The following is a 72,089-nucleotide window of genomic DNA, read 5'->3' on the forward strand; positions in this document are numbered from 1 at the left end:
GACGGGAGGAAAAGTTTTTTGACTTTCCAAACCAGAAATCAAGAAGACAAAAATGGTATAGAAGAAAGAGGGACACTAAAATTGTGAAAGCACGACCTATGCCACGAGTCTCCAGTAAAACACAATTCCTGATGCAGATAGATGGTAATGATTGTGTCAAGGACAAAATAACTGGCAGATATCCTTTAAACAGAAACTCAAAAATGTCTCAGACATTGAGGAAAACAAGGAAAGGTACTCATGAAGAACGTCAGGATAAAAAATCACTCATGACCAGAGTCGAGCGGAAAAAGAAATATCAAGAGTTGAAAAAAGCTCTAAAGGAGATATACACAACCGAAATGGAAACCACGGAAGAGGATGGTAGGGATGTAATGCATGTTCCATCCCATTACAAAAAGTTTACTCTCCAAGATCGGAAAATCATAAGCGAACAACCAGTTAGGGAACTACGGAAACAAGGCGAGTCTTACGAAGGCCTTGAAAATGCTAAAAGGATAGACTTGGCTGAACTAGGAGAAGAGCCTAGACCGGCTTACATAGCAAACGACCTAACAAGAGAAGAAGAAAAGATTTTGCTAAGTTTGTTAAAGGAATACTGGGATATCTTTTCTTGGTCTTACAAGGATCTCAAGGGTGTTGATCCAAAAATCTACCAACATACCATACCCATGAGAGATGATGCGAAACCAAGTAGACATAGACCATACACTTATAATGAAACATTTGCTAGGAAGATCAAAGAAGAGATTGAAAACTAAAGGAAGCTGAATTCATTTACGAAATTGAACACACTGATTGGGTGTCCCCAATTGTGGCAGTACCTAAGAAGAATGGGAAATTATGAGTGTGCGTTAATCTCAAAAATGTGAATGCAGCTACCATTAGAGACAACTTTCCTCTTTTGATTACAGAGCACGTTTTAGAACGAGTGGCAGGAAAAGAAGCTTACAGCTTCCTAGATGGCTTTTTGGGATACAATCAACTTTTGGTTGACCCAAAAGATCAGCATAAAACTCCTTTTGCAACAGAATGGGGTATATTTGCCTATCGGGTTATGCCGTTTGGGTTAACTAATGCTCCAGCCACATTTCAGAGATTGATGAGCCATGCTTTCAAAGAGTATCTTCGGAAATTGTGTACATTTGTCAATCCGAGCTACATTTTGAACATCTCAAAAAGGTATTCAGTGTAAAGTGTGAGCTCTGTCCTAAGGTGTGAGTCAAGGAGAGGAGAGTGGATTTATCCCACATATTGTGGAGCAAGGCTGTAGAGCTACTTAAAGCTCATTTCTTGAATCAATAAACAACAACTTCATTTTGCACTACATGCTTGTCTATGGTGAGCTTGTGCTAAGCTAAGTCAATACTCAAGATTGTGTTTATGAGTCCAAGCTAATCCTATCTTGGAACCTAATTCACTTGAGTGATAACCTTGCTTACACACACTCACACACTTGCACCATGTTTCTCTTTCATCCACCATAGCTAGCACGATCCAATTCCTAACATTTGGTATCAGAGCCATGGTGTGCTAGCTAGGATTTTGTTGTTATGCATTTGTGTGTTAGTACAATTAGCATTACTCTATCATCATTAGATAAATCCATTTGATTTTCTCTTCTATTGCATAACAGATGCCTAATTAGTATTCCATTGGCTTACATGAGCATGTTCTTGAGCTAAAGACTCTTGAGCCACTACTCACTGGCTAATTGGAATCTTAATTAAGCTAAGAGTGCATTAATTTTTTTTGTCAAGAACTTGCATTTTGCATCCAATAGCTGCTCCTTATTTTAGCAAAATTGGCATTTGTAATTGGTGTGTGTGCGTAGCCTGTCTCGAGAGCTTTCCAACAAGCATGTGCATGCTTAAATCGTTCCAAAATCTATCAAACAATGGTTTGATTAAATTTGGCATTTTTCTGTGAGCCATTTTCATTCATCCTCTGTGCATTTGTGTGTCTGTACAACAGAAAAATCAACAACCCAAAATTTGTGTGTGTGTGTTTTGACTCCTTTAATGCTCATCAACCATTTTCACACCTCCTTTGTGAGCCCACGTGGTGGGAACACCCTGTTTTTGGGGGGCCTTTGACCTTTTTAAAGGCAAAGGGGGCCACACACTTGGGCGCCCAGGAGGACCTCAAATCGGTGCCAAACTGCTCCGAAATCCACTTTGGGGTCCACAAGGGGGATTTCCCACGGTGCGTGCATTTTGGTTCTGCCCGCTGCCCGACGCTCCTGCCCGGCCCTGCCCACGCCTACCTTGCCCGCGCCTGCGTGACCGTGCCCGCGCTGCCCAGCCTGCCCCCGCCTTGCCCGGCTTACCCGCCCCTGTTGGGCCCCCCTTCCCATGACGCTGCCTCAAAGGCTTGCCTTGCCCAATGGCCCTAAGCACCGGGTCCCGCGACTGCCTCTTATGCCAAGCCCTCAAAGGCCACTAGCTTTTGAGCCTCCCTTCCCACGTTGCCTCAAACTCCGAGAGTCCAAGAGGCCCAAAGCTTCCAAGCTCAAGTGCCCTGCTCCCACCAAACTGCAGCAAGGCAACCGAAAACTTTCAAAGCCTCAAAGGCATCAAAGAACTCTGAGTGGAAGAGATAAAGCAACCAAAGGTCTCAAAAGTTGAGCATCTCCACCAGCTAAATACGCCAAGGTAAAACAAAACCGTGAAGGGTGACTTCACGGTTTTGTTTTACCTTGAGTGGACTGGACATGAACTGTCAGAAAGACTTGAAGATTTGGAAAAGCTAGACGAGCAAAGGCTAACTGTTGTAGCTCATATCTATGTACAAAAGAGGAAACAAAAACAGTTTTTTGATTCCCACTTAATCACCAAAATTTTCAAGAAAGGGGACTTAGTTCTAGTCTATTCCCTTGAGCAACACATTCCCAAGTTTAAGAAAAAGGGAAATGGACCATTTATCATTGAAGATGTATCTCCAAGTGGAGCAGTAAAATTGTCAACCCTAGATGGTGAACCAATGGCTATGGATTAGTGGATGTCGTTTAAAGAAATATAATTTTCCACTAACCATGAATTGCTAGAAAGAATGCATGCACCCAAACAAAGGAAGATGAAGCGACAACAAGTTATTGATGAAGCCCAGGAGGAAGCTATACTTTGGGTGCTCAAGCGTAAAGCTGCTCTCAAGAATCAACAGATACCGATTCCCATCAACACTTTGGAACTAGATGATCGACAATGGGAATTACCTAAAGACGTAGTTTGAATAGATGACAATTGGTTAGATGGAATGGATCTCCGCATCAAAGTACAACTCAACAATCATAGCACCACGGATTTGGTAGACACAGGAGCTAGAGTGAATGCAATCAGTTATTCCACATACAAGAAGGCAACAAGTCAAGCATTGACCGTAGGAATAACGACAATCAAGGGATGCAACAAGAACCCAACTCCAACATTGGGAGTAGTCAACTTGAACGTGGTAGTACATGGATGCTCATGTCCGCATCAATTTGTATGCTTGCCAAATGAACACATGAATGAGATGATGATTCTTGGCATTCCTTGGATGTGTACATACAAAGCAGTTGCATATTGGGATACAAATCAGCTAAAGCTATCACTAAAAGGATGGCAACTCATTGTTCCTATTGCACCAAGTAAAGAGGAATGGAAAAGATGCAATCAGAAGACCAATCCACAAAGCAAATCTTCTCCATCTCCTAAACAAACAAATGCTACAAGTAGCATGCAAGGAGTCAGGCAAATTTGGGTACCACAGGCACAACTTGTGGGGAAACCAAATCAGATCTGGGTGCCTAAAATTTCACCAAAGCAACAGAAGACGGTTCCAAGGATTCGAGCACAGAATCAAACATCTATGAACAAGGAACCTAACATGAAAAAGGTTTGGAAGAAAAAGGAACACTTATCTTCTCCACACAATGCGAAACCAATCAAACAGTGGCGAGTTAAGTCTCAACAGACTCTCAAAAACCATGCACCAAGCAGACCGAGCTACCAATGGCGAGAAAAAGCTTGACAACAGTCTAAAGTGCTCCCAACAGGTCAAGTAATCAGCGTGCTTCAAGACCCTGATGGTACTATCAAACAGAGAGCACAAAGGCTATAAAATTTACTCTTTGGAAGACATCAACAGCAAACCTCGACATCGGAAACCCTTGAGTTATTTACTCAAGACCTAGCTCTTGCACAGCAAATTGATTTGGATTGCATTGATCTTCATATCATGGTAGAGCCAATTACGGCTATGTAAAGACACAATTGTTTGACCCATGCACGCAGTCGTCCCGGAGAATGCCATCTAGGAGGGGTGGAAGGGTACTACTAAATACTAATTGATTAAGGGCAATGTTTGAAGAGGGAGAAAAAAGTTTCATGTTAACGTGTGATTTTTTGCAAAATTACCAAATAATGCCCTTATAATTCATCAACAAGGGAAAATTCACTAATAATATCTTCCCGATGAGTGTAAATAGTGTATATACTATCAGAAAATCATAAAAAATAATCATTTTTTTTGGGTAATTTTCATCATTTTTGTTGAAAAGGAGGCTTAAAATGGAGAAATCCAACAAAAAACAATAAATATGTGTTTTTCAAGGGATTTTCTTAATTATTGGATTTTCACTTGGTTTTTTTAGAGCATTTTTCTATTTTCTTTGATTTTTTCAAATTAAAAGTTCAAAAATTAATAATAAATAGCAGGGAAGCTCAGATGGAAAAACGAAAGACACGATGGTGATTAGAAAGACAAGGTGGACAATCACAAAAATTTTCAACGAAGTCAGAAGATGGAAGCGGGAAGGCCAAATTAGGCGGCCAAGCCTACTTTTGCAACATTATTGCAACATGAGCTATAGGAATCCGATTTTGGAAATTTTTGAGCCTAACATAGATTCACGGCCTAACAGGACTAACGGGGGAATCTGGGGAAAATTGGTTGGGGAAGTCCAGGTATAGATATCCAGCCTAGGCTAAAACCACCTCATTTCCACTTGGAGCCTTTGTAGAGAGAGCATTTCGGCTTCTTTCGCGCGTCATTTCCGGAGCCCGCAGTTGACCTTTTTTAGCGCCGTCTCACACGAGACATGAGGGGTAAGTTCCTTACTAATCAATGATCCATTTATAAGTTTTTGGATAAGAAATACACAGCGTGAGCTAACGGCGCTCACTTCTCTCCTTCTCGCGCTTCCTAATCCCTCTCCGATTGTCACATTGCGAATGCGTTTGTTGCATTGCAACCGTAGGTAAGAGCTCTACGCATTGACGTAAGCCATTCACCGTATATGGTAGCTTTTGGCGTCGCCGACCCTCGGCCTACGACCCGCGGCCTAATTTCATCATAATTAGGAATTTACACGTTTAAATAAAAAACTAAGCATAGGCGAGGGATTGGGGCATCATTGCTAAGCATTTAGATGCATTCTGGGTCGAAAATGACTAGGTCAAAAATCCACTGCTGTTGATAATCGCGATTTTGGAACTTGACCTAAAGTGGGGTTTGAGGCCATAGGCATGTGTGCTTAGGTCTTATAAACTTTTCCTAGAAGTTTTGTTACGTTTGGATGTCATTTGAATCTGTAACGGATGTGATTTGCTTGCCGATGAACGATTGGCTTTTGGTGATTTCAGTCACTTGAGTGTAGCTTGAGTTAGATGCGAATTGTTAGTTGTTTTCCAAGAGATCAACAACCTCTTGTAGCCTCTATGCACTAGTCGAGTCAACTTCGTCCCATGGTTTGAAAAATTAATTGTGGTTCTCGCTAATACTACAATAAGATAGGATGGTGAGGTTAGACATGCGTCCCACAACATGGATCGGGATCCGTGCTTGATCATCAATTTTTTATGTGTTTGTTGTAGAGTAGTTGTGTGGTCATGGGAGTTTTTTGTAGAGATCTTCTAAATTTTGGGTGCAGGGGGACATGGATCACGGTCCATGTTCCCTCACAAATCTAGAAATCAAGCATATGATCTTTAAGTATACATCTTGCTGACTATTTTACCCAACTCTTTTTGAGTTTGGATCATATCGTCTTGTCAAGCGAAAACTTGTGGAAATCGGCTTTGGATTTTAATTGCAGTGAACATTTTAGTGTTTTTTGTGCTATGCAGACCATATGGAAATGTTGGGTAAGGTATATAGCTAGTACTTGTAGAATTCAGTGTAGAGTGGTTTCCCCAATCACACGTAGTAGGCAAAAATGCGGCGTATACTCTAGCTCTCTCTCCGTCACTCTCACAATGAAAAATGAGGCCTAAATTGACCTACCTTGGATATAAGTATTTGACTTACCTAGAATCCCAAGTGTAATTTTAACTTCTTTGCTTAGATTTCTTGTCATATCACATGCGATTCAAATGGCTTGTGACTTGGATAATCAATCATTATTTGCTTTTGATTTTGTAAATTTGACCAACCGTGAGTTAGCCAAAAAATTGATTCGCACCAAATCTTTTGAAACTCGCTCTGCTTGAAGCTTTTTCTTTATTGATTTGGGTTTGCTTTCAAAACTTGATTTTGGCTTTGTTGGCTACTTTTATTAATTTTTTATCTATTAACTAAAATGTAAAGAAAATTGATGGAATTTCTTATTACTCGGCCAAAAACTAGCCAAAACTATTCCTCACACTCATAAATATATGCTCTCAATGTAGGCCTCATGATTGCAAAAATTTGGTTAGTATGGCTCATTAATATGCCTTATAATAAGAGATAAAAAATCAAATAAAAAGAAAAAAACACGCTTTGTACACTCTACACATGAATTCTCTTCATCTTGCAATAGCCATAGGCTCCTACTCCCCCCTTCCTATCTTGAGTCATCCTGGATGAAACTTTATACAATGTGCATGGGCAGTAACATTGTGTCTATGCAAGGGAGTGTAATGTGGCCCTATCATGACAACGATACAAATATATTAAAAAAAAATGTTGTGCAAGATGTGAGTGTTGAACTATTTTTTTTGTTGTGTTTGCTGTAGAGGCTTCATTAATATTATGTTTTTCGAACAAAAGTGCCTGAAGATGTTGTAGTCTTTCTATGATTGTGGGTTTTGGAAGTATCACTGTCATGATTTCAATCTTCGTTGGCTTCTTTGGTACCCACTTGTATTTGGTTGTTGTGGTCGGTGGAGGCAACTTGTGTGGGCGTCGAGTCAGTAGTTTTGGTCTCCATTGCCAAGTTGCTTTTATTGGGTTGGAGTGGGCATGGGCAATGAAGCAGGTATAAAGTGCAAGTTTGGCAAGGGAGTACTTGTTCAAGGTTGCCGGTTTAGCAAGAGGATGGTCATGCAAAAAAAAAAGAAAAGCTAAAAATGGGATGTTCAACCAAAAATAGCAAGGACTCACACACCCATATAGAGGCAAGTTTTTTGTCAATTTTGGAGCTCGTTTTGGGGAAGGAGGGATCTCTCATCAGGGAGGAGTTATTGACAAGCTTAAGGCCAACGAGGTCACCAAGAAGAGGAGGTTTTCTTGAGCTCTCAACAAGGAGAAGTCGAGGACTGTCAAAGTTTTTTTTGGGACTCGTCAATGTCGTGCCGACAAAGCCGATGGTAGTAGGTTTTATGCTGTTTGTAAATAGGTATTTTGGTCATAATTGGAGCAAATCATAGCCAATTTTTGTGCCGTTTCTTCCCCCCTTTCCCCTTCTTGTCTTTGCTCTACTCAAAGTGTTTGGTGCAAGTGTGTGTGAGTGTGTGTGCCCCCCGGGCCATCTCTGTGTGAGAGAGAAAGAGAGAGTGGTGTGTATTGTGAGATTGTTGTAACCGGGATGTTGGTTGTGATGGTTCAAAGCATATGTGCATTGGTATGTGTGCAAACGATTGTGTTCATGTCAAGATGTGTGGCTTTGATGGTGATTTCTAATGAACGGGGGTGTTGTGAGTACCATGGACTATAGAGAGGCATCTGTGTTGTGTTTTCGGATATGTTCCCATTCCCCCTCTCCATCTTCTGGTGACCCTACTGAGGAGTATTTGATTGCTCCTATTTGAAGGTGAAGTTGTGGTTTTGAAGCTACGACAGTGCAATTTTTGAAGAGCAGGTGCTGTAAAAGATGGCATGGTCAGGTTTTCCTATTTGACTACGGTCTATTTGTGCTGGAGAGCAGGTTATCAGAGAAGAAAGTGCGGTTCAAGTTTTTTCGCTCATGGCTCATGGACCGTGGTAAAGTTAAAAGATGGTACGACAAATTGTTTGACGAAAAAAAGGTGGACTAGATGACTTTGAAAGCGGCTTTTTGATGCTAGTACATGTCGGATGTGTAGCTGCATGAAGTAAAGAGGAAGTTGGATGGTCCAAAGCAAAGCCTAGATGGAGATTTTCAAACATTTGAGTGGAATTTGAAGCCCTTTGGAGATAGCTTATGGTGATAGTTGATGCTGATAATGTTGATTATTTGAAATTGAGTAAATGTTTGGATTGCCTGCATGAGGAGGTTAGAGATAAGGTTGAGGTGGATGGGTTGGTGACATATGCTAAAGCAGTTAATTTGGCACGAGGCCACACCAAGAAGATTTTGAAGAAGCAGCAAGACAAGCATAGTCTGTCAAGTGTGGTGGTGCCTAGGCATGTTGAAGTGGTGAAAGTGAAGCCATGATTGGTGCAAAGAGATGTGATAATATGAGAAAAACCGAGGGTTCTATGGTTGCAAAGAGATAGAGTGGTTTTGATGCCAGAGATTCTAGCTAGGGAGCTCCAGTTGTGGAAAAAGTGCAAGTGGTTCCAGACTGGGTAGAAGATGCACATGCAAACTCAGAGGACGTTGAAGCAATGAAGGTAAAGGAAATCCCAGATCTTGAGACGAATGGAGAAGTGGAAACAAGTAATAAAAGTTCTTTGGATGCTGATATAATGTGGGAAATGGTTTGTCCCACTCAAGGTATGAAGAATTTGATCTCTTGCATGTGGATAGAGATGTGAAAGATGTGTTAGAGGAGCAAGAGAAAATACCAACCGATGTGCTTGATGAAGTCCAAATGGAGGAATCCAGGCCTATAAGAGTGGACATGCAGGTGAAGATGCTATGCAATGCCATGATGATGGCTATGCTTGTTAAAGTTGCTATGGAATGTGCTACAGTGGTGTAGCAAGTACAAAATTTTTCCATGAAAGTTAGAGCAAACTTGGTTATGGAAGGAGACTAGGACAATGTGGTAGAGGATGGTTCTCTATCTCCTTTGGCCAAAGATGAAGTGGAAGGGCAGGCAGGTAAAGTTGACAAGAAAGAGGAGTTGATTGATCTTGAAGGGCTAGTTGAGAAAGAGGGGCTTGATAATGTTGGCATTGAGTTCGAAGAGGAATTGATAGAGAGCATGGAGCCAATGGAGGAACTAATGCAACAAGTGTGCTCTATGGAAAATGAAGGAGATTTCCAGGTTGTGTCCAAGATTTCAATGGAGATATGTGACTCATGGTGGAAAAGTTTGCTAGTAAGTGTAGCAGTGCATTGTGTTATCTACCAGATATGGGATTCCCCATGGGTTAGACACTTTTTGGATCAGATGATGTGCTAGTAGAGCTAGGTATGCTAAGGAGGCAGGCTGATGCTCAAAGAGGTGAAAAATTGCTATGGGCCTATTGTGTACATGGATGGCTACATACTTGGGTAAGACATTATTGGAGGGTGATACAGATGGATGGAAGTGAACATAGCATGTTGTTTGATCGAAAAGGACAAATTATGCAGGGGGTCAACCCACTTGAGGTTTGGCAATAGCAGCGGGAATAAGACACTGTACATATGTTAGTGTTTTCTTGTGTTTTTCTCATGACATTTTTTAGTTTTGCAGTTTCTAGGTGAATAAAGCAGTTTTGTGATTGAACACGAATGTTCAACAAGGGGGTTGGGCAATGACGGTGAAACCGAAGTGTGTCAACCATAACAAGAGGCACAAGCAAGTATGCATGGACTAGCAGCTCTACAGGCGTGGGCAATGAAGCAGGTTTAAAGTGCAAGTTTGGCAAGGGAGATCGTGAAGTGTATGCATGAAGTGCTCGAAGTGTGGAGCATGTCAGCCTTTACAAATCGATGATCAAAGTCCTGGTTGCCAAGATATTGCCAGTTGAAGTTTCACCGGAGGCCAGTTCTATGTCAAATTGGTTGTCTCAGTCGGACTGCCATTTGAGGTTTTTGGAGCCTCACCAGGGTTTGTATGCAAAGCATGCGGTGTATGAAGGCCATTAGGGTGGGCCCAAAATGGTCATAATGTGGCAAGGTATGTGAACATCAAACTCCAGGACAGTGGCTTCCAATAGGAGCTAATGTCTTGGTCATTGATTTGGTGAGCCACAAATGGAAGGTGATTGAAGCAAAGGAAAAAAAAAGGTTTTTTGGAGCTTTTAAGTAATTTTCTTGTGGACTTTTGAGGTCTATTGGAGGGGAATGTCCCGATGATAGCCATGTGGTAGTTGGGAAAATCCGACATGCGCAGGAGCCCATAGGGGAGGCAGTACACATATAGCAAAGTGTGGTATCATTTGGGTATAGAGAGAGAGAGAGAGAGAGAGAGAGAGAGAGAGAGAGAGAGAGAGAGAGAGAGAGAGAGAGAGAGAGAGAGAGAGAGAGAGAGAGAGAGAGAGAGAGAGAGAGAGAGAGAGAGAGAGAGACCTCTCTCTGTGGTTAGTTATGGTGGATCTAGTAACCAAGATGCTCCGCAGTGCACGGTAGGGTGAATCTGGTTGGTTCTAGTGGACTCGGGTCTTGTGAGTACCCTGGGCTATAGAGAGGCATCTGTGTTGTGTTTCCAAGTGTGTTCCCATTTCCCCTCTCGAATGTGTTGCAGATTTGCAACATTGGATTGAACTTCCCACAAGTGATCACTTTGTGCTAGTGCTGGTGATATAAGAGGTGTCATTAATCATGAAATTTAACGTATCCTCATGCCAATCCAGAGCTGCTTTGCATGTCCCCATCCAAGGAACACCTAGGATGACTGCCTCATTGCCCTTGGTTTGCGGCCTTTAGTTCCATATTTGTCGATAGTAGTGCATTTGTTATCTTTTGGTATGTAGAATAGTTGATGACATTGGCTCTTTAACAAAGGCATCTCATCCTCACATAAGTACCTTTGTTTGTTGGCAGTTGCCACATCTTTTCATGTAAGCTCTAACGTCCATGCATTAGGAAGTGAATGGGGTATAGGAGGGTCTCTTTATTTGGGAGTTTAATGAAATGACGTTTAAAGCTTAAGCCAAGCCTAAAAGAGTGGGAAAAAAGACCTATGCTGAGCTTTTTAAAAATGGCCTTTATATATTTTGTTTTTGAAAATATACTATTTTAGCCCAAAAGAGAGGTGGGTAACTGAATTTTATAATATATATTTTTAAATTTTAAAATGTCTTTTCCCACCCTTGTCCTCTCTCTCTCTCTCTCTCTCTCTCTCTCTCTTACATATAAACCACTCTCTCTCACTTAGATCTCATTAAAGGAAGCACTTTTCAACCCTCCCCCCACCAAAAAAGAAGATTTTTCACATTCTCTCATTGTATTCTCTCTCTAAAATGTGAGCCAACTCTCTCTCTCTCTCTCTCTCTCTCTCTCTCTCTCTCTCTCTCTCTCTCTCTCTCCTCCCCTTTTCTCTCTTGTCACATCATCATTGAAGGGATATTCTTTGTTGCCTTCTAATGACAAAAAGTGCAGATCCTCCAAGGTTGCAAATTTGCTCTCTCCCCCACTCTCTCTCTCTCTCTCTCTCTCTCTCTCTCTCTCTCTCTCTCTCTCTCTCTCTCTCTCCCCCCCCAATGCTTCTTCCACTCCAACTCCAGTTGAGAGCAATGGAAAACTCCATTACCTCTGTGTGCAACAATATTTATCTCTCCAAAAGATTCATAATCAACAATTTGAACTCAAAGGAAACTTAAGCTGCATTCCCTCTCTTTCTTCCCTCACAACATAATCCTTTTCTCATGTCTCTGAGTATTCTCCATTTCTTCCATCCATAGCAAGTCTCCTCTGCTTGTAGAGAAGTCACCATTCCACCTTCTCTCTCAAATTTTCTTGATAAGATAGCATAAAATGGCATTCAATCCCCTTATATTGCAAGAAATTACTAACAAGACGAGACAATATCGATTAAATGTTGATTTGGAATAGGAGTACGCCACTCTACGACTTGGCACATCCAATGTCAATGCTACAGATTGGCTATGGAACATTGGGTGCAAGGCAATGAACTTATGGATCGATGGCCATATTTACCTGAGTGATCCTCTAACCATTGTATCACCACCATTTTGAAATGTCACTAAGCTACTGAATTTTGTAGGAGATGGAAGAGACAGCGTGTTCAACTTTCGTCAATGAAAGGGAAGCAAGAAAACAGTTCTTTACTGCATATTCATTATTGCAGGAGAAGTACATGAAGGGTACACTCAACAAATCAGAGAGGAAGCCAATGAGAAGAAAAAGCAGTTCAATGATGAGATGGCAAAGCTTTAAAAAAAATTAGAGCAGCAAAAGAAGGAGCAAGAGCGTTAGGTAGACAATAACGTTCAACTATAGCACACTGCATGTAATATGCGACGGTGAATTGATTATCTCACACATGTTCTCCTTGGCTACCATATTTTTAATCACAAGAGAAAAGTTATGTCTATGCTATTTTCAGGTGGCGGAGCTCAAAAGAAACGTATCCATCAAACTAGATGAGGGTAAGAATACAAGCTTTCAATTTGCTACATTTTTTGCAGGCTTGTAACTTTATTTCAATATGTAAGAATTTCGCTTGAATGATGATGGGAATTAATTTTGATGCTCAAGTGAGAAGAGGTACTCTACTGCAACATATCATCAAGCCAAATGAGTTGGTGGATCTATTGGATGATCCATCCAATGTTGGTCTTGCCAAAGTTTTATGTCAGAAGTATTTTAGTGAGCTAAAGAACATTGTGCCGCCTCATGAGATGATGGAGGTGTGTGATAGTGCATGAATAAGTTTCAAAGCCTTGTACAAAACTGTAATGCTAGGACACAGGGCAAAATGACTATTTAGGTTGTTGCCAACACCTTACAGTGTCACTATTGCAAAAAGTGCACCAATAATGATGTTGTAAGCTTGTTAGGTGGATTTCTCAATATGTGGAGAATGTCATGCCATTAGAAGATAGCAAATCCTTCTGCAACAACGAGTTTAAAAATGTGTATATTCACTTGTTGAAGCTTCATGAGTCAATGATAAAATTTAATGGGTTGACACAGGAAGAATGTGATGGCCGAGTTATATTTGTTATGATGCTTGATGAGTGCCAAATTCTCAAAGGTGAATGGCTCAAAAGGGTAAGTGTTAAACTGAAAGACACTTGTATATGTTTGGATTACCCTTGTAGGTTTGAAAGGGCCACATTATCATCAAATCTGATAGACTAGCTGACAAGGAATCATTTTGAACATGGAAGAAAAAAACTAGGTCAAACTCTACATTCCACAAGCAAGATCTCAAGACCATGGGGAATCAATATATCATTATGTCCATATGGGCTTAAAACTGAAGGATTAAGTTAGTAAACACTAGCCAATCCAATAGTGATGAAACATACCCCAATTATAAAGCATAGATTAGTATCATGAAATTTGGTGATCCACATTAATCCAAATTTGCTAAGCGTGATGGGAATGACTAGTTAGAAAGATTGGTAAGGTTGAATCCCCCCATTATGAGTAAGTGTTGAATATTGCAGTACTAAACAATATTGTGTCCAAATTCATCCAATTTTGTCCCACACACTCCAACTTATTATAAAGCACATCGATACATTCAAAAACTGAATTTTGAAAGGTTCCCCTCAGTGGCATTTATGGTTTGAAAGCCTTTGAGTTGTTGTTTTGCAAAAAAAGTAGGTGATGATGAAAAAAAATCAAGTTTGGCCTAATTGTTCAATATCATGATCCTAAAGACTCTATGTGAACTTTTTCTTTGATTGCTTGATGTGCCTCAATACCAATGATTCCTTCCTTAAGAAATTTGGAGTTGTGGAACCCTTGTAGGGAGTTTGCCTACTTGGAAGACTTTGAAACACACTTCTAAGCCTCGAACTTGGCGCAATAGTCGAAACTAATCCATGAGAATTTATATGGCTTCACATTTACTTGTTGCAACTGCTGAGTCAAGAACTTCTAACCTTTGCACTTTAGCTGTCCATTTTTTCACTCTTTTTTGCACTATAGTGCATCTCTTATGCTATTGGGTGGTCTATTTTCCCTAACCAAAATGTACTTGAAAAGAGTTTTTGACTAGCTATTTATTTTACCGTACTCACTCAAACATTATCCATATCTTGATTGACTCTATCCATATAATTTATACATACAAATGGTTGCAATGGTTGAGAAGCGACATCTTATGAGACATATGCATAGCAAGAATTGACATATTAGGGTGAAAGCATGTTAACATGACATGCTTTAAGCTGTCCCAAATGGTGCTAATTAGCGCAATTTTGACATATGCTAACTAGTACAATAACACGAGCTAGATCTCTAAGATCTATGACGTTGCACGCATGCTATATCAATAAAAAGCTCCTGAAACAAAGAATCCAAATGTAAAAACTCTGACAAATTTTGATATTGTTTGTGAAAATTTTATCGTGCACCCAATTTTTTTTAGATGTGCTAACTTGAATATGCTAACTAGCACAAAAAGCATGTCACATAAACATGCTTTTACCCATCAATGATAAGTAGTTATAATGTATAAGGCATTATGTGAAAAGCTCTACGTTCTGCAATAAAAGGTCCAAATTAAAAGCTTATTTTTAGAAGTGCGTCTAATACATATAAGTATACAAACGAATATGGATGTGTGTGTAGGCAGCATATTTCCATAAAAGCTAACATCTTAAAGCATGCACACACGAAGATGTAATATGGCATAGAAACTTCTACTGCTTTACTAACCCAAAGTTGCTACATCAAGATTGAGAGAGTATTGGGGTGTAGTGCTACAAATTCCAAAGAGATACACCATTCACAAGAGGTAAGGGAAAAGTCTACCACCTATCACCATCAACAACAAAAAAACAAAATGTTAGTTTTTCATTTGTTGGAAGACATATGTGTTATAAAGAGTGCCCACATGTTATAGATGTCAGCCAATGTAAAGCGTGAATGGTTTTTTGTGCTACCTAAGAAGAGTGCTCCATGCTAGAATGGGAACTCTAGTGGTTGTATGTTCCAATGACTCATGAGATCTTCTGATATGTGTGTGTGTGTGTGTGTGTGTGTGTGTGTGTGTGTGTGAGAGAGAGAGAGAGAGAGAGAGAGAGAGAGAGAGAGATATTTTGAAAATGAGGATTGTTATAAAATTCCCTTGCTATGTTATGTTTTGCTAGACAACAAGGCATTGTTGTCCACAAATTGCACAACAAGAGGTATGGACTACAGTCAATGATCATTTAGCTTGTCCCAATGTCAAGGTCATCTAATCAAACCTCAAAATTGGATTCATTTACTATGTATGCACTGTAAGTTGAGTTTGCATAATCAAAAGACTAATGGAAGAGAGGGAGGAGTATTGGAATAGATCCCTCGTGTAATATGAGATGTACTTGTTATCAAAGGAATATGATGCTCGCCATAGTAGCTCTCCCATTTTAAAGTGCATGCTTGTGAGAATAAACCCTCCAAATAGCTCATAGAATATCGTTACGAACAATTAAATGTTCATATCGAGGAACAGGTTGTCATCCGAGTGGACAATGGGATGCAAAGGTGCCGTGCAATTGCTTGTGTCACTAGTTAGTAATGAGACAAGCTCATGAAACAAATCCTCTTCATCTTGTGTTAGTTGTTTCTTTTCTCTCTGACCACCACATAAGTGGCTAACTTCGTTGGGAAAAGGCCCATCAATGTTCTCAAACGTTGTAGAAGTGGCATTCTTGGGCACTAGCAGGGAGTCTTCCTCATGAAATTTGTGCCGGCAAGTAGTGGCCTTGGAAGAAGGAAAGGCTTCACCATGAACCTTGCAAGCATCCTGGCTGATGAGGTGCTTGAGAGAGAGGGCTTGGAGGTCCGGAGGAGAATTAGGGAAGGAGTGGATGCACCCATTGCCATTTCTGCTTTGATGGGGGGTGGAAGGATAAGCCTTACGATGAGCTGGGGGCTCCTTTATAGTGGGTGGTAGAGGGTCTTGGGGGGTGGGGGGGTTCGAACCCGTGAGGCTTTGGACGGTAGAGCGGAAGCCGGCTACATCGGTGTAAACCAGAGTAGGAGAGTCCACCTGCACGACGCGGATGATGGGCAGGCACAGCTTCGCCTTCTTAATCTTCCTCTTGTGGGCGATGGCGAAGAGCGCATGATCAGCGTCCTCCTGCATGTCGAAGAAAGGCAAAGCGCAACAGAAAGACGATGGATACTGCAACCCCACCACCATATCGAGGACTCCCTTATATAGAAGCAGGCGGCGTTGCAAGTACGAGCTTCTCTGCATAGGCTCGCTGGCGTCCACACCGCCCCCCTACTATCTACTCTACTTACTCCCTTTTCCCTGCGTGCGCCCCGTCTCCTTTCGTCCTTGCGAAGTCTCCATTTCATTCACGGCTTGTCAACGTTTCCACTTTGACACCCCCTTGACTGGCTCATTGCACTGCACTGCCCTGCCCATAGCTTGCTATGGGCAGGCGGGTGCTTTAGATCTTGTGCCCACCCCTCATTTACCAAAGCCTCATTTAGCCTACTTGCAAGGCTACACGGCAACTATACCGATTTGAGTTTAAGGCATCAATGGTGCAAAAAGGGAGGGATCTAATTTTGGTTTTCGCCCTAAATTTTCCAAGGGGTGGAATCGCATCAAACTCACTTTTTACGAAAGATTTGGAGTTGTAATTTGTTCGCCCTCATTCTCCCAACCGTTGATTTCACCTCCTAAAGTTTCTCTTGCCAGCCATAGTAGTGGTGGCTCTATATTGTCAACCCTAACAAGATTCCTCTACATGCAAGAACTTTTTGAGAAGAGATCTGTCGAAAAATTAGAACTATTCATTGCTTGTATTACATGTTCACTCACTTATAGTATAGCTTTGCGTGGCGAAACAATAGTGCACGCGCATCAGTTTGAGATTATCTTCTTCTTCTTGTTCATGCCCTCTGGTCAAGACAAGAGCAAACTTGGCATGATGGTTGCATATATGGTTATGATGGTTGCATATATGGTTGTAAATCATGACATGGAGGAAAGGCTTACAAAAAGTGAAGCTTGCTGCGACTGGTGTTTATTGAATAAGACACTCATATTGGAGTATCTTATGTAGGTGATGTCAAGGCGCACAAAAAGCATAAATGTAGACCTTTGCACTCTCCCCACGTTTGGCTTCCTAGTTTTGCTAACTCTTTTTGTCGAATACTATGACAAGAAAACCCCTTCAATGGGGGATGTTTTCATGGACAATCTCATTCACAATATTTCATTTCGATTTCTTCCTAGTTTGGCATGCGTATTGTTCGAGAGTCCTTTAACGAAGTGAGGTGATGAAACCAACATGTGCCATAATAAAGCAAGTCAACCATAGAGTTTTCTTGAAGTTAGGTGTGGTGACAACTGTTGCTTTCGAGTGATATGAGCCCCAAGGTTTGCCAAATATGTTTCCGAACCAAAACAAATAAGGGAACACATAAAAATTTTCCAGTTTTCTAGTCAAAATATAAAGCATTTGTTGGTAATTACACTAAAACTCGTTCAATTTTACTAGTTTTCTTTAGGGCAAGGTCGAAATCTAACAGAGATTTGGCAATTTTAGCGGGTTAAAAGTATGCTAAATTGTTTTTGGCGAACATTGCATATGACTCTAGAAGGCAAATATAAGAAGGACTGAACTTTGGAGTATTTGGTACCACCTACTACGTGCCACTTCAAGTGGAATCTTCACAAGGTGCTTTAGAATCTCCACCCACTCTTCATTTCAAAGGCAAATTTTTGCTAGTTTTAATTGCAATTTTCATTACTAGCATTTGAACCCATCACGTTTAAGGAGTAAGAGTCAAGGTAAACCACTAGGCTACAAGCATACGATGATGTATATGGTGGCCTTAAACATAAAAAAGAAAACTTATCTGTGGTGCGCGTGCCTCCCTCCGTCTTTCTTCGTTTTCCTTTCTTCCCTAGCACCCTTCCCTTTTCCTTTCTTCCCTCTATCACCTAACTAATGAAGGGATAAGCACCTTCCCCTATGGGCCCTCTAGTGTATCTAAAAAAAATAATTAACTAATGAATTTAACTTTTGTGTTTGTTTAGCTATAAGAAATGGGAGGATCTCTCTTAGATTCTAATTAATGAAACAAAAAAAAACATTTGTTTCACTTACGCGATCCTTCACTAGATTCCCACCGAATCTTAGAATTCAAAGGTAAAATGCTCTAAGTTGTCCCCATCATGCACCTTGTGTAACAACTTGCCATCGCTCCCCAGTCTTGCACTCTACTCCTTTGCCTCTCCATTCGTCTTTTGCGTGGACCGAAAATTGATGTAGAGAAAACCTCTCTCTACCAACATGCCTCGACTCATCTCTCCATCAACGGTTATAGCATGCAGATACTCTTGCACCCCTCATCTCCCCATCAGCTCCATCAACTTTCACTTTCGGAGCCTGCAGACGCGAGAGAGAGAGAGAGAGAGAGAGAGAGAGAGAGAGAGAGAGAGAGAGAGAGAGAGAGAGAGAGAGAGAGAGAGAGAGAGAGAGAGAGAGAGAGAGCCGTACGCTCTAGTATCGCTAAGAAACGACACTTACAGTAATTGACCTCACCCTCATCTCTCTCCTCCATTTGTACCCCTACGTTTCTACATCGAAAAAGTCCTCACTTCATCAATATTGTGGCCTTTGAGCCCCCTCTTCATCGGCATTGCTAGCTCGTACATGCGTGCAGCATTGGTCCCACCATGCCATCACACCTCCATCCCTCTTTCGATGTCTCTGTCTTGCAGGGCACTGCCACATGCCCCACGTGAAAAGCTATGTACCTCGCCATTGCCTCCCTTTGGAAAGCTATGTGCATGATCTCTCTCTTCCCTTCCCTTCCACTCTTGCGATGGAAAACCTCCTCTACCCTCTTCCCTTGGAGTTATCGGAGAGTAACGACAACCCCAGTCCAAAATCGTAGCGATTGAGCCCCCTACTCCTACATCTTGCCCGTATTACATGGAAAAGAAATACCTCCAAGATTCCCTTTAATACTAATGGTTTCAAAATTGAGCAGAGCTACTCGCTAGAATTCTGGAGCCATTTCTTTACCAAGAATCTTCAGAGATACTTGATTGAGATGAAAAGGAAAAGCAAGAAAAGGGGGCACGTGGACAGAGCACAAGGGGCCACATGCACAAAAGCCAGGTGAGCATAGCTAGGGGAGTGGACAAGCGGACAAGGTGCTACTGAACACGTTCCATGCAATGGAGCAAGCCGTCGAGGTCACACCTGTAGGCCAACTGTGTACTCCTTTTTTTAAAATTAAAAGGCTAGCCTATGCTTTCAGCGGTGGCTGTTGGCTCAGTTGGTTAGTCGAGGCAATTAGGGTTCATTCATATGAGGGGGTGGGTTCAACCTAATAATTCTACATGTGGTTGCTTTGAGCAAAAAAAAGTAATGTGGGGTGGAATCTAATGCAGTGAAGATAGACCCGTATGTTATTAGAGTCAAGAAAGCAACAAGCATGCATATGTAGAGAAGGGAGTGGATGCTTGAATCTGGGTTGAGGTGCATAGGTGGTGCATTTAGGGGTGAATTATGCTTTGGTTGAGGGTGTATGTTTCCCCATTTTCACTCCTAACATGTAATTTGATTTTTTTGTGTACAAGGTCTCTTCTTCCCTCTGAGTCCAATTATGTGCATATAAGCTAATTTAGAGTAATCTCTTGCTATTCTCTACCTCTAGTAGAGCTATTCATTTTGGCAAGACTATGTCACTAAAGCTAGTTGGAGCATTGAGGGGTGAATTGTTCTTTGGTAATTGAGGGTGCATCTCTTCCATTTTCACTCCCAAATGTAATTTGATTGTTTTGCGTACAAGGTCTCTTCTTCTCTCTCTGGATTCTTATGTGCATAGAAGCTAATTTAATGTAGTCTCTCACTATTCTCTACCTCTACTTTTAGTAGAACTATTCATTCTAGTACCCAAGAAAAACAGAAAGCTAAGAGTATATGTGTAACACAACTACGATAGAGACAACTATCCCCTACCTATTACAGATCATGTGATAGAATGAGTTGTAGGAAAGGAAGCTTATAGCTTTCTTGATGGCTTTTCATGCTATAATCAGTTTGCCATAAAGACAGACAATTAGCATAAGACAACTTTTGATACAGAATGGGACATATTTACTTATAGAGTAATGCCATTCAGATTAACAAATGCACATGCCACATTCTGAAGGCTCTTGCGTCATGCTTTTAAGGACTATCTAAGATTATTATTAGAGATCTACATAAATAAATTATGCGTGCATTCTCTATTGAGGAATGAGCATATAAAACACTTGAAAAAGATCTTTGAAAAGTGTAGAGAATATCATATTTTCTTGAATCTAGAGAAACGTGTCTTCATGGTAAGACATAGAAAGATTCTAGGGCACATTGTTTCCAACAATGACATTTCTACAAATCTTGAGAAGATTCAAGTGATTGCTACTCTAGCAAGACCTACAAAAACAAGGGAGGTACAAGACTTTATGGGCAATTTGTGGATATTATCGATGATTCATCTATATGTATGCAATCATTGCCAAACCTCTATATTCCCTTATCAAAAAATTTGAGTGGACCTATGAATGTGAGGAAGCATTCCAATAATTGAAGAGGGGATTGATTTTTGCTTCAATTTTGAAAGCTCCTAATTGAACAAAGATTTTTCATGTCCACATCGATGCATTAACTTATGTTACATGATGAATTCTATAACAGCCCAGATACAACAACATGGATTTTCCTATATGTTACTGGGGTGTTACTCCAACAAACAATTGAATAGTGCAAAGAAGAATTATAGGCCACAAAAAGTGAAGGATTAGGAATGATTTTATGCTATGAAGAAGTTTAGACACTACCTTCTCGCAAAAACCCTTGCAATAGAGAGCGTATTGTTAGATGATTCATTATGCTGCTTGATTTTGATTTCATGGTTGTGGTGAAGAAAGAAACAACTCATTATAGGTCTGATCATTTGTCAAGATTGAATAATGGGGAAGCGCCCATTGGGTTTGATGATGGCTTGCCTGATCATATTTTTTGAACGTTCGAGAGGTACCAAGGTGGAGTGAACATGTTATACTCTTGCTCACCATTGGATCTTTACAAGTTGAATGGTAGCCATTCAATGGAGCCAAATGAGAGACATGTGTATTTGAGCCAGGCTCATGTACAAAACATGGGGTTTCACAACGGAGATACACAAACATATGAGATTGCAAAGACTACGTGTATATTGGCCTAAAATGAGAAAAAATGTGCATGAATATGTTAGCTCACGTAGCATTTGTGCAACCAAAGCACCTGTAGAATGTGTGACATTGTTCAGGATCAATGTAGAACCTAAATGGAGTTCATACATTGTGGAATTCCTAACAATGGGAACCTTGCCAAAAGGGTTGAGCAAAGCAATGATTAAATCCATTTATACAGAAGTAGAATGTTGTGTGTTGATTTAAGATCACCTATATAAGAGAGGAAAGGATGATTAACTATAGATGAGTGCCATTTATAGGAGCAAACACATTCCCCTTCTAGAGCAAGCTCATGCTGGACAAGTAGGTGGACATTTTTCTGCCGACAAAACTACTAAAGAGTTTCTTGTAGCACAAATATGTTGGCCTACCTTATTCATGGATACTAAAGCCTACATGAAAATATGTGACAACTGCTAGTGAACCAAGGTACTTATGCAAAGCAATGAGATCCCTCTAGGACCATGATGGAAACAAGAACATTCGCCAAATGGGACATAGATTTTGTAAAGGTACGTCTAGTGGCCTCTAGCATATTGTATACATGCTCAATACATCATAGTGGCCAGAGATTATTTGACCAATGTTTAGAAGAAAGAGGGACACAAAATAATGATAAGAGAATGAAATCAAAATTCTTGTACGAGAATTTCTTTACAAGATATGGGCTATCAATTGTGATAGTTAGCGACAAAGGGGCTCATTTCTTTACAAGATATGGGCTATCAATTGTGATAGTTAGCGACAAAGAGGCTCATTTCATAAATAAAACTTGATTGAATTTTTACTAGTTAAATTCATGGTAGTTCATCACAAATAAGCACTCTATCACCCTCAAGCTAATGGACAAGCTGAGAGCATAAACAAAATCTTATGCATAATGCTCGCAAAGATAGTAAGTGAATCAAGGGTAGATTGTGACCAAAATATATATTCAGCTTTATGGGCATACATAGTAGCTTACAAAACATCAATTGGAACAACGTATTTTATGGTTTTTGGTCCTAATGCCATATATCTCATTGATTTCTTGATCTTGATGCTTTGAGTAGCCAAATCCTTAGATTAGACATGTCATGAGCTATTTGAAGGGTAAGATATTCTTGAGGAGCTAGACGAGACACACTTACGTGTCACGAGAATTTATACTCAAAAGAGATGCATGGAAGAGTTTCATGATCAATGTGTGATCAACAAAAAATGCAAAAGAGGATACTATGGGTTAGTCTACACCTTGAAACAACGCTCCAAGAAGTTAAAGAAGGGAGGTAATGGCCCATTTTTTATTCATGACGTACCGCCTAGTGGAGCCATAAATCTTGCTACATTAGAGGGATAAGAGATGCCCAATTGGATTCCCACTAGGAAATATGTAAGATAGCACGTGAGAACAAAATAAGGGATTTATAATAAGGTGCATTTACAAAAAAATGTACTTACATAAAGGGTTCTTTAATTGAGAAAGTGAAAATTTTCATATATAAGGGTTAGTTTTTTTAACAAAAATGCATACATAAGAGGTACATATAATACTTGAATGTAATTAGGTAAGGGATTATTTAAATACCTCTTGTTCACACGTGCATTTTTTACATAGTGGACTCCCCGGGATTGGATTAGTGGCTTGCAAGTTAAAGAAATATCATGTGCTACTAACCACCAAAATATTGGAGACAATTTAGAAGCTGAAGAAACAAGCCAAGGCTAATAAAGCAGAGGCTTAGAAGAAAGCTATGTTGTGGATTCTAAAGTGCAAAGAATGAAGAAAAAACTTGTAAATTTAGCCACAACAAAAAAGGCACCTCCTCAAATCAAAGAAATTTTAACGGAGCATCATTGGCTTGGAAGCATGGATGTATGCATCAAAAGATAGCTTCCAAATAATATCTTGGGCTTTGTAGCTCGGTTTGACTAGCCGTCTAGACCAATTTACTCTACACTTCAAGCTCTATCTTTCTTAGCAAAAAATCAACCCTTCATTCAATCTTCACATGTCAGCCCAATTGGTTCGCTTTGAGGCACTTTTGATTTGCAAAAAACGACATAATGCATACATTCTTGTCATCTCCTGATATCATGGCAGAATCTGGCCTAAATCATCAGTTTCGAAAAACCATGAAAAGGCAAGCATATCCTCTTCTTTCACTCCGTGCCTACAAAGCGGTACAAAATCCACCCCCTCTAACCATGCACATCCTCTGGTATGTACCAATATTCATCTAGCTTTGAAGCATAAACCTGTAAATACAAAACCACTACCCCACTGTGTGCATGCTTTGAAAAAATTTACAACCTGTGGCTTCATTAGAATATACCCTCCTCCAGGATCATAAGGGAAATATAATAATTTCCCAATAGTGGAACATAAGTATGAATTGACCCATAAACCGTAATCAACCCCACCTGGATCATATGGCATAGAAGTCAACCACTCCAGGTCACGAACATCTCCAGATCCACCCGTACCAAATGACATATCCATCAATTTCTTTGGACTATGCATATAACCCTCCTTGCCTGGATCAAAATCTAGGAGAAATTCCCATGTATCATAGGGTAACATCAAATCCCATAAAGCATTAGGAATCAATAGATACTGCCATATCCTTTGTGCAACCTGCTCCACCAATTGTTGATCATCAATTACGGGTAGGAGCATTGGTAATGCAGCTTCATCCCCTCAAGAAGTAAAATTTTGGTCCTGCTCATTTGAGTCCGTGAGTGCCTTGGAAAAATTCTCTTCATGTGGTTCCCGAGAATCATCAAGAAAAGTTTCCCTTTTTGGTACATACCCAAAATCTAGTATAACCTCATCCAACAATTGCATAAGGTTCTCATCAGCTACATTTGGATAAACTTTCTTATTCATGAAACTAGATTTATTAATACCCTTAGCATCCATACTGAGAATCCTTCCAAAGCTTCGTCGAATAAACACATTAGCTTTGGTTCCACCGCTTCAGAAGAATTCTCTACCCTGCACATCTCAGGTAGCAAACTAGGCTTTTCACATATGGCATGCACAATATTAGACATACCTGCTATAAACTGATCTTGAATCTTCTCTTCCTTATCCAAATATCTTTGAACTTCTATAGCACAAAGCTCAACATGATTATGGAAAATAGCATCCACCACCCTATCCATATGATCAGCTCAATGAACCCCATCATAGGCAACACCAAGAGATTGCACTTGATCATGCACCCCTTATGAATAAACACCATCAAATCGGGGATCAATCTGCCACATTGTGACCTCTGCATCACCAAAGCTTGAGAAAGAAGGTGTATACACCCCCTCTAAATCATCACCTTGCAGATCTTAAAGCACATTTTTGTGATCATTCAAGCCCTCAAAATCTAGTCTATCCAAACCCTATAGATACTCATGCATATTCACACCCTGTTCTTGACCCTCTAAGTCTTCAAATTCAACCTTCATCATGAAATCTACAATCCAAAGCTTTGCATAGACTATCCGAACAACTTCTTCATCATCTTTATCCTATAATAGCCTTCCATCCTCAAGCAAACACTCATTGATATCAGTGTCAAGCTTAGCCTAAATTTGATTGCAAACCTCCACATAAGTAGGCACATTACCACAATCCTCTTCATCTTCATACATGCTTGGATCCCATCGTTCACGGATGACAGGAGCTTTAAAATTGCTCCAGCTATGTAGATTTTGTTGCTGAAGCTCCTGGACGCACTCAATAAAATCTAGAATCACAAACTTGTCAAACTTTCAAATCCAATTCTCTTTTGGAACCCCATGCAGCTCTAGTTCCTCTTCATAGAACTGCAAGTAATCTATAGGATCATAGCCATCAAAAATCCCCCGCTGATAAAAAACTAAGCATTTGGTATTTTCAAGTGCCAATTTCTCCACCATTTCCCGCTTCCAGCTTTCTGCTTCTTTAAATTCCCTTTTGCTATTGCCGACTTTGACACTTGAATATTTTTTGTGTTGTTCTGCTCTTGAAATCCACCTAATGGACCTTTTGCAGATTGTTGTTGCAATTCCCAGTTCTTGATTTTCAAACTGGTACCCAAATGTTGGTTCATAAACTGCACTTGATTTGAATACTGTTGTTGCAAAACAACAGCCATTAGTCCTATAATTTTTTTCATCTCGTTCTTCTTAGTTTGTCACCATGGCTGGCTCCGTCTACCCTGATCAATTTCACATAAGGTTCACCAAATTTGTCAGAGTGCATGGTTTGTGTGTGGGTGGATTCCGAAGGGTTATTTTGTCGGTCAAAAAGTTGAACCCAATTTTATGTTGTCTGTTAAGACAGGAACGGGGAAAGGGATTTCAATCTACAGAGTGGGGATCAAACTTGGGAACAAGGGATTTTTGTACTTATTAAGTACACTCATCTTAGGGAAATGTATTCATGGTTGTGCTCGGTCATAGCTAAGAAAAAAGCGTCAGTGACCTTGAACCTATGATGAATTAGAAGACTCCCACAAGTTGACCCTAGAAGGTTGAGCTCACATTTAGTCTGATGACTTTGACTGGAAATTTCAAAGCAATAAAGAAAGATATTTTGAGGTTAAGGGTTTTGTAAGAGAAAAGTGAATGTTATCACCCCCTTGAGTTGGCATCAAAGAGCAGGAGGAGTCCTGTCTTGGTGTCGGTCTCAAGTGGGAGGGATGTCCAAAATCGTGGTGTATCCATTTGGAGATGGTGCAGTCGACGATCGCTTGCATGGCTCTCACAATACATCAAGTGATATTAGTAGTAATTGGTGATACATCAATCGGAGTCCCAGACAGTGAGATATGCCAAGAGGAAGTCTGGAGTAGTTGAGGTTGAAGTGGTTGCATGTGACTTTATTAAGTTTTGATTGTCTTTGATTGCGAGCCTGACAAGGTTGAAATAGGGTGGTGCCTACATGGACCATAGTCGGGGACCATGTCTTTAAGCATGGCTTTACAGATTTTCAAGCGGAGCACTGAGCAGTAAATGGTGTGCCTGTAAAGTAGGGGAAGAAAAGGTGGAAAATTTTATGGAGAAGATTTGACATGGATAGCCCTAACATAACATAGGAGATTAAGTGTGAACTTTGTCTTACATGCTTGGAAAAAGGCCGGGGTAGGTGTTTACATGTGGGATACAATGGGGGATGGTCCTTTTTCGCTAGGACTAATAACCATTGGTCTATGTTTTGAGCTCAGGTTCATTCACTGCCTTGGAAATGGGATGGAATGAGAGTGTGTCCCGGTTGGGTGATAGGACCTGCGGATGCGTCTAGAAATTGGCCTATGTTGGGTACACCTGATGCCAATGGGAAAAGGAGGAAGGAAAAGGTATCCATGATGGGATCAAGATAAGGGAGGAGGAAGTGATTTAATTAAGGAACTATTCTAATTGTTTGGTAAAAAGAAACCTTGGAAAGGCTAGGAACCTAAATTGGCTATTTCACAATTGTCATCATCAGCTGGACCTTTTCTCTGCTTCTCGGGTTATTGATTTAAAAAGAATCTAGAGTAGATTATTTTTTTGTAAGCCCTTTCCCACACAAGATAAAGAAAAATCCTAGGGGATTCACCATTAGTTCTGTATGGGTATCACGTGAGTGTAAGAGAGGGGGGTTTTGGTAGGGAGGGGAGGTATTTTTTATATGGTATGGTCCATATATGGGGAGATTTTTTCCGTATATATGGGGTAATTTCCCATTTTTGGTACACACAGGTGACGTCTCATGAATATTATTAGTGAATCCCCCGAGAGAAAAATAAGAATTGGAAAGTTTGTCACGGCACTGCCTCCACATGTGGCAGAGGAGACAAGATACCCAAGTCTTAGGACGAGGATAGGGATATTCTTGGAGGAGTATATGTGATTGCTTAAAAGATAACTAGATAATTTTACTAATAATAAAGGAAAAAAGAAGTAAAATATTCTAAAAAGAAAAAAGTGGGAACAACCTGATAAATGTACACTTGCAAGGGTATGCAGCAGTTGGCATGCTGCTTTCAAATGCTTGAAATGTATTCTTGGTTCGACATGATTGGAATATTGTTTTCTAGTATCATAGTATTACCTTGGGAATGTGCATTTATCAAATGGTTCGATGGGTCGGAGGATTTTGGGGTTAATTTATTGGTCAAAAAGTTGAACCCAATTTTATGTTGTCTATTAAGACAAGAACAGGGAAATGGATTTCAATCTACGGAGTGGGGATCAAACTTGGGAAGGAGGGATTCGTGTACTTAGTAAATACACTCATCTAGGGTGGTGCTAAATTTTTGCTCTCAGTTGTATGTACAAATCTCTTCAAAAACTTTAGATAGCATTACAATGGTGTGTTCAAACAAGAAAATTTGAACCTTATACTAGGGCTTCTCATTCGGACAATGGTTGGAATACAAGGCTTTTGGGTTGAGGGAAAAAGCATTAGACATTGGAGTGCACACAAATGTGTCTCACCAATCATGACTTCTCTTTTATACAAAGCTTTTTTGAAAAAGTAATGTGATTGCATCAAAATCATGGGCTGTGGTAGTGAAACCGACCAGAAGGATGCTCACTAGGTAATTTCACCAACATTCCCCCATTCCTAATCATTGCACGTCCTCATGCAAGCTTTGTGTTTGGATTCAATAGTCGAATTTCCTTTTTTTGAGTTTCTTTGTGATTCTTGTGAACTTGGCGGCCCGAGAAGCTATGTCTTCTTGTGTGGATAGGTCCTTGAATGGGTTGTTGAGGATTGCACTCCGATAAGCAATGTGACGCACTTATAGATCTTTTGTGAGTGGGCTGAAAATGGTAGAGTCCATTTCAAAGAATCCTCTCATGAATGCCTCTTCAAATGTTTGCATGTTATGTGAAGGCAAAAACATGATCCGTACATACATTCCCATAAGGATGTTTCTATTTGGAACTTCAGTTTCTAGATTCCATGCGATGCCCTCCGTGCCTTCTATGAATACTTGCCATGGGTGCTCTATAGATTCAATTTACACAAATGCCTAAATTCATGTGATAATCATCTTTGAAATCTTTGTGAGCATTTGACAAGTCAGATCGAGGAAATCTCACATTTACTGATCATTGCTTGTATTGTGGGCACCATGTAGGATTTAGTTGCTTTGTAGTTGCTCATGGTCTTTGACAACACTGGGTAGTGAAGAACAGATGGCCTTGGACTCTTCCAAATAAAGTAGCTATTCCAAGAATGCCTTCAAGGGATTAGACAAAAGGTTGGGTCATATCCTGAGATGATGTGGTGTGTTTTTGCATAGTGTCTCATCTTGTGGCAGCTTCTCAAACCACTTTTTCCTCTATAGAGGTTGGCTTTCCAGGATTAAGAGCACTCAATCTAGTGTGATAGGCACATCTTCATATTGGACTTTTACATTGGTCTCTAGTGAGTTAAGTTTTTTCTTCTAGGAGAAGGGCCTCCTGCTTCATCATGGGTAAGGGAATAATTTTGTGGACAAAGTTTTTGACCACCTCATGTGGTTTTACCATCAAGAGGGCCGCTGATTCCTCGGGGGGGGGGGGGGTCACTATGTATAAGTTGTGTATATCATGTGCGTTCAAAGACTATTTTTAACACTACTTATGTGTGAGCTTTTGACAAATAAATAACACCCTTTTTCTATCTAGTCTGTAAAAAAAAATTCCAACTCCATTTAAGGATACCCTTCTGCATGTGAAAATGTCAAAAAAGATAAAATTTAATAACCCCCCCCCCCCCCCCCCCCTTCACCACGAGGCTGATTCTAGCACCTTGAGCTCATAGAGCATATATTCCTTGTGCGAGCTATTGGGGATATCTTTGATCCACCTCTTGAGTTCCTCATTGGCATCTACGTGCCAAGTCTCTTCTTCAAAATCATGTATCCCACCCCTTGTAGATGTGCTTGGTAGATCCATGGGGGGTAGGTTTACTCTTTCAACCTCGACCACCAATGGTGAAGTTTGTTGGGCCAACACTATAGCTTTTGATTTCATGGCATTGATTTTCCATATATTTTCTTTGTATTTCTTGAGCATTCAACTTGGCTTCGCTAGCCAGATCTGCCTTTGATTTTACCAACTGCTCTTGCAATTCTTTGATCTCTTGGTCCTTTTGGATCAATATAGCCATTTGCTTGGTTACCATCATTTGTTTTTGATATTTCTCATATACTAACTCCACCCTTAAAGCTTTGATCTCCTTTGATATAGCAATAGGAGTCTTAGAGGTTGAGGTTGGAGTAGGTACATCTTGCATGGCAAGGAGAGTGGAGAACGTATGTTTAGCAACATCATAAGAGTTGCATAGATTTGTGTATTTTTGTTGTTCTCCTTTGAGATTTTCTTCTAGGGCTTGCTAATCCACTTGAAGCTCACTATTAGCTTCAATCTGTTTTTGAAGATATTGGAGGAGGTTGGCCACATCTTGCTTTTTGCATTCTAGGATAGCTCAGAGATTCATTTTAACCTCTTTGAGACATTTGACCTGCTGGTGTAGTTGGGCATTTTCTCTGACGTCCGCATTTGTTTCCTCAAGCATCTAATTTCCTCAATTGAGATATACCTCTGTATCATTGTAATTGGAGATTAATCACTTCTAGATGATCCTCTAACTCAAACTCACAAATAAGCTCGTCGACTTTATCAACTATGTTTCTTGAAAGAGGTGCAATTTGTCCACTCACTAGAGTAGCTGATTGCCAATAAGTTCATGGCACTGATTCTCTTTTCTCCTCCTCTTTCTATTGGTGGTATCTTGCTTGCTCTCATTCTCTTTTCTCCTCCTCTTTCTATTGCTAGTATCTTGCTTGCTCTCATTCCATTTACTTTTTGTCTTGAACATTTTATGCAACTTCATTTTTTTCCATTTGTGTATCCTTTAGATCTCCTTCATATTACCTCTTGTCATCTTGATCTTTTTCTTGTTATTTTTCCTTAGCAGTAGCAAGAGGAGGTGTGGTTGGTTTCAGGGGGACCGATAGTTTCTCAATCTCCATTTCGCTTCATGTTTTGAAAATCCTTCATGTAGGGACTGCTGTCTTCTTAGAGAAAACTATGCCATTTTTAAGGTAACTATAAGGATTTAGATGATGATCCGTCATCCCAACAAAGTGGATCTAAGTCCACAAAATCAACACACATAAACGAGGTGGTTGTAAGTCAGGAGCAACGTATTGAAGATGCACTCAAAATGATAAGCCCATTTGCTAAGCCCCATGCTAAGCAACCCAAGTGGTATGACATAGAGCAAAAAAGGACTTAACATGGGAAAAAAGAGTGCTACTACAACAAGGGATATGTGAGAGAGAGTTAGTATGCCCCACCAGTGTAGGTAGCACCTCCTCAAGTACCACCAATGCCTAGGTATATATCAGGGAATTTGCCAGGACCAGTAGGGGTTGAACGGCCACAACCAGTGACTGGCATAAAATGGTAACCATCTTTTTGCAACATTTTTCAGCCTACTCAACGTCCTCTTCCTCATATGTGTATATATTTTTCTACGCTATTAAGTTATCTAGAGTAAATTCTCCCTCTTCGTTTAACCTTTGTGGCGACACATACATTATACTCTTCCCAAAAAATGTCACCTTAGTCATATATTTATATTACCACCCTTTTCTTTTTTGCTTTGTAAATAGAATAAGCATACAATAACCAACTATATACCCCCAAACTTTCTTACCTCTTGTGAATTAGTAGTAGAAAAATAATTTATCCATCTTCCACCCCATATAGATAAATTCCCATGGAAATCAACTCTCCACTTGTCTTTACCAAAGATTATGGTCCCTCTCTACAAGTCTTCTATGCCCCCTACATAGGTGGCCCAATATCTCTTAAGAATATACATATAGTTTCTCTCCTTTCAAAAAGACTCCAATTGTAGATTCTTTTCACAAGAAAATAATATTGGGCCCTCCTCTATTTGTTTAAGCATCATAGCCTTTTGAAAAAGCATGATTCCCCTTGGATGCATACAAGCAAAGGGCCCATACAAGAAGACTTGGAAGCAAAAGGTTCCCTACCCTAGTGTGGACCTTCCAAACCGAATTCCTTGGTGCATGGGCGTGAAGAATAGTCCAAATTCATATCAAACATGTTGAGAAGGTCAATTTTGCCTTTTGAAGCATGTCATTCCGAGCTACAGGTAAAAAGTTATGGTCAAAATAGTGTAAATCTGTCAGATTCGCAGCAAAAGGGAACTGTAAATCAAGTAAATCAAGAGGGTGAGATCTTATTTTTCCCTTACTCATCTTCTAGAAGAGCAATGAGTGTTCAAGGTCACTTGCATGTGATGGGACCAACCTAAAGATGCTTTCTAAATGCCAAGACAGACAAGTTGAGATACCCCGCAGGAGCCACCCGTAGGGCCTCATGGTGGGGCCCACCTACATTATGCACCCCTATGGAGCCTTCACGGTCTAAAATGATATTTTTGGTGAATAAATAGTCCCTTTTATGTCCAATATTCAATGAGTGGTCAAAGGACACTTAATTAGGTCTAATCACTTACTCTAATTAAGTGTAGCATAATCCCACTCCTACACAACTATAAATAGCCCCCCTTGGAGAGACTCAAGGACACACACCTATATTTTCAACTTCATGTTGTTTCTTGATCAATAGTAGAGAAAACCCCAACTCTCCCTCTTTCACATCCTCCCTCCTAACCCTCCTCTTTGGAGGAAGTGCAACTCTATTCTCCACTCTTTCCATTCTACAATCTCTTACTCCATCAACCCAATAAATCATTTGTAGCACCTCAATAGCTTGTAAATACATCATGATCTCTCTCATGGTTATTTCAATGATCATGAAATCATCTTCAAAACTTTCAAGTGTCGCAATTCGTGATGGTTAGCCAGCGTCTGTCCTCCCCTTAAAAGGTGTGCGAGAAATCAAGTAAGTGTTCTATTCTCAATTTACCATTGGTTTGTTTCTCCACACTTATTCAATTGGTCTAAAGAAATTTCCCACTCCAACTCTCTTTTGCTTCATTACATATGCATGTGGCTACCTCTCATGGTGATTTTATTTGTGTCACGGCATTGCATAGATGGAGATGAGCTCTCTATGCAAAGTGTGTTAGTTTGATGTAAGTGATTCTCTTGTGTGTTTGAGAGGCAAGTCTTGTGCGCATGATTTTTTGATGAGTGCTTGAGAGAGGAAGAGTTTGGATGTATTATGGGTATTCTTATGGGGAGAAGGTGAATGCTATTCCACAAATTGCATATTTCATTTTGATGCACGGCATTGGGTTGCATAATCGTTGATGGTGTTCAAGTGTCCAAAGTGTATATAGAGTAAGGGGGTTTTCAAAGTGTGTTGCTTGAGTGGGTGAGTGCAAGTGTTATTTTGATTGGTTTCCTTCTCCACTCCCAAAAGAAGGTGGTGCCCCAAGTAGTGTGCGTACCTCTTTACGAACATTTTGTGAGGGTAGGCCCATTGGTTTGGGTTTAGAGGCCCCATTTCAAAAAGATCGCCCTCACCAGTCTGGGGGAAACAATCACCTCTGCCAGGAGCAAGACCGGTGGGCATTAGGTATGCACCCACTATAGCGGAATTGGAAGAGCAAGCCTTAGTGCATGTGCCTGCATAGTCCACCATATTATCCACCCAAAGAGCCAAAAGCACCAAAATATTGGAGCATGATTGGAAATGATGGACCACCACCACAACACCTCATGATGTAGGAGAAGGTAGACACATTTTGAAGGAACACACATTGTTGTTCATAGCCAATTGTTGTCGGGCGCAATATCGTCTCATGGATCAACACTGCGCCTCGGGGATTGTCACCACTACTCTATGCAGTATAGCAGATCTGTCTCACAACTAGCTTTACTAATTGTTGATACAGGGAGTATGGACCACGGATAGGCAGTCGGAGGCCCCGATGGGTTGTCAAGCCATGGAGTCCTTTAAACTAGAACTTGCTACGAATATCTAGTCAGCACGATGCTATTCCGTCTACAAGAGTCCCGACACTAAACTAGGTCCTCTGGGCATCAACAATGCAAGGAAACATGCTAAAAGCAAGTCTAGACTATATCCCAACACTTTGGCATCACCTGTAGCACCTGGGTACCTGACACCAATACGCGTAATGATGTAGGGCGTAATGCTGTAAAAAATGAAAATGTTCCAAAATCACTCCTCAACACCCCACAAGGTCCCTAATGCCAATGGTATCACTAGAATGCACTTTTGGAAGCTAGAATGTCCTAGATCTGCAATTTACAAGCCGTGGACAAAAAACGTAATGATGTTTGCAGGTCATGAAAAATGACGATTGATGACATCAGTGTAAAGCCCTTTGTGCTCATGCACCAAAAATCATCTAATTAATTTGGACACTCCTACCTCAAGATACGAGCAAAATAGCAACACGGCCAAAAAGTGTCGTGATGTTTGCCTATACTGTTTTTTACATGCAACAACTTACATCAAAGTGTAGATCAAAGCATCAACATTGCACACACAAAACTTCATAGCAAAATACTTAGCACAAAGAGAGATATGGACCCATAAAGATATGCCTGTCAAGAGGCCTTTACCTCTTCTGCTCTATTCACTTCATAGTCCCCCCAAAATAACTTGTCCCTCCTTACCAAAATTCAACCCCTCTATGGGTCTCACATGTCTTACTGTGTACATATGTTACAAGCTGGAGGTATATACCCCAAATCATTACATTTGGTCCTTGCTGACCCCAAATTACATACAAGTTTGTCTGCTAAACAAGCTAATTGCAGAAAATAAAAAATGCTTTTCCGCCTTGTCGTGATGTGACGACAACACTCCCCCCCACTTAATCCATTGTCCGTTCGCGGACAAGCTTTTTCTTCAGGTGCTTTGGGAATGTCGTCGGGATGCTATAGCTCTTCGTATTTCTTCTTGTCTCTCTTTGTTTTCTGCTTCTTTGATCCGTTCATGCACTGGATTTGCATTCTATGCATCTTTGAATGCTACATACCTCAAAGCCAAGTTCTGGATGACTGGCTTGAACAAGTGTGTGTCCACCTCGAAGAATCTTGTGTGAAATAGCTCTTCGAATGTCATCATGTAAGAGCTAGGTAGGAACTTGCATCTGGCAAATATTCCCATCATTTGGTGATGAGTTGGCTGCTTTGTCAAATCATACACCAATCCCTCGTCGCCTTCTAAGAAAAGTTCTTATGTTGTGTCATCAGGTAGGTCTTCTTTGAAGGTCTGGAAGATCTTGATAAAAAGATCAGCTGCCTTTGTAAGCATGACACATGCAAGATCTGGAACGCCCCTGAATTTGTCCTGTGTTCTCCTCCAGGCTCTAACAAAGTATGCATTCATAGTGATACTGAGGGTCGTGGCAGTTCTGGGTAATTTAGCGAGTTCGGATGTCTGACCTTTGTCTGTGTTGAAACACTGTCCACACCCTTCATCTGGCGACGACTGGGCAATAAGTTGGATTAATCCTTTGAGCCGTGGGTGCCCTGTTGTATTCTATGGTAGACCCCATGTGCTGGGCGAACCATGTTAGCCGCCAATTCGGCTGATTCTGGAGAGGAGCAGTGCCTGACATTTCAGATGATGTGAGAGGTTCATAGCCTCTTGTCTCTTCCATAGTGTAAGAAGGCAACAATTCTTTTATCTGCATGGCATTGATGAGCCGAAGGAGAGGATAAGGTAGGGACGGTTGTATCATACTGTCAATGATCTGTTGTGCGTTTTTATACTGCTTCACGGCCACTGACACTACCTCATACTCCCACTTCTTGTATGCCTTGATAGTAGGCTCTTGCTCTTCTTCTACCTCCTACTGCATAGTGCGGAGCAGTTCGTTGTCTTCGATTTCCGCAGCCATTTCCCCACTGGGTTCTTCGGCCATTGACTCTTCGAGTTGTGTAGGTTCTTCAGTGTCCATTGCTTCAGTCTGTTCCATTTCTCGCATCTCTTCAAAATTAGTTCTTGATGCTTGAGCTGTCGTGGCTGTCATTAGTTCTCTCTATTCCTTGAGCTCCGCCACTTCTTTCTTGAGTGCTTCCAGCTCCCTAAGCATCTCTTGACCTTCGATACTCTGAGTTGGTTGCGCGGATGGTTGAGGAGCCATTAACGGCTGCATGAAAAGCTCATCAAGATGAGCCTGCATCCACCTTTGCTTTTCCATAGCCACCTGATGCACCTTTCTTATAATGGCCATTTGGTTTTCAGTTTCTGTGTTTCTATCCTCGACCACTTTCTTTGCTTCCATCGCTTCCTTTACTTGAGTCTGGAGGATATGGATCTGTTGCTTCAGTGCTTGGTTTTCTTCCTTCGACTTCTTTGCATCTGCTCTGGCTTTGGCAAGTTCGTCTTGGACACTTCGTCTTCTTTCCTCCTCCTCTCTTTCTAATTGGCTTTGACTCTGCGACAATGCTGCCATCTCATTGATTTCTCGGATCATGCGGTTTCTCCAATCTTCTATTTGTTCATCTCTGGAGAGCATTGGAAAGTCTAATTCTCTCCTTCCTTCTTCTTGCGCCTCTTTTGTGATTTCTGGTCTTGGAGGACTTTGCTTGACAGGAGCCGAGCTTGGCTCGCTAACTTCTGCAGGTTGAGCTATTAATGGAGAAGATGGTTGTGAAGGAACCAAAGCTTGTCTTGGTGAAGGAGGTGGAGTGTTGCCTGCTTCCGGATTTATCATGGATGTCCAGTCCTCCTTTGTAGAAATGTCTTCTAGCGGACTTTCTGGCTCCTCTGTGGATGCTGGTGGTACTTGGCGCTCTTCATAAGCTGCTCAAAGTTCTTCTTCTAGTTCCACTTCCATATGCTATACTGTCTCAGAGTACTGCACGGTTTCCTCTTCTACAGCAGCACTTGTCTCTTCTTGTGGAGCTCCTTCTTCATCATGTCTTCTTCTCACTTGTTCTTCAGATAATCTTCGTCCCAATCTACTCATGCGAGTCAAATGCTGTAGTTGCTCTTCATGCTCTTGTCTGTGGGGAGCAACTTGCCTTTGCCTCTTGGTTTGAGGTTCGGTTTGACGACTAATCTCCTCTATTACCCTTTGTTGCTCTTGTCTCGGATCGTGTCTCCTCTTTGTGCGGCCCTCAGGTTGTACTGTAGCTTCTTCTTCTTCCCTTTCTGTTGGTTTGTGGACTGAAGCTGTGGCTGTGGTAGCGGCTTCTTCATCCTCAGACTCTTCTTCCTCTGCTTGGCCTGACAGGAGATTCTTGCGCAAACGCCTCGCCATGTGAGTTAGGGTTGAGTTATTTGAGGCATGCAGCTTCAAGTCTTCCTTCATGCCAAGATCTTGGTAGACTACTCGTGTAAGCATTTGCCGAGCTCCTAAATAACCCTTCTTCTGCACTGTTTGCGTCTTTGCAGCTCTCTTGATATCCATTAAGATCTTCTCCGACAGATTGGATCTTAGTGGTTGTGGATGGCTTATTGCTGTGGTTAGCCAATAGGTGAGTCCCACTTCTGGATGTGTATATTTTTGTGGTTTGATGATGCTCAACATCTGATGTAAAATATGGATGGGCAAGATTATCTGATCGTTAAGTATATCATAGAAAGTTTTCTGCCCATCAGTCTGCAGAAATGTGGAACTCTTCATGCTCTGAGTTGTTTGCAACTTAGCTATGTTGAATCTTCCAGTCTTGATTTCTAGGGCTTCTCGAATCACGTCGGATGTGATTTGGATTTGGAGAATCTTCCCTTTGTTTGAGGTGACTGATGTGGTGCTGTCTTCCTTGAGGGATGTCATAATCTCGTAGCACCTTCGTGCGTCGACCGCCACCATATCTTTCAAATTCCAATTCTCTAATCCAATCATTTGCATCACTTTCCGCACTTCGGAAATTCTATGTAAATTCCGGAAACACTGCGGCACTCACATGATTGTCAGGTTGTCGCCTGCTAGAGTCTGATACTTTGTCTTCAGCACGAATGTCTTCGCAGCTTCCAAGCTCTCGCACTAATGAAACTTTTGATCACAACCTGTTGTGTGATCACTTCAAACTGTGGCACTATATCTTCGACTTGTGTTGCCAGTGCTTGACTGGATCCCGCTTCCATTGTTCCCTGCTACGGAACATGACCTGCACCGTGTGTATCGGGGCGGTGGGATCCCGACGCCATAGTGTGGTGCTAGCCGTCTGTGTGTGGATTTGAGCTGCGTGGGTGAGTGAGTGCACTCTGTAATGTATGATGAGCACTCCTGTGCACTCTCGCTGCAAAAGGTGGTGTGATCGAGCTCTACTAGGCCGGTGACTGCGCGCACAGAAAAGCTCTCTCTCTCTCTCTAGCTCTCTCACTAGTGCAATGACCAAATGAGGTCCCCAAATGGCCTATATACCCACAGGTTTCCGTGACTTACCTTGAAACTTGATTCTGAGCATACCATTGTGTAGCATATTCCGTGACATGCCAAAATCGACTGTATACATCACATACTTTGCTTGACGATGCTCTTCTCTAGTCTTTGACATCTTCAAGCTCTTGCCGTTAAGTGGCCATTCGGGCGTTCTTTTTCGATTCTGTCATTTGACCACTCCTTAGAAACCTCTTCACTTGTACATTCGGCATTTGAAGTCCGTTTGTGATTTGGAGCTTCCAGCAAATTTTATGGATTTTTCAAAAGAAATTGAAGAAAAATAAGGAAAATTAAAGAAAAATGCCAAAATTGACCAAAACAAAACACGAATAAAGCTCATCAACACACGTCAGCACAGTCGCTCAACTTTTTCCATGATAACACCTTTTGGACTCCATTTGAGCTCTGAATTGTCCTAATTAGTGCCTGGAAAGTGCATTTTGGGCTCGTTTTGGCTCAAAAAGGCAAAAAATTCAAGAAAACAACCATATACACACGCCGCGCGACATCACACAAAGCCCAGTGTGTGCTCAAGACATTAGATTTTAAAAATTGAAAAACAAATTCTCCTCACGGTTGACTTGTCTAGCACTCGTGACTCCCCCCCACTTAATCGAAGCACTACGTGCGACGACGTGGTTCTTGTAGGAGTGTGCCGGGTAGGAAGCTCGTGTCTATGCAAGGTCTTGAGTGACCCTATGTATGCGTACACAGATCATGCATGTTAAACCATATGCTGTGCAAGAATAGGTCATGGACGATGTTTCCATGGGCTGTGGATGGCGAAGCTCTATCCCATCCTATTCTAATTGATTATGTACAATGTAGGCGATGTCTTTGGTGCTTTGTCACCAGAATGACCTTGCAGTTCATGGTGTCATAGGGATACGTTGATATCCTTGCTTCTTCCGAACTCTCTCTTGCCAGGGTTGTGATGGCAACTTCACATATCCTTGTTGGTGACGAACCATCTGTAACCATGACTTTGTTGGCAGTAACATTGAGCTCCATCCGAATAGCTTACACTGCAATTCCATAGCTTGATACCAAATCGGCTTTTTGCTTGGAATCGTCACGTCTACCCTTGCTGTGTTTCGTATGAGAACAGAACTCACTTTCTTCACCCATATATTGCTATGCATTTTGGGTTTTTTTAGTATCTGCGTGTCTCGCTTTACTCCTTGAGAACTATTGTGTGTTGTCTTTGATGGATTTTGCGACATTAGCATTTTGGGAACCCAACTCATACCATTATAAGCCAGATGAATTAGACTCTTGGGAACCCACGTCATCTGGTGTTTCCCCTTTGGGTATTCTTCGTGTCAGCATTTTTGTTGTTTCTGCTTTGTCAAGCTTTGCACTTTATCCTTTCTGATCCAAACCTGTGTACCACTATGAGTTCGTGTGTTTCTAGACTTTGCTTGCTCTTTGGGTTTGGTATTCTTGGCATTTGTCTTTGCTTGTTTCTACATAGCCGTGTGAGTCGTGGATTTTGATTTGTCATCTTTTCTTTTCAAAATCCATTGCTCTTTTCCCGCGGCCCGGGCTTTGCCTGGCTTCTTGATTGTCTGCTTTTCTTTCTCAGTCTTTGCTTGATTGGGAGTCGTGTGAGTCGTGGATTTGGCACTTTTGCTGGATTTCTTTACCCATATCCACTTCCCTTTTTCCGCGACTCTTTCTGGTAGTTCTTTTCTTGTTTATCAGTGTGAGTTGTGCTTTGCTTGTTAGTCCCTGTTTGCTGGTGTAGTTTCTTTTTCCTTTGTGGAGTCTTGTGATGAATCCGATGCCTCTTTTGCCTGTGCTTGTGTTAATGGCAGCACTTGTGGACCATAGAATTGAGTTGGAGTCACCAGATCCACCCACTTGTGTTGTCCATCTACCTTGCAGTGTACTGACCTTTCCCCCCAATTGAAGTAACAATCATATTTCGCTTGCCATGTCCTTCCCAAAATGATAGGCACGTCCTGTAACTTAGGTTGGGTGACAAAGAACTCGTCCCCACAGGTTAGTTCACCAACATTTATCATCAAATCGCAAGCACCTAATGCAGTGGACCTATGTCCTGAATAATCTTGAAATTGTAACACCGTAGGACATACAGACATGTCATTCAAGCACCCATACAATTCATATGAAATGGTATTACCATTTGCTCCTGTATCTATGAATGCATGTGTTTGCAATTGATTATTTACTGTGACTTCAATGAAAGGAAGAGGTGCATCTACTAGCGAATCATCTATGAACTCTATCTTGTAACACTTTCCTACACCTTCCTTGAGTGGAATTGCTTGTTTGCGTTTTTGAGCCCGAATTTTTGCCTCCTCTTGAGCTAACTCAATCGTAAGACGCTTCATCTCCTGCCTCCACTTTGCTTTTTGCAACTTAGCTAGTTGCTCTTTGGTCAGCGGCATATGATAATTATTTATACGACAGCCCACTGATCCAATTCGGCATCTGCTCTCCATCTAGAGTTGAAAGCCTGACTGCACCTCCTGAAGACAATTGACTAATCACGTAAGGACCTCGTCCGCGCTTGGTGAACTTCTTGGCAAACTCCTTCAGAGCGTATACTAACACCAGATCACCTAGCTTGAACTGCCTTGTGATGATATGATCATCGTGAAATTGCTTCTGTCTTCGCTTCAAAGCGTACATTCCTGCGACTGCTTTCAGTCTAGTCTCATCAAGATTTTCTAGCTCTTCTATTCGTTCTGACAACTCATGTCTTGTCCATTCTAGTTCTTTTGCGACACGTAGGGTTGGCATTAGGAACTCCATTGGCAGTATGGCATCCAACCCAAAAACCATGTTGAAGGGAGTTGTACCAATTGCCGTTTTATAAGCAACCCTGTAAGCCCACAGAACAAATGGCAGTTTCATTTCCCAATCTGTCTTCATGTCATTGACAATCTTCTTGAGCACTGTACATAGAATTTTGTTCATGCTTTCTGATTGACCATTCACTTGGGGATGATAGGGAGCTGACTTCTTATGTATCACCATGAACTCGCTAAGCAAGTTCTCAATGACTTCATTTAAGAAGTGTGTACCCCTATCGCTGACTATCTCTATCGGAAACCCATATCTTGTGAAGACATTTTCATACAAAAACTTCGCGGTGGTGTATGCATCATTCTTCACCGTTGCTTTGGCTTCTACCCATTTGGTAACATAATCTGTTGCGACAATGATGTACTCTGCATGTGTACGCATTGCTGCAGGATGAATAGGACCTATGAAGTCTATTCCCCACTTAGCAAACGCTCTCGCTCCCATCATTGGTCTGAGAGGCATCTCATCCCTGCGGACAGAAACCTTGGCTCTCTGACACTCATCCACAACTCTTTACATACATCGCTGCGTCTTGAAATAATGTCGGCCACCAAAGACCTGCTCTCATGATCGCTTTTGCCGTTACATCCGTTGAGAAATGTCCACGTGGGACTCCTGAATGAGCGTGCTCCAACACGGAAACATACTCGCTTTCTAGAACACAAATTCTTAGGGTTCCATCTTTTCCACGATGGTAAAGTTGGTTGGCAATGACAGTAAAATCATTCGCTTGTTTCTACAGATATCTTTGCCTAACTTTACTCATGTGCTCTGGAAACGTTTTGTTTTGCAGATACTCCACTATAGTTTTAGCCCAATTAGGTTAAAGAGTGTTGATTTGGAATAGGGTAATGGCGTTTGTCTCGATCGGTTGCTTCCCTAACCCGCATGTACACTCCCGCACTCTTTTATACGTATCCTATCTCATTGTGCGCCAATAAACACCCATTCTTTCCAACCTTCGCAATGTCTACTCTGGAGAGAGGTGAATGTAGCCAATTGCCACGTGAGCTCTCTCAAGATATGGTTCTGCGCTACTAGGGTCTATGCAAAGACGCAATATTTGTTCTTGCCCTTGCTTGTGCAAATAGCCTGCCAGCATACTAAAGTTTCTGGATTTCTCTACTTGAGCCAAATTTGCGTCAATTGACGAAGTTAATTGGAGCTTGCCCAACATCAACAATGGCACAATATCTTTGCTCCAACTTGGTACCATGTCAATATTAAACAAATATGCATTTGGTAGATCATCCTGAATTCCTGTAGCTGGTTCTTTATTGGTCAATCTAGAAAGGTGGTCAACTCTCTAATGAGTCACACCCTTCTTTACCACTACCGTAAAGTCAAATTCTAGCAGTATAAGAAACCATCGCACTATTCATCCTGTTTGGCAAGGTTTGTTCACCAGATATAACAATGCTTGGTGGTCAGTATAAAAAAAAAACTTATTGGCCAACAGATAGTGTATGAATTTCTTAACCGCATATACCATTGCTAGTTCTTCGCGTTCCGTAGTCGTATAGTTGCGTTCTGCACTTATAAGTTGTCGACTAGCATATGAGATAGGAAAATCCATGTTATGCTCTCCTGGTCGTGTTAAGACACATCCAATAGCGAAGTTTGAAGCATCTACATGAACATGGAAGATCTTTCTCCAATCTGGTGCTCTCAAAATGGGTGCTGTTATCAAAGACGACTTAAGCTTTTCAAAAGCTTCATCACACTCTGGCATCCAGTTGAATTCTACTATCAAGGCATAAAGAGGTCTGGCAATTATGGCGAACTGAAATATGAATCTGCGATAGTAGCCACAGTGTCCCATAAAAGACTGGACATCTTTTGCTTTTTGAGGCTTTGGAATGTTTACAATAGCCGCTATTTTCTCTTCGTCCGTAGAAATGCTGTTTTCCGAGACGATATGTCCCAATATCTTGCCCTGTCTAACCATGAAGACACACTTTTCCGGGTTAAGACATAGCCTGTAAATTCGACTCTTCTCAAACACTTGTCACAATTGTTGTAGATGATCCCTTCTCTCTTTGGAATTAACGCACAAGTCATCTACGTACACCTCCAAGAAGTCTCGGAGAAATTCTTTGAAGATGTGAAACATTAGTCTCTGGAAGGTTGCAGGTGCATTGGTTAGACAAAATGGCATAACCCTATATGCAAATGTCCCCCATTCTGTAGCAAATGCTGTCTTATGTTGATCCAAGGGATGAATGGACAATTGGTTGTATCCCAAAAATCCATCCAGAAAGCTATACACTTTCTTTCCTGCTATTCTCTCCAAGACATGATCCGTGATTGGTAGAGGATAGTGATCTCTAATAGTTTCAGCATTCACCTTTTTGAGATTTACGCACACCCGCAATTTACCGTTCTTCTTAGGCACCACCACGATTGGTGAGACCCATTCTGTATGCTCGATCTCATAGATAAAACCTGCATCTTTTAGTTTATCAATCTCCTCCTTAATTTTGACTGCAAAGTTATCATTATACGAGTATGGACGTTGTTTGCTCGGTTTTGCGTCTTCTCTCATAGGGATGGTATGCTGACAGACAGCTGCATCCATACCTTTCAGATCCTTGATCGACCATGCAAACACATCTCTCAACTCTTTCAATAACTTGATCAAGTCATCTTCTTCTTCAGGAGTCAAATCATTCGCAATATACATTGGTCTTGACTCTTCTCCTGGTTTCGCAATGTCTATCTTCTTGGCAACTTCAGGACCATCGTAAGACACCCCTTCTTGTCCTCTTCTCTCTGGAGCCCGAGCCATGATTTTTCTCTCTTCCACCGTATACTTCTTGTAGTGAGAGGGCATACTAATTACTTTCTTTTCTCTGTTTCCTCATCACTAGACTCTAATTCTGTGCTCCACCCGTGAAGACTAGCCTCCTCGAGTTTCTCGACGGTTTTATTTTGTTTCTGTTTTTGCTTCTTTGTCATCTCTTTCATTTTGTTCTTTGCTTTTTCCTCTTTCCTCGACACCCTACTTGCCAAGGTTGTTTGCAGCTGCATCGAATATAATCCGGTTACACGATCCTTGATGCAATCTTCTGCATTGACCAAAGCCAAGTATGCTTTTGAGTTAGCCAGATCCGGAATAGGACCGGAGTCTTCCCATTGTTCCCCTTGTTTTTCTTTGACTTTTATAGGTTTCTGTGTTTGCTTCTCGACTTGTTTGTCTTTGCGCTTTCGCTTTGGAACATTCCTGCATCTTTTAGTCTTGTTCTGGTTCTTTAGAGCTGCTTCATTATCCCATTTAAATGAAATTTCCATACCATCTCTTCTCCGCAGTCTGGGATTCGCAACAACACTAATTCTGTCGTCGTCAAGGAAAGAGTCGTCAGATGCGTCGTAACATTTTGCTTGTTTAACCTCTAGACTGATCCCTGACTCGAACCCTTCTTCCCTGGTCTTAGATTCCATTTCGAAGGATGAGATCTCATTTATGGCTCTCAGCTGTTTGATGTCCGTGACATATCTCTTGCCGTCAAAGACAACTTGAGTTATTTTGGACATGTCTGCGCGCCTAGTCCCTCCCTTTCTTTACTCTCATCTCTACTCTCCGAGTTCTCTGAATGAATTCCCTGTAAAGATCTATTCCTCTCTAGATCGCTTCCTGAAAGTTCTTCCAGGATGACACTCACCATATCAATAGATCTTATGTCGTATCCCTCTTCGTCGCAATGTCTGGTTGCATGGATCTTGTCCACACACACATCCAATGTGGCAAGGATGTCTTGCCACCCGTAAGGCTCAAATTGATGTTCTGGAAATGGCTCTGCAATGTAGCCATCAGAACTCTTTTCGCTCTTTTCTTCTGCAATGTCGTCGTCTCTTGGATCGCAAAACCATACTCGCTTGTCTTGAATTAACCAAGATGGTGTTATTTCGTCCGCTGTGGCTGACACAAAGTCTCGCACTGGAGTGTTGACAACGTCTCTAAACAAATGATCCCTAAGATCAATCCTCGTGGTAGCATTAGGTTTTCTAAGGTACAAGTAGTTATAGCCCCAGTCTTGAATCATTTTCAACTGCCGCATGAATGGGCGTCCTAGGATGATTTCATAGTTGGCTTTCTTCCCGAAGTCCACCACCACAAAGGTGTGTTCATACTCAATGTTGCATGAAGAAACAATGACTTTCTCAACCCTAAAGGTTGTTCGACATAGCCGTCTGCCAAGTGTAATTTCAACCTAGTTTTTCTGATGGCTGGTTTTCCCCAGGCTTCCCATACTTTCTTGGTAGCTATAGAAATTCCTGCACCACTGTTCAGTATTTCTAGACTCGTGTGCTCTTCATAGGTTACAGGTCAAGTAGTATTCCCATCCTCTCCTTCATAGTAGTCACCTACTTTGTTGATTGGAACAGGCTCACACTTTGATCCTTTCCTTTTCTCTGACTTGGTGTCCATGTCCGGAGTCTGATCAGGCACTTTCATACCCAGTTTCTCCAAACCTATGAGCACCTCTTTCCACAGTTCTGGTCTGATCTTCAAGAAATCCGCCAAGGGTAGCGTTACTTTCACTTACGTTAACAACAATGCTTGAAGATTGTCGGTGTCCAAAACTTTACGTGATTTCTTATATTGAGAGGGAGCTTTGCGAATGTCCGATTTGACCTCATAGTCTCCCACGAAAGAAGGCAAAGTCCTTACAGAATTAGCCTTGCTTCCCTTTTCATGTCCCGATTCACCTGAGTCTGATCTAGGAGTTTCTCCATGCTCAACACACAGTTTGTCCAGATGCACTTCTATGATTTGTGCATCCTCCTGTGGAATTTCCTTGCATTTCTCGTCTCTAATCTCATTCCATAAGGTCTGCATCCAATTCTCTGATTCCTCTGGCGATACACTATCTGGTACCATCATTGGTGTGCTGTTTTCTTTCGTTTCCGAGTCTTTGGTCACTGGCTTTTCCGTAGAAGTATCTTCGACCAAAGCCTCAGTGGTTGTTTTGTCCAGATTCTTTTTCACTTTGCATTTCCTCCTAGAGTTCTTCGTTGTTTTGGTTTCACCTACTTCCTTCGTCTCTGCGTTTTTGTCATCTTTTGTTTCTACAGGCTTCGTGGACTCCGACTTAGTCGGAATTGCCTGTCTCTCTAGTGCAGCTTGGGTTACCTCTATCATTTTCTCGAACACCTCCAGTCGTTTAGTTTCCAACACGGGATCCGGGTAACTCCTGTATCTTTTTTCTAGGGTCTCGTTTGGTTTCAGCCTTGCTTGATATGCATCCATCATGGCCTTTAATGGCTCAACCATCTTATCTGCTAGGACTGATCCTACTTCGTATGCTCTCTCTTTCACTTCCTCACGAACCTCGCTTTTCATGGTTTCAGCTTCCTTTTGTTTCTTCCTTGCTTCAGTTCTTTTTTGCCTTCTAGCTCTCCAGTAGTTACGTCTAGACAGTTTCTCTGTTTCGCTAGTTAGGATAGTGTTAGAAGCTGGACACACCCCACGGCATCTAACTACTCGGAGGACTATTATTTTTTGTAATTATTCATTCATTGAGGAAAACCTAATTTTTCACCTTGTAATTATTGGGACTTACAGAAGTTTCCAGATTGTATCCCAGTTTTGATAGTTAGATTGAGTAGATGGTTGATTTTGGAACTTTAGGGTTTGAGAAATTGTAAGGTATATATACCACTTTTTGACCTTAATGAAAAACCTTTTTGTCATTTTAAACAAGTTTTGAAGTCTGGGAGTGAGCGTACTGTGTACGAGAGAGAGTGTGTGAGCTTCATCTTGACTCTACGTGTGCTTCGGAGGCCAGAATTGAGTGTGAAGAAGTGCAACGTGTTGCCCCCGACTAGATCTATGCGTCGATACCAACATTGTGTGCGTACGGTCCGGCTTTGTGAGCTCCTTCTACGAGCTTCATCAGTTGTTTGGGTGAGCATACGTTGTCCGATTTTGCATTCCAGCATATCCACGCGTTCACATTGAGTAGAACTACACATTAGGCACTTTAGATTTAGGAAACGAAGACCTGCAGATTTTGGCCAGACATCTTACGTGTTTCTGCACCAGGTGTTTTGGGTCGGGATTTTGGTTCATAGACCTTAGGGAGAGAGACCTATTGGTATTAGTAGGGTCTCCTTCAAGTTCTATGGTGTTTCGTGATTGTTTGATGGGTGTTCGGCTCTAGGGAGCGTTGTAGGAAGTTTTCTCTTTTGCACTCTTGAAGGCTGTGACTTAGACGTCTAGAGTAGGAGTTGGAGTGGTAGAAGCGGTGAGAGGAGAGCTTGAGAGTCCGGAGAGGCCAAAAAGTAACCAAAAACACCATTATCACCATTTCACATGATAGGTAGGAGTAGAGTAAGTAGGACATCATGATTCAAGATCTAAAGCATTTCATGCATGTACACTTGCTTGTTAGAATCATTACAAGTTTGTAAAAGACGCAAAAGTGTGTTTGAAAGCCTAATTGAAGTCCAAAAGTTACTGTGAGTGTTTTTGATAGATCTATAGAGCATCAGGAGCATTCCTGCTAGAAAAAACTTTAATTTTAAGCCAGGAGACATCCTACGCGTAGGATGTCTACAGGCCCATCTGGGAGGAATTTTGGGATTTTGAGTTGACCAGTGTGTTTAGGAGGTAGGGTTTACCCTAATTTCAACTGGAAAGTGGAAATTTGGCTATATCTTGACAGGATAAGGCCAGATAGATTGAAATTGCCAGACATCCTACCCAAATAGTGCCAAAACATTATTTTGGGACCAAAACCATAAGATGGCTGCATGAGCATGTCGTGCATGATATATTGAGTGACTGAAAGGGGTTTCACCTCATTTGGGTAAGAAAATTGGGTTCAAAGTGGACTTTAGCACTTTTGACTAAAAAAGAAAAAACAGTTGAAATTTGGGACTTTTGACATCCAAAACAAAATCTAAGCATACCACTGGGTTACTGACATCAAAGGGAAGCCGTGGGACAAATCTAGGGTCAAACAGGCCAAAAAGACATCCTACGCGTAGGATGTCTTCTGAGTGATTTTGGACTCCAAACTGAATTCTGAGTATACCAAAGTGATCAGCAACTCAAGGGGAGCCTGGGTTTTGAGTTTGAAGCCATTATGATGAAAAAGACATCCTACGCATAGGATGTCTAATGCAAGAAATTGAAGCCAGACTTTGACTTTGAGCATAGTAAGGTGTTATATAGCCTAAGGCAAGTCTCCTAGTCAACTTTGGTCCAATTTGGAGTTGATTATACTGATCACTACCATCAACAGGCTGTCGGAACAGATTTCTGACTCTTTGACCAGCTAATAGGTGTCCAAATCAAAAAGTAAAAGCAGCTGTAAGCTCAGCACAACAAGAGGAAACAACAGTGCAAAAATCCAGGCAAAACACAACAGGAGACATCCTACGTGTAGGATGTCTATTGGGGCATACTGCAAAGAAAATTTGACCTGGCATAGACAGTGAGGTTCCATTTGGCTTAAGGGTTCCAGAACTTCTTTCAGAAGTGAATTTGGACCTTGTTTGCCCATTTGACGAAGCAAAGACTGAATTCAGACTTTTTCGTGTAATTTCTTCTTCCCGTGAGCATTGGCTGCTGCACGGAAGCAAGTATGGAATGGGGATTTTTTTTGTTTGAATTTTCATGTCGTTATGCTGCCTAAATTTTGATTGCTTCAATATAATCATGCTTTTTGTTCATGTTTGGAAACATAATCATGGTTTCATGTATACAAAAAAGTTAGGCAAGCTTCACGGAAGCAAGTATGGAATGGGAAATTTTTCTGTTTCTATTTTCGCACCGTTATGCTGCCGAAATTTTGATTGCTTGTGAATATAATCTTGCTTTTTGTTCATGTTTATGAAAATAATCATGGTTTCATGTATACACAAAATTTAGGCAAGCTTCACGGAAGCAAGTATAGAATGGGAATGCTTAACGAAAGCTAGGCAAGCTTTCACGGAAGCAAGTATGGAATGGGTTTTTTTTTATTTTTCACGTTGTTATGCTGTCAAAATTTTGATTGCTTGTCAGTATTTCTTTACACTGTCGGTCTAAGAATATATATAGTTTTATATATAATATATTATATATATATATATATATATATATATTATCTAATATCTTCTTATTTATTTATTTATATGTGTGTGTTTATGTACGTAAGCAGTACTTCTTCAACTCGGTAAAGTGTTTTTAAGTACTTGTTTATAGAATATATATAGTTATTTATATGTGTGTGTTTATGTACGTATGCAGTTCTTCAACTCAGTAAAGTGTTCTTAATTACTATTTTATATGCAATAGTCTATGCGTGTATCATTACTTTGAGGTCTTTGCCCAAACAAGTACAACCATCAATATTTTTTAGATTCCTAGTTTCAAATTGGCTTATTAGGCATTCATCCTTGTTTGCAACAACACCTATATGGACAGGAAACAACATTCTACTAAAAGTAGGGTAAATGCTAAAGACATGCTCATCTTTTTCTTGCACTATATAAAAAACTCACATAGATTTTCTTTACGTTTGGCTTTCAAACAGCTTGTAGTTACATTTGGCGGTTCAGTTTAGCTACAAGATATCAACAATACCCTAAGCTATGAAAGATCTTGAAGATGTGTTAATAGACCAGGCCGATTAAAAGTATCACAGCTACTTCAATAATAATAAGTCAAACAGAGGGAGGGGACGGTCCCAAACCTTGACATATGAATTATTCTCTCTAAGGCACTGAAGAGTGGAACACCATCATATAGTTTAAATAAGCATTATATAATTAAAATAAGTTGTTTACATGATTAGGTAGGGAATCAAACCTGCACACACACACACACACACAGTACAACTTGCATCACACTAGTACAATTTATCATGTGCTAGTGCATATTTATTTAAATATATAAAGTAGTGCATAATTATTTAAATCTTGCCTCAATCTTCTACCACATTAGAGCCAGAGATGTCGACCAGGTTGATTATGCGTTTGCAGACAAGCAAATGGTCAATCTCCGCTTGTAAAGCGGCCCTTCGAGAGATGTCTATGTACCCCCATGTCTCCCACTTGCCTAGACCTTCTCGCATTGTCTCAAAGCCATCATTGAGTTCCTGGTCTCCGGTGTTGTGAGCGCGATTAAGGTGGTTGAACATACGGATCGCCTTGTTTGTATCACGCTCTCTCTGTGTAAACATCTTCTTTTCTTCAAGGGGTGCATTGGGGGCGAGTTTGTGAAGCTCTTCATGGATTTTTCCAACTAACTCATTACCAGTAGCTGCATATCTTATAGGGGCACTGTATAAGTACAGGGAAAATGAAAAAATATCTCTTGATTAGCACCTCCGATTCACTTGTGCAGCATATGCTGCTTGCCTTACAACATTTATATAGGCTAAAGCAGCATGCTCTCAAAAAGCATTGATAGTGATGGAAGAGTGGCATGTGTTAGTGACATGAGGGGTCCCACGCAACATATGCTAACTGCTAAATTGGAGCGTGCAATAATATATTCATGATTTGTCAATATGAATGTTATGCCCCTATGAATATTAACTAGTCCACCACTAACTTTTAAAGTGGGCGTGCAATAAAATATGCATGATTTGTCACTAAGATTATTTTTCCCCTATAAAATTTATAAGAATCTAATAGTGCAATGAGTAGACACCACTAACTGCCTCTCTAAGGGCTCGGAAAACACTATGATTATTATTCCCCTATGAATAATATAAGCATATAATAGTGCAATGAGTAACCACCACTAACTACCTCTCTAAGGGCTCGGAAAACATTATTTGTGGACCCGGCTTTGGAACCTTTTCACACGCATATGAATAGGAAAACTCTCTCTCTCTCTCTCTCCCTCACACACACACACACACACACACACACACACACACACACACACACACACACACACACACACACACGTGAGTAAAACGTGCACACAACCTCCTTCTTCACAACAAAACTCCACTTTTACTTAACTCCACTTTCATCTCAATTAAAATGTGGGATATTTATAAAATATATACATTAAACCAACACATAAACAATTCTATTCCAAGTTACTAAATGAAATAATTTGAACCGGATTGAGAACCTTCTTGCCCAAACTTGAGCCGGACTTTTTTCATTTTGAACCTATCTTTTCTTCAGAACCCTCTCTCCCCCTCATCTCCCACTCTTAGACTCTCTCTCTCTCTCTCTCTCTCTCTCTCTCTCTCTCTCTCTCATTGTCGGTACTCTCACACCCCGATTCTATCTCTATTTCACAAGTATGTTTTTCTCTCTCCGTCTAATCCTTCTTCTCTCTCCTTTCCTCGGTACTTATTTGACATACCATAACGCCACCTTAGAGAGCATACATATGAGTGAAATCCATGCCTCTATAAACTCGAAAAAGCATCACCTTTAGCCAAAAAACACGAATTGATTAACTCGCAAATAAAATTAACTCCTTGTTCATCACATTGGGGATCTAGGAACACCATTGTGCTAGCCTCGGCAAGAGCTACACGACAACGCCAAATATTCCTTGCCAAACGAAGCGAACGTGCCCGCTCATCTACAAGGTATTTAAGGCCATAAGTATATCAAATGATGTCTATTTTTTTCTTGCAAGTAGTCATTAGAATTGTAGCGACATAAGATATGCATAGGTACTGATAGATTTCTTTTTTGAGCACTTTCAAAATCCAGCTCTGTCTTCATACATGTTTTCCGTAGATGGGTTTAGAGTTAGGATTTTGAGTGTAGAGGCTTGGGACAAGAGTATCCTAGTGAGCGGATGGTGTTCCTTAAGTTTGTATGATTCTAGTATGGTTTGGTGAGTTTCCTTTTGTTTGTGTATATGTGGGTTGGGTGGTGTAGTTGAGAGCAGTGAGATTCTAGGTTGTGGTTTAGTTAGCCTTGCAGAGTGTTGTATGCATGGGATGGTATCTTCCTTACAAGCTAAAGAGATTGCCTTTGTGCGCCTATCGTGTCATCTGTGTCCTCATTTGGAAATATGTTGATCTATGTTGTGCTGCATGTACTTTATAGGTGTTGTGATTCTCTCTCCCAACAAATCCCTTCAGTACTCCAATAATGCGCATATCCCAAAGGAACTTTTTTCCCACTAGGTTTTTTCCCTTTGGTCATCAAGGTAGTATAACCTAATTTATATCCTCATCATTCTACTTCCCTTGCACATGCTCAAGTAATAAATAAACAAAGCCTCACCATTATGTACAACGGATAAATGTGACATCATCTCTCACATCAAACACAAGTTTGGACCAATGAATATACTACAGTGGCATGAAACTCATCAACAATTTGTTAGGAAATAAGACGTAGCTAAATATATAATTGAGTAGATTACTTAATAGAGAGACAGATTTACATACACAAGATTATAGAGTAGAGAGAGAGAGAGAGAGAGAGAGAGAGAGAGAGAGAGAGAGAGAGTATACACACGATATACGTGGTTCACCCAATGTGGGCTACAGATACAGGAAAGCAGCCACTCAATGGGTTTAGTACTTCAAAACAAGAAGTAGTTTACAAAGGGATTATACCCTTATTGGAACTCCCGCCTTGCTTCACTCTCACCACCTCACACTCACCTTGTTGCATCAACTTTACACTCTGAAATGTGTGTAGAAATGGCCTCCTTTTATAGGCCAAAAGGGCTACCCTCTCTCATGAGAGGCAGCCATGTGTAGCCGCCCTTATGTAGATAAGTCCAAATCAGACCCTTCAATCCGCCCATGTGTGGCCGTCCTTGAGAAGACAAGTCCGCTTTTGAATTCGGCCACCCTTCAATCCGCCCATGTGTGGCCGCCCTTGAGAAGAAAAGTCCGCTTTAGAATTCGGCCTAGGGCCATTGACTTCCGACCACCGGCCAACAGCCAATCGACCGGTTGTTTTCCGACCACTTTCCGGCCGCCGTCCGGCCATAATATTCCGGCAAAGGAATATTCTGACGAAGAAAAAAAAAAGTCTCGGGGGCTTCCGCCCGCGAGGCCCCTAAAGTTACCCCTGATTTTTGGCCGTGAAAATTTTGCTTTCAGGCGAGTGATTTTCCTTCACGCACGATGGCTTCTCCTCATAATGGGGGCCTTACAAATGTGCGCTTTTACCACAGAAGATTACAAGGTAAATCAGGCTCCATACTTAACACAATTCATTGACAAATGAAGATGATCATCTCATCATTCAACAACCAATCAAAACCTTCCACAGCCTCCACGGACACTTTTCAACAGCGCCCGAGGACATGCACTAAAATTGGAAGGGGTGAATGCTAATTGATCTGGTGTCACTTAACAAAAGCTACTAAAGACCAAAGACATACAAATACACATTGAAGATGAATACAAAGAAGCAGTGAAGATTGGGTTACACATTTTTTAAAATTTCCCAAAATGGCCATATATTGTAAAGTTTGGACTCAATTCAAGCCATTGTAATATTATAAATGTGTACGGGATCAATGGGAGTTCTAAGCTGTAAAGAGCAGGCCATTTAGTGTGCCTAGGTTGTAGATTTAGTAATATGTGGAGACCTAAAGGCCTTGGGCGCCCAGACATTGCATATTTTTACCCTACGTATATAAGGCAATGTGTAAAATAAATTAGGGTCCTCAGTATCATTTGTTGAGGCCACTCTTTGGTGAGAGCTCATAAGGTGTGTGGCTATGGATTCCTTGAGCTTCTCCTTGCTCATGTGACTTGATTAACACTAATCTATGCTTAATTATCTTTCATTATACCTCTCATACTTTTTATGATTAATGATGCTTTGATTAGCTAAATTGTAACTAATTAGTGGCTAATCTCACTCTAATATTGTGTGATTTTCCTCTACTCTTTGTGTGTGCATGTAGGTTTGATTGGAGTGTTAATTCTCAATAGATCTAAGTGTGCACGCTTGTGATTAGTTTGCTGAATGATAGAATTAGTGACGTGTGTGTTTGCAATTGTTAGTGTGTGATTGGGTTGATTTGAGGTGAAGAGAAGTGGATGTGGAGATTGCCAAACATTGTGGCTTAGCTTCTCCATAGGCCAAGAAGGCCACTTCATAGAGTTTCCATTTGTGTTTCCATGATTAGCTCGCTAATTGGTGAGTGTTTCCATGCCTTAGCCGGGTAGCTCATCCCTTCAGATTGACAATTATTATTGGTCCTTGGAGCTATGCTACGATCATACCCCCAACAACGTGATAGGAAAAACGATGGGGATTCCTATTGGGATGCTTGTTTTGGTGGTGGAGGAGGGGTGGGGTCACCTATTTTGGAAAGTGTTGCTCCAGCTGTAGAGAATGAATACATGCCAAACACGGATGGCACTACTAGAGGGTCAAGTATGGGGGTGAGGTCAACTTTGGTACTACGCAGGGCAATGAATTTTGGCACCATCTGTAAATTCTTATACACTCCACGTATAAGAATTGTTTATAAAGTTCAAAGATGAGCTGATTGATCATGCATGTTATGAAAAGTGTTAACCTCTTACGGATAGATACCCTATCCCCTTTGACAGACACCTTATCACTTTATTTGAGTCATGGATTGGGCTTATCGGTCCTATAGGTGTGTAGGTGATCACTGTTGAGAGGCGCACCACTTATCTCATTTTTACATTATTTTTTCTATGATCGGCCCAGGGACGAGCATGTTTAACCGCTTGGAAAAGACTTTTAGTAGAGCCACTCGCTCCAAACATGGAGCTAGCAATGTAAATGTAGGGTGTGGGGAAGTAGATTCACCATTCATGACCAATGTAGACCCCATGCTCCTGGAGAGTGTGCATGTGAATACTCCATTCACTGCACTCACTGACTCTTCAAAGCTATTCCCCTCCAAGTTTATATTACCTTTTGGTAGAAGCCTTGCCAAAGTGCAAGAGGTTGAGTGATATATCCTTGTAGTTAGCGAAAAGGAAATCAAAAGCTTACGCAAGGTAGAGCAACAGAGAGAGCTAAAGGCGAAGGCCCCTATGCCAACATCCATGCTAGTCAAGCAATCGAGTGCTCCTTAATTAGCAACCACTAACCATAGAGAGCCACACTGCATCTCGTTACCTCCAGCACCTCAATCCTAGATGGAGTGTTTCTAAATGAAAATTGGGAGTATAAACGACAAATGGAGACTTTAACCGACCTATACACAGGTCACACCTATCACGTGGGTTGGTTAGATGTCCTACAATCCACATCAGGAGCTACTAGCGTAGAAGAGCAACAACAAAGAGTTTGTGATGTCAACCATAGGATTATTGAGATAGAGAGGTAGAACAGAGGGATCCACATGCCTTCAATGGGTCTCACGAGATTCTTGGATATAGGGAAGGCCAAGCAACCAACTTTATCACAAATGGAGACTCCCTTGGTAAGTCCGATGGATCCTCCATATGTTGTTTTGCAGGGGTCTGAGTACAATTTGAGACCACAAACAATAGTTTTATCTTTCCAAATTAATCTTATTTTTCTGTTGACACCATGGCTACCATGTCCACCATAGTGATGGGCATGAAAAAAAACATGACATAGACCTCATCTATTAGTAAAGCACCACTATATGTTGGCTCAATGCCTACAATAGTACATACCAGTATGTATCAATCATATGCACCTATGGAACCTCATGCTCATGTAGCTCCTACCCCTCCCATTGTTTCAACAACTTATGGTCCACAACCACAACCAAAACATCCAAGCCCTTATTTCGATGAGACCATACAAGCTAGCATTAGCATGTCACATCCCACGCCTGCTATGCCCACGGCCACACATATGAACTTTCAGCCACCACATGGCACAACATCGTACTTAGCTTGGGACCCAAGGATCACTCGTATGTCTAACCCGATGCCAATCCCCATTCCACATGCAGTCCCAAGAGCACCTGTCCCCACTATACCTCCTCACTTGCGTGACTTGGAAACATTTTCTCAAGCTATCAATTGATCTATTGCTGAAAATATGTGTAACATGCCTTATAGACATCCTAGAAGTAAGGCATTACAAATAGCCAAGCTCACACAAAAATTTAGTGGAGACGAGGATGTCAGAAAGCATATCAAAGTATTTGAACAAATATGCGATTCCCTAGGATAATAGAATGAGTTGCATAAGAGTAATACTTTAAGCCTACCTTTGAGTGGGAAGGATAGGGATTGGTATAGGACCCTAAGGGTGCAAGAGAAAATGATTTACCCTACTCTTAGGAGACTGTCCTAGAAAGAGCACATACAAGAGGGAGTGCTTTGGTGTGTAGCCTTTCAGCTCCAAAAAGCCCAACGAGAGGATGGAGAGTCCATGAGAGACTTTATTAGTTGCTTGAAGCATTTGAATTCTTGTTGTTATCCAAATGAGTGATTTGCTAATAACCAATTTCTTGATAGATTCATTAGGGGACTACGACATGAGGATCTACAATGGCCTAGTCATTAGAGGTATCACCACTTGGAAAGCATTCACCACCACTGCAATCCAATTGGAGGACAATTTAATGATTCAAGGAGAAAGAGTGTGTGTTGAGCCTAAATCTACTAGCTTGCAAGCATCGTGGCATGAGTCAATGACCATAAAGCCTATTGCTAAAGAGCCAAAGATATTTGAGATGAATTTAGCAGATTTCACCAAGGCCATTCAAGAAAGTCTTAGCGACAATCATGCTCCACAAAACAATCATATGTATCCCAAAAGGGAGCAACAATGGTGCTCAATTTTCTTTGGTCCACATAGTACCAATGAATGCCCTATGTTTAGAGTAAAATTTAATGGGAATTGCAATGCATGTGGGAGGTATGGTCATCAAGAAAAGGATTGCATAGTATTTAAATGTGTGATGGACAATAGAATAACCTTAGCATGGACGGACACACCTCAAGTGCCTGCATTGATGCCGGCCCCACCACTTGAACAACCACCACAACACATGGTCCCTAGGACCCAAAATGTTGTTCAAACCACACCATTATCTCCTCTTTTGTTAGAATCTCAACCCCCATATCCAAGAATCACTTCTATGAATCAAGTGGGTTGTGAGTCATCTATTGCTTGTGTGGATTGCGAGGATGAGTTAGACCCTAATATTGCCTATGGGATTGATGCACTTCAAAAAAGTCCACAATACTACATGGAGGACTATTGGGGACAAGCCAAACCTGTCTATCAAGTAGCTGCTCTTACGGCAAGAGGCCAAAATATCAATTTCACTTACCAAGAGACCACCTCTTCAATGCTACAAGTGCGGGGGTCCACATTGTGTAGCTGAGTGTCCTATTAGACTACAAAAGAATGCCACACTAATGCAAACCAATCAAGCAAGTACAACTACAGTGCCAATACTCTTGTGTAATTGATGTGGCATAGATCATTTGATTGCCCAATGTCCTAATAATCCAAATGTGCCAAAGATTATGCCATTGAGCTTAATTGGGGTTATCAAGAAGCCATCACAAAGTACACCTGTGATACCACTAAATGTACTCACATGATCGATGCTCCAAAACCAAAATTATATTCTTAAAGAAAGAGACACAACATCAATGGCCCAATCTAAGAAGAAGAGGAACACACGAAGAAAGAGATCGCAAAAAGCACCGAAGTCAGACCCCAGTTCAAAGACCAACATAGGGACTGGTGACAAACCTGTGTATACGAACAACTCTGAAGAGGATTTTGATTCGAATGAGACCATGGAGACTAAATAGTCACTAGGAAAGAAACAACCAAGGAAGATCATCATGAGCCACAATGACTAGGACCCAAGGAATCCAAGAAGAAGATTAGAACTTACCCAAACCCTATAGAGGAGATCGAGCGAGTCAAGCAATTAATGGGTTTGGTAGAACAAACCCAAAGGGATCTAAAGCAAGAACTTAGGCATATCCAAATTATAGAAACAATGTTCCCTACAAAAAATCAACCTCACAAAGACCAAGACCACTAGCCATACCTAGTGTCATCCAAGAAGAAAGTGAATTTAAGTCATTGGGAAGTGGGCGTACTCCCTTCTTGTTGGAGAGAATTTTTTACAGAGGGATTACCTGACCCTATCAAAGAAATGGAGATCCCATCTTCCCCATGTCAAGGGACTGAAGCCCAAAAAGTGCCGTTAGATATTTCCAAATGGATGGATTTCATGGCTTCAAAAGTTAGAACCACCATCATGTCTAAACTATATGGAGACCCCAAGCTATTATTAGCTCTTTGAGCTTTCCTCTCAATGGAGAATTGAAAGTCGGGCTACCACAATTTTCACAGATGGATGGAGCTAGGGAGGTTCCAATAGAGGAGGAACACATAGATCCACAAGCCAATCTAGATGAGAACTCTGTTGTTGAAATACCTTTTAGCAAGTTGGGACAATACTTTCAAGGCGATGAGTCGCGTAAATTGACCAACATCTGAGGGAAGTACTGTTTCAGATTAGCAAACCTAATCTAGAACATCAGCAGTGTATAAAATACAATAGTGGTTGAGATTAACTCTCCAGTTATACCAATCATTACTAAGATAACCTCTAGCAGATAAATGCTTTGATTCGATTTTGCCGAAATTAAAACGCTTGTGTACACGTATATTCAGCAACAAAGCAAGAAGTTGTGCAGAAACTGACCCATTGCCAGGTGAGTGGTTGAATTTGTGATAAATTGCATTGATAAGTTTGATGAATTTAAGATCAGGAAGATACATTGTTAGAGACCAGAAAGTGGCAGGTGACCAAAGTAGCTTAGTGTCCACCGAAGAGAGTGTAACTCAGGCAAGGCTAGATCCGCTAGCACTGATTATTGAGGAAGATAGTGATACTGACACTTTGTTAGACAAATCTTTCTTCATGATGGATAGTCAACAGCCAGGAGGTTTCACCTATGATGGACCTATGCGAGGAGGAAACACCTCCCAAAATCCTTTGAATGATTCCAGGCTCACGGTGATCTTCTTAGAGGGAACAAACTCGAGAGGAGCCCTAGTCTATTCTGACTATCGAGGCTGCAAGTGCATTTGTATCGTAGAGAGGCCAACTCAAAGATTGGAGATAATCCGAGTGTATGATGATGGAGATAGATTCTGAGACAAAAAGGGGAACCACTATTTAATAGTTAGTAACCCTGAAGATTACAACAGATATGGAGATAACGTGGCTAAAGGGAAAATGGTTTCAGAAACTCAAGAACTGTCACCAAACATTGATCGACCCGGAGCTATTTTTATGTATGATAAGAAAACAACCAGGGTTCCAACTTATAACGAGAATATGGGAATCTACAAACATGAAAGCGAGGGTATAGTCTCTTACTTTTGCAGCAAAGAACCATACGTAAACGAATTAAGCAAAGACAAGGTTCTTTACTTATCCTCTTAAGAAACTTCTACGGGGAAGGGCATAGTTTTTGTTGATAGATACGGGCGAGAATACCAACGTATTCTCCCAGAGGAAGTAGAGAGAGCAACAGGTTCAGGAGCATCAACATATGTGCTTGAGGAAGTGCCAAGAGCCGCCCACACCCCAAGCAAGTCAACGAATCCTTTTTCAGATGAGTAAGACACTACCTCACATTCCACCTGAACGCAAGCATTCAACAACCAAGACCAACCAACAAACCAGCCATCATTGCAGGCATGGCTTTGACAGAGTGCAACAATGGAACCAGACCGAAACTGAGATGGTTATCAAGCCGCACGAGGGCTCAGGGATTTGCAAGAACCACCACTCTATTCAAGGTATCAAGCAGAGAGTAAGCCAAAGACACAAGGGTCGACAGATCTTGGAGGACCACCCATAGAACGAGTTAGCAGAGAAGAACCACCTCCAGCGAGAACCATTAGAAATTATGGCTTAGGAGCACCATTGGGAGAGGAACCAGCCTATTATAGAAGGCCTGAGGAGGTGTATCGACTGGGACGGGGTGATCCAATGATGAGGTTTGTAGACCATTGCAGAATTAGACCTTCTCAAGTGCAAAAATGGGTAAACAAGAAATACACAGGAAGCAGAGACCCAAGAGATCATGTAGCAGCCTTTGTGCGTGTAATTAGAGCCGAACAATGTGACCATACCAATAACTACCAAGGGATTAACTGTGAAGGTAATCCTTGATGGCGGCACTGGGGATAGCATTGTGACTAAAAATTGTTGGGAATCTATGGGAAGACCTCACTTTGTGAGTCCAGACATAGTGGTAAAGATGGCTAATGGGACTAGTGTTAAACCTATTGGGATGCTAGAAGATCTGAAGATCAAGGTCCATGGACACAAAATAAGGCATACCTTTATTGTTATGGATTTTTCCAAGCACAGTGTGTCATCTGAGATGATCTTAGGAAGTCCTTTCATGAGGGAAGAAAAAATGGTGCATGACTGGTCTAAAAACCATGTCTACTTGCAGTTCCATGACTTTGTCATTCGAGTTGATCTCATGACTAGTCGGGCAAGTCCTCTAGGAAACAGATTTATCATTGACCATCAATCTGACACCACAATTCACTCGGCCCCATTGCAGTATTGCTATGCGTGTAAAAAGAACACTGGTTTGGAGAATATTCCCCTTATATGGATGCTCTACCTGGAATGATTGAGTCTAACAATGTGGATTGGGTCCACCTAGCAACAGCCATACACACTTGGGGAAATAGGGGTACGACCTAGGTAACACTTGAGGGGGATGAAAGGCGACAACTCATACCTTTACATATATTAGGAGCAATGCATATAGCTTGTGGGGACCTTCAAGGTGAAGGCTTTATTGACACTGAAACCAATAGCGTCTCAAAAGACTATAGCTCACATGATTTGGATTTTGAATCATCAATTGAAATTGACTATGAGGACAAAGAATTTGAATTGAATATTGGTGCAAATATGGAAATGAACCATACGGAGTCCAATAGTGCCCTAATTGAAAATCTATCCAGAAGAGGAGAAGACACGAGTAGCGATTCATCTAGTGACTCTTCACTGGAGGAAGGCCGTAATAAAAAATTAAACAAGATAAGAAAGAGATATAAGAGGCAAAAATATCGAGTAAATGTGCATGCTAGGATAAGTGAAAAGAAGGCTATCGTAGAATGGCTTAATTATGTGGGAACATGTGATGCTCATCAAAAGTTGGTAAATAATTGGGGTGACTACCTTCAAAATGTCATGTGGTGATGCAGTCAAAAACCCATTGACATCACCACAACTAGAAGCTACAGAGAAGCCAAAGTTGAGCCGTACTATAAGGAGATGATAAAATCAAGATCTAGCTCAACAAAAAAAGGAAGTGGGAGAGAAATTACAGTCCAGAGAACAACAAGATCCCACAGATTTACATCCTGCACCTAAGCATTTCAAAACCTACACCATAGAGGAGCCAAGAGAACACTTATGGTCAGATGGAAGTACTGGAGTCTATGATGGTCCAAAGATAATTAAGGAAATAGAGTTAGCAGACCTAGTGAGGAGTCCAAACTTGTTTTCATTGCCCAAGATTTGACAGAGACTGAGGAATATGTACTTAAGGAGCTTCTCAAGGAATTCAAGGATATATTTTCTTGGACATGTCATGATATGAAAGGTGTTCCACCTTTCATGGTGCAACACACAATTCCCATGAATAGCATGGCTAAACCAGTCTAGCAATGATCCTAAGTATGCAAAGATTATTCAAGAAGATATTGAAAAGCTTGTGAAATGCAAATTCATATACCTTATTGAGCACTCAAAGTGGGTGTCTCCAATAGTTATTGTGACAAAAAAGAATGGGAAACTCAAAGTGTGCATGGATCTCAAGAAGGTCAATGTTGCCACTAGGAGAGACAATTACCCCTTGCCATATTCAGAATGTTCTTGAAAGAGTATTCTGGCTACAATCACATCACAATTTCACTAGAGTACCAAGCTAAAATTTCTTTTATAACCGAATTTGGAGTGTTCACATTTTGCGTTATGGCTTTTGGCTTAACCAATGTCCCTGCTACCTTCCAAAGATTTATAAACACTACTTTTAGGGATTATTTGAGGGAGTTTTGTGAATCTTTCTTAGATGAACTTTGTGTTTATTCTTCTTGAAAAGAACATCTATCATGCTTACAAAAAGTGTTTGAAAAGTGCAAATTATATCGCATCTCATTAAACCCTTTTGAATGCCAATTTTGGGTTATAAATGGAGTCATTTTAGGGCATATAGTGTCCAAAAATGGGATTTCCACAGATGAGAGCAAAATTAAATCCATTTCAATTTTTCTACCACGTACAAACTATAAAGGATTTCAAAGGTTCATGGGCCATGTTGGTTATTACCAACAATTTATTTTAAACTTTGTTGAGTTAGCTCGCCCATTGTACAAGCTTCTTAATGAGTTCCACTCGACCGCGGAGTGTGACCATGATTATGAGTTATTAAAAAAGGCCATGACAAGTGCTCCCATCCTACAAGTGCCCGATTGGAATGTAATTTCCCATGTGCATATTTATGCATCAAAATTTGGTATTGTATGCGTTCTAGCTCAACCAGGAGAACATAAATTGGACTACCCCATTAGCTTTGCAAGTTGTCAATTAAATGTTACTGAGAGGAACTACACCACTACAGAGCAGGAAGGTTTAGCTACGATTTACGCATTAAAGAAATTTTGCGACTACCTTCTTGCCAACAATTTTTTTTTCTATGTGGATCATCAAGCATTGTTGTATCTAGTAAATAAACCTTGTTCCAAAGGGAGAATTACATGATGGTTATTAATTCTTCTTGAGTTTGATTTTATTGTTGTGGTGAGACCCAATAAAATACATGTCATGGCGGATCATTTGTCTTGCATACCCAATGGTGAAGCCCCTACTGGAATCGATGATGAATTTCCCGATACTTCCCTATTCCTAGTCAAGACCATGCTTGAATGGAGTGAGAATGTTGTGAACTTTTTAGTTAATGGTTTTCCACCCAAAGAGCTTTGTAAGGATATAGCTCAAAAACTATCAAAGGAATGTGAACTTTATTATCTAACTGTAGGAACTCTCTACAAGCTAGGGAAGGACAATATTCTTAGACATTGTGCTCGTGAGGATGAGTATTTATACATACTGCAAGAAGCCCACATGGGTATACCCGGAGGACATTTTCCAGAGATCTAACTACTAGAAAAGTGTTTCAATCAGGCTATTGGTGGCCTACCTTATTCAGAGATGAATCCCTTCATGATATCCCACCATAAGTCTACACCTTATTATCCACAAGAAAATGGCCAATCTGAGAGCACTAACAAGATTTTAATTTCTATCTTGACCAAAACAGTGGAATCTCATTGCACAGATTGGGATTTGAAGCTGACATCAGCTCTATGGGCTTATCGTATTGCTTAAAAAGTGGCTATTAATTGTACACCATTCAAGATGGTATATGTCAAAGAAGCAGGTATGCCATGTGAGTTTTTAATTCCTAGTCCGTGGGTAGCTTTAGAAGAAGGTTGGGACGATAACCCTTTAGTTGAGCATTTATAAATCCTTGAGAGGTTAGATGAAGAAAGACAATTGACTGTGAAAAATGCACTTGTGGAGAAAGATAGGAGAAAGAAATGGTTTGACCTTCATTCAAAGAACAAGGATATCAAGGTTGGGGATAAACTACTTATGTATGGAGTACGTAAGAAGAAGAAAAAGTTGAAGTATGCAGAAAAAGGACCATATAGAGTATGTAAAATCACCCCACAAGGTACCATTCAGGTGGAAACTCTTGATGCTGAAATAGCTACTACTACAACTACAACAGTTATGATATCAGCTTCAATAACTTGGTGTGTTGAGAGAGGTGTTGCTATTGTAGGTACCAAATGGGGACTAGATAAACACTACCATAAATAGGTGGAGGCTATCTCGTAGAGTAGGATGACGACAAGTGATCCATGCACAACATGGCAAAAGATGCCATATCTGACCTCTTTCACCAGCAAGCTCTTTCTTTGCTCCCCTCTTTTTAAGCATTTTTATAGCGTAAATTCTTTAAATGCCTCCTTCAATCATATATCCCCTACTTTGCTTGACTCTCTAAATGAGCATTGAGCTATAGGCTTTTCATTTACTTTTAAGTTAGTGTGGCAAAAATTGATCACTACTAATGAGTTGCATCATTGTCAACTCGCCCTACCAACCACTTTGGCCATAATGCAATTATTTGAGTGCATGTATTTGTATTGCACAATGCTAGAAGTTGATAAACTTGAGCCCACTAGATACATAGTATCTCTCTCTCTCTCTCTCTCTCATATATTTATTGCAAATATATATGCAACAAAAGTGATCCGAGATTGCAAACTATATGGCACCATGGTGGAAACACCTTTGGTACAATCCTAGCCAGTGATCAATTGCTATGGTGCTACCTTGCATGGCACTACCCTTGTGAACCTACACGGAGGCTAGCTACCTAAATAATATTCATTGCCCCAGTAAGCATAGTTAAATGGAACATCATGCCACTACCTAAAACTTGTAAAAGGAATATTAGCTCAAGGATTAGATGTCAATCACGTTTTCAATCTGAGTTGATCTTTTTGAATGTTCTTAGTCCTGCTTTTTGATATGCGATTGAAATGTAGTATGCACCCTGTAGGCTTTAGGCTTCTGATCAGTCTGCCATAGTAATCTACATGGGACTAATTGCATATGAAGTACGCTCTCATGGTTGTGTGTGTTTGTGTAGAGATAGAGATAGAGATAGAGATAGAGATAGAGATAGAGATAGAGATAGAGATAGAGATAGAGATAGAGATAGAGATAGAGATAGAGATAGAGATAGAGATAGAGATAGAGATAGATAGATAGATAGATAGATAGATAGATAGAGAGAGAGAGAGAGAGAGAGAGAGAGAGAGAGAGAGAGAGAGAGAGAGAGAGAGAGAGAGAGAGAGAGAGAGAGAGAGAGAGAGAGAGAGAGAGAGAGAGAGAGAGAGAGAGAGTCATAATAATCAATATCTAATTCTCCTAAATGATATTCTCATGTTAAATTGATCATTTAATATGGGGAAGTGCCAAGGGAGAAAAAGCTAGAATATTGGTTAAGTTAGCAGACCCGCCACAATAGGGATCCAAAGGAGGGAAAATAGGGATCCAAAGGGGGGGCATCTGCAAAAGAGCTATGTGCAACAATGAGCTCCAAAGACCTTAGGGTTCAGCCCATTAAGACTTTCAAAATGCTAAGGTTCCAAAATTCAAAGGTTGTGTCCAAAGGTCAAAAGCCTAGGGAAATTGGATGCTTGGTGTGTGTCCCAAAAGTCTTCAACCATCCCTACATAGGAGGGGGAGAGCCCTAGAAGTAGGAGATGAGAGAGAAACTCTCTCTCACACACACAAGCTCCCTTTACACAAAGGGATTGAGGGACACATGTCATATCCCTAGCCTAGATGCCCACAAGGTGTACTCAATTCCTATTAGATGGCCTTGGAGGTGGACCAATGAGAATTAGGCTAGAGTAAATATAGTCTAATTAATTTAAGAACACTTAATAAAAGAACCAATAAGAATTAAGATCTCTAGAAGACTATTGGATAGTCTCCCAAGGGGTCCAATGAGAATTCAACAGCCCAATGGCTTGCCTGACTCCTATTGGCCAGGAGGCAAAGGGGTCCAATGAGAGTTTAGTTGAATTAAGTAATTACCTACAGCTCTCACAAAAGGGAAAAGGGGGACACATGTTAGAAGACTATCACTTATGCTGCTTAATTTCCATTGGCTAGGCCTAGGAAGGTCCAATGAGGTGTGAGGATGAGCAAATAGCAAGAGGGGTCGACCAGGAGAGAGAGGGATCTGATTTTTGGAAGGCATTATCACACACACACACACACACTGACACAATCTCATGTGTGAAGCAAGAAGACTCTCTCTCTCCTTCTCAAGCTTTAATGGAAAGCTTACCACCTACTCCAAGCTTGTGAGGGAGGCCTACACCAACAACTCTTGGCTTTGTGATGCAAAGCCAACCAAGAGGCAAGCTTCAATGCATGCTCATCTCTTCTACCATGCTAATTACTAAGCTAAGCTATGCTAATATGAGTGATTATGTGAGGAGATGTACATCTTTCTCATAAGAATACTCCTTCTTCCTCTCCATCTAGTCTCATACCCTGCTAGCTCTCACCATCTTTGAAGGTGTGTGAGGTCTTGGGTCTGAGACCATGAGGGAATTGATGTTGTGTTTGATAAGTGTTTTTCTTAGTGCATGAATTTTCCATCTTCATTGCACTATCTAGTATTGAAGGAACACAAAGAATTGTATTGTAAAATGTCTCTCTTGATGGGAGAAACCATAATACAAAGCCTTTTGGAGGGGGGACCGGCTCCATGAAAATCCGGTCCTCAACTATCGTCAATTGCTTAATTTTTCTCTCTTTTGAAGTATTGTTCATGCTATCTAACTAGGTGTTATGCTTTTTGTTGCTCTCTCCACCCAAGCACTCTCTTGTTATTCTCATTAGGAAGCTATTCTAATGAAATTCTCACTATGTTCATGCTATTTTCCGCTACACACAAGTTACTAGACCATTAAATGTTACATTGGTATCAGAGAACAAGGTTTCTCTTTTCTTGCTCAAGAAGGGAGGTCCTCAAGCTAGCTATAAACTGCTGGTACTGTTAGTTGCATGTGAGTTAGTAGAATAGGGATTTTTTAGCCTTGTAGTGCGTGTGTCTTTGTGCAGTTAATGGGGCATCACCGTCGAGAGCTATGGTCTTAATAGTGGAGTCCTATGTGTTGAGATTCAGGCCAACTGGCCGGACATCCCACTTACTACTAACCCATCTACTAACTTAACCATGTATACACTTATTCTTTAACACAATAGAATAAGGAGCTGCAACAGGTAAAGTTGCTATTCACTCCACCCAAAGCAGGTCTTTCTCTCTCTCTCTCTCTCTCTGCTCTCGCACTTGCACTTGCACACGCTTCCCCTGGCACCTTCAACTGGTATGAGAGCAGGGTTTGTGCTTGCGGTTTTCGCATCCACGCACACGTGCACTTTTCAAAAGTGCAAACAAGTTTTCGATTTTGGCATCGACAAATTCAGCATTCTGAGAGCGTTTCCAACAGGTGTCCTACGGTTTTACCCCCCTTTTGAATTTGTTCATGCAGTCGGAAGCTTCATTAGAGCTACACTTCAGGAGTTGTATTTTTCAACTCCACTTTTGCTACAGCTACAGGACAGGTATAGGACACTGGTGCAGGTTGTTCAGAGACTATTTTGAGATGGTATATAGCTGTTTTATGGCTATTATGAGCTATTGAGATGGTGTTTATGGGCTGATTAGGAGCACTTTTTGGCATCGACATTGTCTCGGGTTTTCCAGGCATCCATCTCCTCATAGGTTCTTGTATACATACAGGACAACCAGGTTTCTTACTGGTTGCACTGGTTGGCATCAGCACATATTTTAGTGGGAGTATTTGATGCACATATGCATTGTTTTGGCACTTTTGATAGTGCTTGAGCTCTTTTGGGAGCGATTTTACTCCCCGCAGGGATTTGTTTACTGCTTGCACATTTTGTTTGGCGCCTGTTTGAGCGCGTATACTTCACCTGTTTGGCGCACATTTTGTTTGAGCGCCTGTTTGAGTGCGTATACTGCACCTTGTAGTATCGTTGAAAGTGGATGTACGTTGAGTTGCGGAAACTACCATATGTACCTTTTGTGGAGCCGATTACGCTTGTTTCTGGCAATCCTGACCGTTTCTGAGACTCGGTTCGGAGGCACTTTCTGAGACTGGGCTGCTTTCTTGTCTGCATAACCTTTTGTGAGAGTCAATAGCGTGAGGTTTTCTAGAGTTGGGGGATACTCGAATGTTGTGATCCTTTCGATGATATAGGTTGTTGGAGTACCTCTTTTTTGTGGCCTTGCCATAGGACATGTATAGAGAGGGCTAGGTGCATTTGAGGCCGTGTTGGCAGTATTGGGTCAGCTTTTGACTTTTTATGCACAGTTAGTGGTTCATGCGCCTGTCTTATGCTTTGAGAGCATTACTTTTTACGCTTTACTGATCTCTTGTGACAATTTTGGATTGAGATTCTGTCAAATTTTTTGAGGAAACTTTGCCAATTTTTTTCTAGAATTGCCAGTGTTTATTGCCATATTATCTTTAGCTTGCAGTCATGTCATCTAGTGGTGAAAGGAATATTTACAATATCCAAAAATTTGATGGGACAAATTTTGCTATCTGGAAAGAGCAGATTGAAGATGTTCTTATACAAAAAGGCCAGCTGGATCCTATCATGGAGCGCCCAGAGGACGAGTATACAGATGTTGAGTGGGAGAAACTTGATGCTAAGGCCAACTCTACGCTCCCTTTGCATTTGGCCAAATCTATGTACTTTACTATAGTTGGAGAAAGAACTGCTAGAGATGTATGGGATAAGTTGCGTTCCAGTTATATGAGAACAAAAGTGCCACTAATAAGGTTTTCTTGATGAAGAAGCTGTTTGATCTTCATATGAAGGAAGAGGGCACTATTTCTACTCACATTAATGATTTTGGTCTTCGATGAGGAAATCAAATGTATATTCTTGCTATGCAGTTTAACCTCATCTTGGGATACGCTCTGTATTGCGATTAGCAACTCAGCACCTGGTACCGGTCTAGTGTACAATGACGTCCTTGGGAGTCTGTTTACCTAGGAGATTCACAGGAAATCTCTCAAAGGCAAGAAGGATGGTGATGCATATGTTTCTAGTGATAGACAGAGGGGTCGCACTCAAAGTCGTGCCAAAAGCAAGGAACGCGGGGGCTCATGCAGTAAGTCTCGGTGTTCTATGCGTAATGTCGAGTGCTATCACTACCATAAAAAAGGGCATGTGAAGAAGGATTGCAAGAAATGGAAGCAAAGAAAGAAGGATAAACAATCCGGGGAAACTTCTAAGTCTGATGATTAAAACAAGGGCAAAGCAAAGTTAGACGAGATCAATGTGCTAGAGTCCTAAAATGCTCCTATTATAGAGACTTTTCTAGTGGTTGTTATGCCATTTACCTCTGACATATTGATCTTCATAGCAGATCTACCTATCGAGGCTCTTGTTACAGAAGATGCGCAGTATGTAGAGAATTGGATAGTAGATTCTAGTGCGAGTTTCCATGTGACACCACATAGAGAGTGGTTCTCTACTTATACTCACTCTTGTGGCAAAGTGAGACTTGGTGATGCTTATGAACTAGACATTGAGGGTGTCAGAAATGTCAAATTGCATCTAAGGAATGGCACGCACTTTACTTTATGTAATGTCAGACATGTGCCCAAGTTGACTAAAAGCTTGATTTATATTGGTCATCTTGATGATTTGGGCTACAACACCACATTTGGCAATGGTTCATGGAAGTACGCAAAGCTAATCTTGTTGTACTTAGAGGTCAGAAGCATGGTACCTTGTATTCCATGCATGTGTCAGATGTTGGTCATGATTACATATCTATAGCTGAGCTGCCGTCTACTACTGAGTTGTGGCATTGCCGGCTAGGTCATATCAGCCAAAAAGGAATGAGAGTGCTGACTCGTTTTGGCTACTTACCAGTCTTTTCTTATGTTGAATTTCCTATTTGTGAGCACTGTATCTATGGAAAACAGACTAGGTTCGTGCACTTACCATTGGATCAAAAGCGAGCTAAACCTCTAGATTTAGTGCACAATAATGTTTGTGGTCCTATGGCAACCAAATCTCTAAGGGGCCCAGCTATTTTGTGACATTCATAGATGAATCTACTCGAAAGGTGTGGGCATATCCTTTTAAACATAAGGATCAAGTTCTTCCCGTGTTCCAGAAATTTTTAGCATTTGTTGAGAATCAGTCTGGCAAGAAACTCAAGAGGTTGCGGATTGACAATAGTGGAGAGTATGTCTCCAAGGAGATTGACAATTTTTGTGCTAAAAAAGGGATTAAATAGCATTTTACTGCACCATACACACCAGCTTTGAATGAAGTTTCTGAGCGCATGAATCAAACAATTCAGGAAAGAGTCACAACCATGCTTTCTAGGTCAAATCTCACACAAGGATTTTGGGTAGAAGCTGTCTTGACCGCAGTGCACATTATAAATCGTTCACCTAGTACGCCATTGAATTATGAGATTCTAGAAGAGTTATGGTCTAAACGTAAGCCCCACTATGACCATCTACGTGTTTTTGGTTGTGAAGCATATGCTCACATGCCTAAACAACTTTGACAGAAGTTAGAGCCAAAGTCAGAAAAATGTATTTTCATTGGATATGGTGCAGATGGAGAGATGGGATATCGTCTCTGTCACCCGGAATCTCGTCAAGTCATCCGTAGTTCAGATGTGATCTTCAATGAGTCAAAGATGCATAAACAACCTATCAAGGAAATAGAAATTCGGAGAGTCACTTTTGAGGATGTTGCCTCAGAGACAGTGAAATCAACTCAGCAGGCTAGTGATGTACCTTCCACTAGCAATGCTCCAGAGGGAGCGGATAGCAATGGTCAAGGAGTGAGACGGTTTACTAGAGTCTCTCGTCCACCTGCGCGTTTTGAGCCAGGTCTTGATTACATCATGTTGATCGATTGCGGTGAGCTAAACTGCTACCAAGAAGCCATGATGGAGGATGATGTGGTGAAGTGGGAGCAGGCTATTCAATTTGAGTATAACTCAATTCTGACTAATGACACTTGAGACTTGGTAGAACTGCCAAATGATACGAAAGCTTTCCCTTGCAAATGGACCTGACAAGAGCCACTTTTATTTTGATGTTGAACGACCCTCTCTTCTATTCGTTGCAATTAATGCTATTCGAGCCACGGGTACAGTAGCTTGAGTGCTTTTTCTAAAGGGGTAAAGAGGAGTAGCAACTAGGGATTGAAGTGCCAAAGTACACCTAAAAAGTTTACACCTAAAAGTTGTTAGAATGGCTGACAATAGTAAAGAGAGTGAAATTAATGTTGATAACTTTGATTTTGATAATGAGCAAGCTACTTGTGATGCCCCGATGCTTGTAAACTATCTTGTTTCTAGGCTTCAATAAGCCATGGGCAATCCATCCCTCCAAAGTGAAGTGCAACGGCAGCTTCGTGCTCATGGGATTCTCCAAGCTCCCCACCATGATGAGAGAGCACCTAGGAAGCCTCCTTGCAAGACCTCCAAAAGAAGACTCTCTCCGATTTGGAAAGAAGAAGAGGATCCATATGAAGGGCTCAAAAATTTGCTCCTTGATGACGCATCTCCTTCTCAAAGGAGAATTCAAGAGCCTCCATTGAAGGAACGAGAAACAAGTGAGTGAGTCTCCCACCACCTTGGTGGAGATGGCTCCATGAAGACGGTGGGCTAAACGCTCTCCATCACCTCCAAAACGGAGAAGACCATCGCATACTTCTCCACACCATACTTCAAAGAGGGATGACAAAACACAAGAGAAGAAAATGGTGAGAAAGAGGACACCGTCTTCTAACCATGTTATTCATCCTCTTCCTCTTATGAAAGTGATGGTGAAGACAATGAAGATCAAGGAAAGAAAAAGGCGAGAAAGAGGTCACACTCTTCTCCATCTTCCTCAAATTCTTCATCTTCTAAAGAAAGTGATGGTGCAACCTTTGAACCATCAAAAAGAAGAGGCCATAGGAAATCCTATTCCACGTGGAAGAGGTTGTCCAAGCTCAAGAAATTCAAAGAGGGAGGGAAGAGCATCTCTTTCCTTACCTATGATGGCACTTTTGGTGCTATGGACAAAGTCTTGGCCTTTATCCAACAATTCGATGCAGCGTTTGGAGATGAGGGCTTCACAAAGTCCTCTAAACTACGCCATGTAGCTATGCACTTTCGAAAGTCCACCAGGCAATGGTGGTCTAGCCTCCTGGCCATGGTGAAGCTCCACGAACATGGAAAGCTTTAAGAGCTTCATTATGAAGCAGTTTTTGGCCACCGATGGCAAAGACAAAGTACTCACCGAATGGTGAATCTTGAAGCTCTCTCCCTACGAATCCATTCACAAATATGTAGACAAGTTTTGGGATTTACAACTCAAAGCCACTATCTTCAAGAAGTTGGATTTTGGAGAGAAAAACCAACAATTTTGTGCGGGCTTAACTGAAGAAATGGCGGAGTATGTACTTCCAAAGGCCACGCACCATATCGGCGGTTATACACCATACTATGGTGGCCTCTCGAATCAATTTCCAAACAGGGGCTAAAAGAAATTCTAAGCCCATGGAAAACAAGGGTTCCAATGAGCCTAAGGGGAAGGACAATGTCCAAAAGGCTCCTAAGGGCAACTCCAACAAAGCTAAAGAGAAAGGAGTTTATAAAGGCAAAAATAAACTCTCTCCTGAAGATCTTGAGCGTTATCGCAAGGATAACCGTTGTTTCAAGTGCGGCAAGCAAGGGAATGCATACCGCGCTTGTCCCCAAAAGAACAACCACCATGAACCTCCTAGAGCTACCTTGGTCGAAATCTAAGAGGAGGAGATTCCTCAGAAAGGATCTCATCTATGCCATGCTTGAGGAAAGGTAAGAGAACATGATTCTTTTATTCTCTTTGACCCTGGTTCTACTCACAATTTTATATCTATAGAGTTGGCCACCAAG

General features: G+C 41.1%; 1 protein-coding gene and 2 pseudogenes across 1 annotated transcript; all 3 read right to left on the bottom strand.

The window, feature by feature from the left end:
* Nucleotides 1-15,274: 15,274 nt before the first annotated feature.
* LOC147445314 (uncharacterized) lies at nt 15,275-16,535 on the bottom strand. The gene has a single exon (XM_086525997.1). It carries the CDS (start codon nt 16,422-16,424, stop codon nt 15,651-15,653), a length of 774 nt encoding a protein of 257 aa, XP_086382123.1. The 5' UTR covers nt 16,425-16,535; the 3' UTR covers nt 15,275-15,650.
* An 18,280-nt stretch (nt 16,536-34,815) lies between these two features.
* Nucleotides 34,816-35,628, bottom strand: LOC147445315 (uncharacterized; annotated as a pseudogene).
* Nucleotides 35,629-35,636: 8 nt separating this feature from the next.
* Nucleotides 35,637-36,315, bottom strand: LOC147445316 (uncharacterized; annotated as a pseudogene).
* Between the last annotated feature and the right edge of the window lie 35,774 nt (nt 36,316-72,089).

The sequence above is a fragment of the Adiantum capillus-veneris genome, chromosome 12, assembly GCF_014529385.1.
Source record: "Adiantum capillus-veneris isolate H3 chromosome 12, ASM1452938v2, whole genome shotgun sequence".
Taxonomy (NCBI): domain Eukaryota; kingdom Viridiplantae; phylum Streptophyta; class Polypodiopsida; order Polypodiales; family Pteridaceae; genus Adiantum; species Adiantum capillus-veneris.

Excerpts from the sequence above, each read along its gene's own strand:
- LOC147445314 (XM_086525997.1), bottom strand. The coding sequence starts at position 16,424 with ATGCAGAGAAGCTCGTACTTGCAACGCCGCCTGCTTCTATATAAGGGA.